This window comes from Bufo gargarizans, chromosome 1 (assembly GCF_014858855.1).
Source record: "Bufo gargarizans isolate SCDJY-AF-19 chromosome 1, ASM1485885v1, whole genome shotgun sequence".
Lineage (NCBI taxonomy): Eukaryota > Metazoa > Chordata > Amphibia > Anura > Bufonidae > Bufo > Bufo gargarizans.
In genome coordinates this window covers 512721012-512793100 of record NC_058080.1, presented here as the reverse complement: position 1 = coordinate 512793100, position 72089 = coordinate 512721012, and positions in this window count along the sequence as shown.

The window sequence follows — 72089 nt, the reverse complement described above, 5'->3', positions numbered from 1 at the left end:
GACCTGTAGTAAAATCAAGAGTGTAAAAAGAGATGAAATTCTGCAAAGTAATCCCAAGGAAAAAGATATGGATAGAATACCCTTTTGTATCCACCTATGGGAGTTGGAGTAACCAAATAGCAAGGATCCTTGGAAAGAAATGGCATATATTGCGAAGCGGACTACCAACTATAAAAGAATTTACAGAACCCCCCATAATGGCTTACAAAAGGGATATTAATTTGAGGGACAAATTTGTGAGATCGGATATAGGTGGAGATAGGGGAGAGAAAAAACAACAATAACTAGCTCACAGAAGATGGGCAATTTCCGATGTTTGGGTTATTGCAATTGTGGAAATATCATTAAAGGAGACACTTTCACTCATCCATATACAGGACATGCTTATAAGATTATGGGATATTATAAAGGTAGATCCAAGCATGTGATCTACATGATACAATGCCTGTGTGGTCTTATTTATGTTGGGGAGACGACCATGGAAATCAGGGAACGAATTAACAAACATAAAAGCACCATCGGGAAGAACATGGTGGATAAGCCAGTAGCTAAACATTTTCTAGAAAAGGGACATTCAATTAATCAACTAAGATTTCGAGTAATTGACTCAGTGGGTATTTTGAGGAGAGGAGGAGACAGAGAGAAAATACTGCGGAGGAAAGAATTAAGATGGATCTTCACTTTAAGATCATTACAACCTCATGGTCTGAATATCGAATTTAATGTGAGTGGTATTGAGTAATATTATGTTCTTGTTTATAGCTTGATTATGTATTAGCCAGATTTATTGAATTAGTTTTAACCTTTATTGTTTTTACTTTTCACTAGGTGGAGGATTCGACATGGTGGATATCAATCATGCACATGATTTGGAACATATATGTAGGCATTTGAGTGATTACAACACATAGACATATATGTATGCCCGTGCACCTCCTTTTTCATGTGGTCATCACATAATGCCCATAGGGTTTGATGGCGCAGTTGATCATACTATTTTTGTAGGTTTTTTGATCCGCCGCTGTGTGTTTATGACGATCTCCATAGTTACGGGGATGCCTGGAATGTTAGAGTACCGGGTTGATCATGTGATTGTGACGTATGGTCATATGAATGGGTGAAGGAGGTGGTGGTTAACTGATCAGGTTTGTGTGGTCAAATGACTAAGATTATGTGACCATGAATTGAACGGGCAAAGCTATTATCAGGATAACAGTTCTGCGAAAGTGACGCAGGATTTTTCTGACCTGCGCAATGAAACCGGAAGAACGCCAATAACATGTGCATGGGAATCCACATGACGATATCGCCCACAAGGTAATCGTATGATTTTTAATAATTGACACAACACATGTGTTATATTTGCATATTATTGGTGGAATTAAATTATTGGGTGTTGTAGAATGTAATGGAAGCTTTTGATGGGTGATTTCCTCCATGGGGGAGGTGGTTATTATACTTTATATACTTCTATGATTCACTTTGTTACCATGCTTGATAAAGACTACCACGTAGTCAAAACGTCGCCCTTTTATTTTGACTATGTTGCACATGGTCCCACTATGAATAAAGATACATGTCCGGAGATGCTGCCGTCAAGTCTGTCTATAGACTCTTGGAAATGTGTCACAATTTTTTTTATCTGCTAGTTAAAACCAGATAGCAGCACATATCCTTTTTTTGTCTAATCTGATTTCATTTTCTGATTATAGATTTTTTATTTTATTTTCAAATTATTATTTTAAATTATTATGGGGGCAGCCATCTTGCCTGAGCTGTTCTTAACAGCATTTACAAAGCATTAAAAAACTTGCTTTATGGCAGCCCCATGAGCCATAGACACAATGGTCAGGAGGGGACCTCATTTACTTCTATCGGAGAATCGTCTAGAGTCTAGACATGCTCTGTGACCTGTGCTGAGGTCATTGTACAAGAAAAGAATAGATAAGCTTTGACAATCACCTAGATAAGTAAGGATCCTCCTTGTAAATGGTGGGTCCTGATTTATCTATAAACAGAGATGATATCTCCTTACCATTACAGGTAGGTTTAGAATAATATATAAGTGCAGTAAAGTGATCTGTACAGACCAAAAAGTGGCGTCTATTATTAGGCTTAGTGGCCAGTGCAAAAACTGCAGAAATTTATGATTTTTGTTTAAATATAGACAGTGACATGAAAAATTAAAATTAACATCACTAAAAATTCTTTAAAAATATGTTAAACATAAAAATGTGATTTAAACAATAGATCATTTCCTGTTGACCAGTGGCATAGCGTTGGGGGGCATTGCCCCGGGCGCCAAATTGCAGGGGGCGCCAGGCAGCCGGCCTTTCAAGGACGACCAAGGGAGCCTATGGATCCCGTCCCCTCTGTTTTGTCTCCTAGGCTTTAGGCAAGCCTAGAATGTATTGGCTTCTTTGAGGGCATGACATCATGAGATCATGTGACTGCTTCCTCCCGCCCCTTACAGACTGTGCCAGATGCAGGAAAAGGGAGAAGCAGAGCAGCGTCCAGAGCAGGGAGAATGCATGCACTTATGCAGTGGTCAGTGATTTCTTGTGAGGGGTCTGGGGGCTGTATTTTTATGTAGTTTGTAGTGGAGTATATGAGGGGTGTGAGAGCTTCTAGAAGCTTTTATAAAGTCACCCACAGTTACATTGCTCACCAAACAGTACATCCCCTTACAAGGTATTTTAGATCCATGAGTTGGTTTTACCTCCTCTATGCCCCCTCCACACGGTGCTTTTGCCTCCTCTGTGTGCCCTCCACACTGTGGGTTTTGTCTCCTTAGTAGCCCCTCCAGACAATTGGTTTTGCCTCCTCTGTGCCCACTTGTCACGGCAGACAGGATATCAGATACACAGAAAAGTAAACAAACAAGTTTCTAGGCGAGAAGCTGAGGATAACAGTCACCTCCTGGCAAATCCCTACCAGCTCTCCCTATACTGCTATGCCCACGTTCAGACCCTTAAGGTGGGAATAGCGTGTACTCGTGCCTGGGCTGAAAATACCCTAAAATCCCTAAGATGGTTAAAGGGGAATAGAGGCAGCCTGCTCCCTCAGAACCTGGAGGGGACAGGCGTCTCTCAAACCGCCTAGACAGCAAACCACTAGATAACAAAAAAAAACGTATCTTTTCTGAGCAGGAACAGCCAATCCTTCCTTCCTTGCTTTCACAGAGACAGACAGAAGCTATAACCCGCACGGAACACTGGGAGTGGGTGTAATTTAAACCCACCCAGTGCACCTGAAAGGAGGCGGATCTAGCTTGACTCCAAAACAAAACAAAAGACTAGACACGTGCTGCTAATCTGGCAGACCTCCACACGTAGCCCGAACAGGGCATGACACCACTCCACACAGTGGTTTTGCCACCTCTGTGCCCCCTCAACACTGTAGGTTTTGCCTCCTCTGTGCCCCCTCCACACAGTGGTTATGCCCCCTCTGTGCCCCCTCCACACAGTGGTTTTGCCTCCTCTGTGCCCCCTACACACAGCGGTTTTTCCTCCTCTGTGCCCTCTCCACACAGTGGTTTTGCCTCCTCTGTGCCCCCTCCACACAGTGGGTTTTGCTTCCTCTGTGTGCCCTCCACACTGTGGGTTTGTCTCCTTAGTACCCCCTACAGACGATGGGTTTTGTCTCCTCTGTGCCCCCTCCACATGGATTAGGATATATGATGGCCGCCTCTGTATTATTAGTATATATAATAGCCCCCTCTGTATTATTATAATATATAATGGCCCCCTCTGTATTATTAGTATATATAATAGCCCCCTCTGTATTATTTGTATGTATAATAGCTCCCTCTGTATTATTAGTATATATAATGGTCCCTCTGTATTATTATAATATATAATGGCCCCTCTGTATTATTATAATATATAATGGCCCCTCTGTATTATTATAATATATAATGGCCCCTCTTTATTATTAGTATATATTAGTATGCCTCAACTCTGGTCCTCCTATCTGTCTGGCTCTACCACAGTACTGGGGGGCAGCAGGATGACAGTGTTGAGGCACCAAGAGGGGAGAATGACAGTAAAGTGAGGAATCTAAAAATATTTTCGGTGAAATTCTGTAGAGATGTGGCTGAAAGAAGGTTTCATGGCGGTCTTATCTACGAATGAAGATGTTGAGGAAAGTCTACATCACAGGAGATGTCACTGGATGGACTGGATGAGGTATGTGGTGCTGTATTTTACTGTATATTTTGTAGCGATGTATGTAATGTCCATCCACATATCTGTTTCACGGTAGGGTTGGAGGGTGGATTGAGAATATGGCCCACCCTGCCGCATACTGGCCCCAGACTTCAGTTCACACTGTGCGTGTTCTGAATTTTGGGGCCTCATACCCATCTACTACATTATCTGTACTCAGAGAGTTATCACTGTGTTATCTGTGGTGTTACATAGGACTGCAGGTGACATATACAGCATTATCTGTACTCAGAGAGTTAGCACTGAGTTATCTGTGGTGTTACAAAGGACTGCAGGTGACATCTACTACATTATCTGTAAAAAGGGGCGTTTCCACAGGTTGGGGGGGTGCAATACATGGCTTGCCCCACGCTACGCCTCTGCTGATGACACATTCCCAACACCTTAATGGATATATCAATCGCTAGGTGTACCCATGAGATTGTGACAGAAGCAAGCCTATACCACATACCAAGATCAGAGATAACTGAGCTGCTGACTAGTGCTTGAAATCCTGAGTGTCTTTGACTGAGTGTTAAAATATCTAGCCATGTCCACAATCTGCAGGCAGTATGCTATAGAGCAAGAGCAGTTGAGCAGATTGATATATAGTTTTGTGGGAAAAGATTCAGTAAAACTTATAATTTGTACATTTATATCTTTGCCCTCGTTTTACTTAAGAGAGCCCTTGTGTACAACTATTAGTGACTGACAGCTATCTCTGTATACACATTCACAGAGAATACTATCAATCACTGATAACACTTCCCCTGTGCACATCTATCAGTGACTCACAGCTAACTATATATACACACTTACACAGAGAATGCTATCAATCACTGATAATATCTCACCCATGTATATCTATCAGTGACTGACAGCTATCTATGTTTACACACTTACACAGAGAATGCTATCAATCACTGATAACACCTCCCTCGTGTACAACTATCAGTAAGTGACAGCTATCTCTGTATACACACTTACACAGAGAATGCTATCAATTACTGATAACACCTCCCCCAAGTACATCTATGAGTGACTGAGAGCTATCTGTGTATACACACGTACACAGGGAATTCTATCAATCACTAATAACACCTCCCCATGTACAACTATCAGTGACTGACAGCTATCTCTGTATACACACTTACACAGAGAATGCTATCAATTACTGATAACACCTACCCCAGGTACATCTATTAGAGACTGAGAGCTATCTCTGTATACACTTTTACACAGGGAATACTATCAATCACTGTTAACACCTACCCTGTGTACAACAGAAGTCAGAAAAAGCTGAGGTTTAAATGTATAAATTACAAGTTTTAATAAATCTTTTCCAACAAAACTATATATCAACCTGTTCAGTTCCTCCTGCTCTATAACATGCTGCTTGCAGATTATTCTACATTATGTGATGGCAGGTTCTCTTTAATGCATAAAATATAAAATACATTTATGATTTAAAAGCTATAGTGTTAGCCAACTATAAACTATTTCTTCATTTTCAAAGGCAGTTAAGGAATATATTATAATTATGATTAATTGTATAATAATTGGTGACTAAAGAGCTTGCTCTTATTAAAATTAGAACCACAAGTTCTGTGCAAGTATATGCAAGTTCTAAAAAAAAAAATATCTGTCTCTCAGATCTCAGTGTCCATGACTGTATTCGTACACACATGGATAAACATATAGAGTACACATCTATGCACTAGAAGCACTAAATACTATCTATGTACACAGCACGCTCTATATGAATGCACAGAGATGTGGTCTGAAATCTATAGTTAATTTAAAATCTACAACAGCACATTTGCATTCTGAACCTTTCACTCCCGTTCCTTTTATAATGTGATTTTCCTGCTCTTTTTCATTTTCTTCCCGCTCTCCTAATATATATATATATATATATATATATATATATATATATATAGTTGTAGCATATACAAATGAAATTGTAATGACATGTGGGCCTCTCTCACTTCAAATAGCCACTTTGCTGTGTGTATATATTAGGGCAGCGGTGTTTATAGGATAAAAGGCTTTTGAACATTATTAGAAGGAGGAGCTGACCCTTGCATAAGAAGCTCTAATGGGTCTGTGTTTATGCTAAGTACAAAGAAATGAGAGAAGATATTTGTCTTAATCTGCCTGCTCTGGAGCTCTTAACCCTTGCATGTCCTAAAAAGAAAATGTTCAAAAAATATCAACAAACTTTATAATATAAGTTGCACTGCAGTCTCATTGAGTGATACATTTAAAACAATTACATTAATACTTATTCTTCCTTTTACATTTTAGTTTTGACTGCTGTCAAAGTCCAGAATACTGACCAAGCATTTCAGCCACTCTTACATGGCGAGGAACACTCCCCTGGACCTGCAGCGATAGAAGAACCTGCCGCTACACTTCTTTATCCGCAATGTGCCAACTCTCTGGAGTTCTACATTGCACGTGTATATGTGTGCATTTGGTTTTGGTGAAGTTTTACTCCTCAACGATTGTACAAAGCATGCAAGAAGGTTACCTAGGGAGTGGTACAGAGGTGTTATTTTCACTACCACAGTGCATATCATGCAAATACTGCATTAGATGCCATCTTTTTTTTACTGTTGCTGTAAAGAAGTGCCAATGGGTAGCTTGCTTGTCGTTCACAAGAGTAACGGCCCATAAGACGTACCTAGGTTTTAGAGGAGGACAATAAGAAAAAATATTTTTCATTAGACCTCAGATCAGACCTCAGCTAACAGCCCCAATCATACCCTCAATGTTAATAAGACCCCAACAAGACCTCAGATCAGACCCCCAATCAGACCTCAGCTCAGACACCAATGTGAATGACCGCCAATCAGACCTCATATCAGCCCCCAGCAGCCCCCACTGCCTCTCATATTTGCCCCATTGCCTCACATGAGCCCTCTGTAGCCCCCATTGCCTCATATGAGCCCTCTGTAGCCCCCATAGCCTCATATGAGCCCTCTGTAGCCCCCATAGCCTCTTATTTTGGCCCCAGCAGCCCCCATTGCCTCTTATGAGCCCTCTGTAGCCCCCCATTGGATCTCATATTGCCCCCATGGCCTCATATGAGCCCTCTGTAGCCGAACATTGCCTCTCATATTGCCACCATGGCCTCATATGAGCCCTCTGTAGCCTCCCATTGCTTCTCATATTGCCCCCATTGCCTTATAGGAGCCCTCTGTAGCCCCCTATTGCCTATCATTTTGGCCCTCAGCGCCTCATGTATAATCAAATAAATAAACCACTTACCTCTCCTGCTTCTGGACGCCGCCGTTTCTCACCGCCCGTGATCTGCTTCCTCCTGCTGTCAGCTGTGCTCTGAACTGGCGCGCACAGCGTGAGTTCACAGAGCGCCCTCACGCTGTGCGCAGCCACTGCACAGCTGACAGCCGAGGACCAGGAAGCGGTGAGTACAGAGCCATCACCGCTTCATGGTCCTCCGGTACTAATGAGCGCTTCCATAATGGAGGCGCTCATTAGTATTCGCCCCATAAAATGCAGGGGCCTTTTTACCTCACTTTTGGGGGATAAACCGCATCTTATGGGGCAAAAATACGGTAATATAATAAGGTACGACCACAAAGAGAGGTGGGCTGTTCTGGGTTCAGCCAATAAGTACTCGACCAATAAGGCTGCAGCCTTTTATTTAACTGTATATCCAGTCTTCATTGTTAATGGCCACACAGCACCTTCAATACTTTCACGGCTCATACCCGAAATAATAAAGGCCTTTTACATTTGGTGATAATTGCCCAATCGATGGTTCTTAGTGTAACACCCCTTTGGGCAGCCTTTGGTAGTGTAACAGTCACATCCACACACACACAGGGGGAACGATAGTGACCACTGCGCTCCACCCTCACCCCTGGCCCTGCCTTACTTAGGATATGTGCAGGGAAGACAGACAAGACAAAATACGGAACGTGAACGGACTGGGTCAGAACCAAGAGAGCTACGCAGTAAAAAAGGGTTAAGTAAAGAATGTTCAGGAGAAGCAGGGGTCAAATACCAGGAGAGTCGAGAAGTACCAGAGGAGTCCGCAAAGAGTAGTCAAGTAGGAGCCGAGGTCACAATACCAGGAGGGATGCTCAGTACAGGAGGAGCAGGCAAAGGATTGTCAGGGAACAGGATCAGGTGAGTATTCAGTAGTCCAACAAATAGCCAGGAACCTAGAATTAACAGGCAACCTGTGGCCAGCAGGCTGCCTGTATTTATAGTGGGGTCTGAGGGTCATGTGACGTGGCCAGCGTCACATGACCGACAGACAGACAAGTCGAGCACAGAGTGATCAGCTCGGCGCTTAAGGCAGACCTAGGAGCTGGGAGTCTCCCAGCTAGCAAAGCCGCCCTGGGAACGAGGCCAAACACAGATCCTTGCTCCCGAAGCTAAGCAGCAAGTCTGCGGCTGATGGGAGACCGAGTGTGCCTTTGGCGCCCCGTGACAGGTATGGCACAGTGCCTTCTGACAAATCTTGCATGGAGCTCTATAGGATTGCTGGATGGTCTTCCTCTTCTGCCAGGGGCTAACTTGAGAAACCCCTGCCCAGCTTAGTACACACTCACCCCAGGAAGGAGTTCACTGATAAACAGATTTATTTGGGAAAGGGCGAACAATGGTGAAGAACATAAAGAAGTGCAATAAAAGGAACAAAGCACAGATTGCAATTCTGTCTAAGGAAAACCCCAGGTGAAGGGGGTGGGCTATTTGTAACAGTAAGCAGTGATGATGATCACACACATTCCTTTGGAAGATACAGACAATATACTCTTCCCAGTTGTCTACTCCTAATACTCAGTTTGCACAAAATATTGCATGATAATGTTGGTGCCTTTATGATTGTCCTGTCTGGGAACCAGCTGGGGGCTGCAGCATTTATAAGCTTGGATTGCAGTGGAGTCGAAGGCAAGAACCTCCTGGAATGTAGGGTTAAGGCAGCAGCTGAGCTTTCTCTTCTTACACTGGAAACACAGGAGCTGTTTGGGGTGCAATATAGGGTTAATGCAGCAGCTGATTTTCTCTTCTCACACTGGAAACAAAACAGATGTCAGGACTGTGCTGTAGGGTTAATGCAGCAGCGGAGCTTTCTCTTCTCACACTGGAAACACAGAAGCTGCATGGGCAGTGCTGTAGGGTTAATGCAGCAGCTGAGCTTTCTCTTCTAACACTGGAATCACGGAAGCCGTCTGGACTGTACTGTAGAGTTAATGCTGCAGCTGAGTTCTCTCTTCTCATCCAGGAGCTGTCAGGACTCTGCACAGAAACAGGACTCACTTCTGTCTGTGGAGATCTCTCAGTCTATCTCCTGTCCATGCTGCTGTCTCTAAGATGGCTGCTGTTCCTCCTCCTTTTCCAGCCCTCCCCAATCATCCCTCTGCTATTAGCTGCAGGGAGGAGAAAGTGCCCATGGGATTTGCAGACCTCTTCACCTCAGAAGAATAAGCACTAATGTCTGTTGCTGTGAGTCCCTGCTTGTAATTGACAGCAGCATCCACTATACACGCTGCTTTCTTGTCATGAGTTACACTAGGAATCATAGCTCACAGTCATTGCCCAGAGTAAACATGTCTAGCCATTGAACTAATAATTCATTCTTCAGTCATAATGATGTTAACTTCTGTTTACAGCATGGAAACTATATGGGATACAGCTATTACGGTCAAATCTACAGATGGGGACTGCAGTCCCATGGTAAAAGACTATTATTATAAATGATGTTTGGTAGGTGGGAGCCCTTTTACAAATTTTGTACTGGGGTTTAGGATATTAAGTTACACCTCTGATACCTTCTTTCATCTATAGCCTACTTTTTTAGATTTTCTTAATGGGGATTTCCATGAATTGACATTAACTGACTTTTCACAGGATAGGTGAAGTGTCTAATTATTGGAAGCTCCACCACTGATAGCTCCAATGATAATGAGAATTGGGGTCCCATTTCCCCCATTCCTTCTCACTGCAGTTAGGGTGTTTTGAATGGAGTAGTGAGTATTCTGCAATCTCCATCTGCCACGGGTAATGGGGAAGGGGAAAACACCAGATAGACAAAAAAAAAAATAGACAACAGTCTAGGCCTCAAAAGCTAAGGAAGAGGGATGGTGACCTCCTAGTAATCCCTAAGCCTTTCCCTAACTCCTGCCAGTATGAGCAGATCCTGATGGTGGAAATGCTTATACGCCAGATACCTATACCTACAGTGGGATGCGAAAGTTTGGGCAACCTTGTTAATCGTCATGATTTTCCTGTATAAATCGTTGGTTGTTACGATAAAAAATGTCAGTTAAATATATCATATAGGAGACGCACACAGTGATATTTGAGAAGTGAAATTAAGTTTATTGGATTTACAGAAAGTGTGCTATAATTGTTTAAACAAAATTAGGCATGTGCAAAAATGTGGGCACTGTTGTCATTTTATTGATTCCAAAACCTTTAGAACTAATTATTGGAACTCAAATTGGCTTGGTAAGCTCAGTGACCCCTGACCTACATACACAGGTGAATCCAATTATGAGAAAGAGTATTTAAGGGGGTCAATTGTAAGTTTCCCTCCTCTTTTAATTTTCTCTGAAGAGTAGCAACATGGGGGTCTCAAAACAACTCTTAAATGACCTGAAGACAAAGATTGTTCATCATCATGGTTTAGGGAAAGGATACAGAAAGCTGTCTCAGAGATTTCAGCTGTCTGTTTCCACAGTTAGGAACATATTGAGGAAATGGAAGACCACAGGCTCAGTTCAAGTTAAGGCTCGAAGTGGCAGACCAAGAAAAATCTCGGATAGACAGAAGCGACAAATGGTGAGAACAGTCAGAGTCAACCCACAGACCAGCACCAAAGACCTACAACATCATCTTGCTGCAGATGGAGTCACTGTGCATCGTTCAACCATTCGGCGCACTTTACACAAGGAGATGCTGTATGCGAGAGTGATGCAGAGGAAGCCTTTTCTCCACCCACAGCACAAAAAGTGCCGCTTGAGGTGGGCTAAAGCACATTTGGACAAGCCAGCTTCATTTTGGAATAAGGTGCTGTGGACTGATGAAACTAAAATTGAGTTATTTGGCCATAACAAGGGGCGTTATGCATGAAGGAAAAAGAACACAGCATTCCAAGAAAAAGACCTGCTACCTACAGTAAAATATGGTGGTGGTTCCATCATGCTGTGGGGCTGTGTGGCCAGTGCGGGGACTGGGAATATTGTCAAAGTTGAGGGACGCATGGATTCCACTCAGTATGAGCAGATTGTGGAGACCAATGTCCAGGAATCAGTGACAAAGCTGAAGCTGCGCCGGGGCTGGATCTTTCAACAAGACAACGACCCTAAACACTGCTCAAAATCCACTAAGGCATTTATGCAGAGGAACAAGTACAACGTTCTGGAATGGCCATCTCAGTCCCCAGACCTGAATAAAATTGAAAATCTGTATTGTGACTTAAAGAGAGCTGTCCATGCTCGGAAGCCATCAAACCTGAATGAACTAAAGATGTTTTGTAAAGAGGAATGGTCCAAAATACCTTCAACCAGAATCCAGACTCTCATTGGAACCTACAGGAAGAGTTTAGAGGCTGTAATTTCTGCAAAAGGAGGATCTACTAAATATTGATTTCATTTCTTTTTTGTGGTGCCCAAATTTATGCACCTGCCTAATTTTGTTTAAACAATTATAGCACACTTTCTGTAAATCCAATAAACTTCATTTCACTTCTCAAATATCACTGTGTGTGTCTCCTATATGATATATTTAACTGACATTTTTCATCGTAACAACCAACGATTTATACAGGAAAATCATGATGATTAACAAGGTTGCCCAAACTTTCGCATCCCACTGTAATAGGTAGCAGGAGACTAGACAGCTGGTTCCTTCTCAGATGAAGAAACCCACGTCTCCCTGAGGCCTAGAACAAAAACACACCATAGAACAACAAGCAGAACAGGCAACTAGTACTTACCGTTGAGATGAATGGAGAAGCAGGAGATCCAAAACAATAAAGCTCTAGCAACTCCAAGAGGAAATTTCAACCGCATGGTCAGCAGTGTGTGGTGGACCTAAATAGAGCCTCATCACTGATAACAAGCAGAACCTGAGGAGAGGTAAGATCCTGCCAAACAACAACAAACAAAGAGGAAAACAGACAGACCTGTAAGAGAGTTTCATGTGCAGCAAGTCCAGGGCCGTCTTTAATATTGATTGGACCCCGGGCAAAAATTTAATTGGGATCCCTGGATCCCGCCTTCCCACACCTTAGCATGCAATCATGCTCTCCACCACAACACACACACGCAAAAAATCCACACATCTGGTAGAGTACAGTGAATGACTGTAAATACTTCTAGTTCTGAAGACTCCAGCGGCTCAGGAGCAGTGCTCTGGGCAGCTGGGCTCAGGCTGGAAGTGGGCACCGCTCTGCAGGAAGGAGACCAGGGCTCGGCTCACCCTAGTGTTACAGTGCACCCCAGCACCCCACAGTATGCAGTATAGCACCCGATAGTAAACAGCACCACACAGTATTCAGTTTAGCACCCCACACTATACAGTACCCCACAGTATATAGTAGAGCAGTATAGCAGCCCACAGTATACAACACCTCACTGTATACAGCACCTCACTGTATACAGCACCCCAAACTATACACGATACAGCCCCCCACACTATACAGTACAGCAGTATAGCACTCCCCCCCCCCCACTATACAGGCCCCCCACACAGTATACAGGCCCCCACACAGTAAACAGGCCACCACACAATATACAGCCCATTACACAATATATAGCCCACCACACAATATACAGCCCACCACACAATATACAGCCCACCACACAGTATACAGCACCCCACTATACAGTAGTTTACAGTATATTAACATAACAGCCCCTGTCACCTTTTTCTGATGTAATCTTTACACAAAAAAGCTCCACAGTTAACTTCTGTAGGACCTGTGATGGCCTCATAGCCATGTGACCAGTAATTGCTAGGTTACTGGTCACATGGTAATGATGTCATTAAGGTCCTAAAGCAAAACTCATTAAGGTCCTGGAATTAAGATCATTAACACAGTACGATCATGATGCCTGTGTAGCCGACAGCCTGACACCCGGGGCAGTAGCTAGCAGGGCTCAAGAGGCAGCTGACTTGGGCCCCCCAGGAGCAACTGGGCCCAGGGCAGCTGCCCCTTTTGCCCCTTGGTAAAGACGGCCCTGAGCAAGTCTATCTGATCTTCTCACCTCTGTCACTGGAGGGACCGTGACAGTAACCCCCCTTCTTCGGGTGACCGACCGTATCAGGATGCGCCCTGTGAAAGGCCTTCACAAGGCGACTGGCATTCATGTCGGTCACCAGAACCCACATTCTTTCCTCTGGACCGTATCCCTTCCAGTGTACGAGATATTGAAGAGATCCACAAAGAATACATGAGTTCACTATTCTGGTAATCTGAAACTCAAGATTACCATCCACCATGACGGGAGGGGGTGGCAGAGAGGACGGTTCAGCAGGTTCGACATATCTTTTAAGCAATGACTTGTGAAACACATTATGAATTTTCAAAGCCTGCGGAAGTTCAAGACGAAAAGCCACCAGATTAATAATGGCAGAGATCTTGTATGGCCCAATAAACCTTGGCCCCTACTTCCAAGAGGGTACCTTCAACTTAATGTTTCTTGTGGACAGCCACACAGAATCACCCACTCTCAGGTCCGGACCACTCATACGTCTCTTGTCAGCCATACGTTTATACTTTTTGACCATTTTATTTAGATTGTTTTGAATCTTCCGCCAAAGAGATGACAATAAAGAGGAGAATCTTTCCTCTTCAGGTATACCAGAAGTCTCACTACCAGAAAATGTGCCAAACTGCAGATGGAACCCATATGCACCAAAAAATGGCGACTTATCAGTGGACTCCTGTCTACGGTTTTTTATGGCTAACTCGGCCAACAACAAAAATGAAGACCACTCTTCTTGATGCTCAGAGACAAAACATCTCAAATAAGTCTCCAGATTCTGGTTAGTGCGCTCAGTCTGTCCGTTCGACTGAGGATGAAAGGCAGCAGAGAAGGACAATTGGACCCCCAGATGAGTACAGAACGCCTTCCAAAATATGGAAACAAATTGGGTCCCTCTATCAAACATTTCACAATGTTATCAACAAACACTTGAGCGAGAGTTTTGGTATTAGGTAAACCTGATAATGGTATAAAGTGCGCCATCTTGCTGAAGTGGTCAACAACCACCAGAATCACTGTTTTTCCAGAGGAATTAGGCAAATCTGTGGTAAAGTCCATGGACAAATGAGTCCAGGGTCAGGATGGGATAGACAAGGGAAGTAGAGATCCTGAAGGCCGAGTATGAGTCAACTTAGCCCACACACAAGTCTCACAAGCTGCCACATAGCCCTCAACACATTTATGTAACCCTGGCCACCAGAATCTCTGGGAAATGAGATCCACAGTAGATATGCTCCCAGGGGGTCCCGTAAGAACAGTATCATGATGTTCCTTAAACACCTTGTGTCGTAGAGACGAAAATACAAACAACTTCCCTGGAGGACAGGAATCAGGTGCCTCTCCCTGGGCCTCCAAGACCTCTGCCTCAAGTTCAGGATAAAGGACGGATATCCCCTCGGGAAAGCTACGTGACATGGCATCCGCTTTGACGTTTTTAATCCCAGGGCGATAAGTGACAATGAAATTAAATCTAGTAAAAAACAACGACCATCTGGCCTGCCTTGGGTTCAGACGTTTAGCTGACTCCAGGTAAGCCAGATTTTTGTGATCAGTAATTACCGTAATGAATCGCTCCTTCCAACCAATGACACAATTCCTCAAAAGCCAATTTAATGGCCAGAAACTCTCTATTACCTAGATCATAATTTCTTTCGGCAGAAGAGAGTTTTTTAGAGAAAAAAGCACAATGATGCCATTTGCTAGGAGAAGGACCCTGCAACAAGACTGCTCCAAGCCCTACCTCTGATGCGTCAACTTCCACAATGAATGGTTGTGACACATCAGGTTGCACCAGAATAGGAGCAGAATCAAAACATTCCTTTATCACTGAAAAAGCATGTAATGCTTCTTCAGACCAGACTGAGAAATCTGCGCCTTTCTTAGTCATATCAGTTAAAGGTTTAACAACAGTTGAATAAATTCATGTTAATAAATTAGTGAGGCTATAAAAACTGAAGCTATAATTTTGCACCATTGTTTTTGAATCACCCTGTATATTATCCTAGAAAGTGAAGAAGCAATGACTTTTTACAAAAGTCATTAAAAAATAAATCGCTTTATTGAAAGTGAATATAAGGGACAAGGCAGGATATGGGTAGCTCCGTAGGGGTAGTAGTAGCGGCAGCAGAACAGTATGGAACATGATGGACAGGCAGAAAGCTGCAGTGGCATCATAGGACAGATGATAGATAGAAAGTCTGCACTGACTGCGTTGGCAGATATATTCACTGACATCAGCCAGAGGTGGGTGAAATTTCCTCTGGATCCATGTCTGATTCATTTTCACAAATGCATGTTTTCCACACTCAAGGAGAACAGTTTTATCTTCTTTGGTGTGACGACACCAACTGCCACACTCAATACCCTTTCTGAGATTACACTGGAGGTTGAACAGTATAGTACACTGGAGGCAAACTGGGCCATTTCCTGCCAGTGGTCCAATCTTCTGACCCAAAAGTCGATGAGATCAAGGATCAGGGTATTTCCCATAGAAAGGAAACAGTTCAAGTACAAAGCTTTAGTATGAGCTTTGCTGTTCAGGTGATTCAGTACCCATTTGCCGATGTGCATCAGGTTGGCGCAGTGGTTGAAAAAAACTGTTCCATCATACTCAGCAAACTGTATGGCTGCTGCTGGTGCTGCTACTTGTACCAATAGCCCTGGCAGAGGTGGTCGGACTTTAACTCAGCAGAGAGCAGAAAAGGGTCTCCTAGTCAGGTAGGACTACCAGACTTCTGCTTGTAAAAAATCTGCGGCAAACTGATACAGTGTGTATCCTTGTAATATGCCAATTTTTTCTCCCTCTCAGAAGCAGGTAAAACTTCAATGCTGTTACTGATACACTGCTTATTAAACAATGTAGCATGCAACTTGCCATGCTGACCAACATGTCTGAGGACCTGATTGTTTCAGTCACCTCGCGCTGCAATGTTTGTTCATGGTCACAGTTTTCATCATTATCATCATGTGTACCACAGTGAGTGTCAGTCATCCCTTAGCTGTGCCTACTTACATATCTGGTGGCCTCTACGAAGACTCTGATTATGTGACCCCAAATAACACATGCACCTTGCTATGGTGATCTGGTGTATGATGTTATCATTCACTGCTTATACAGACAGTCCAGCATATGCAAAGTGGAATTCCAGCAGGTTGGAATGTCACACGTCAGAAAGGGCTCTCTCCTGGACATGGTCAGTACCTTCTGCAAGCCACAATACTGTTTTAAAAAATGTTGCAACCCCACATTTATGACATGGGCTATGCAGGGGGCATTTGCTATATTCCACAAATACAGCACAGACACAATGTTCTGGTCATTGTTGCTGAATACATTGCCCAGTTTAGTTGGTAGGGAGATATCAAAATGGGAAATCTGTTGCTTGATGCACAGTAGCAATTGATCAGCTGTGTGGCATCTATTCAGCATACATATATGAAAGAATGTAAGTGGACTGCAAGCAACACTCTGCCCTGTTTGTTTTTGGGAAGAAAAGAGGTCTATTGAAGAGGATGTAGAGGAGGTGGATAAGCTCTTGGTGTGGGATCCAGACCTGCACAACCAGGGAGGTGTCAGTAGCACATGGCCTTGTTGCGGTGGTGCATCGTCACCACTGCCTCACAAAGCATTGACCCAGTGGAGCATAAAATACCAGTACTGTCCCTGGTCATAATTTCTGCTTCAGGTGTGGATGGTGTGTGCACCTTGCCACACAGCAACAATTTCAAGGAGCGGCACACGATTTCTGCCACATAAGAGCACAAGTGGTGATGTATCTCACTGCAGTATGGGATGCTTAAAACAAAAATAAAAAAAAGTTATTTATATAATTACTATAAAAAAAAGGGGAGAACTAAAACTCTGCTTACTAAACACTAATCAGTTGTGCTCAAGCAATGTAGCCATTTTGAAGGTCTGAGCCCTGGGCTCAAACTGCTGTTTACAAGACACCTATCAGTTGTGCGCAAACAGTGTATCAGTGTATATATAATACATCGGCCCTAGGCTCACTAATTATAAGCACCTCTCAGTTGTGCCCATTAAGCTCAAGCAATGAAACTATTTCAATGTATCAGCCATAGGCTTTAATTGCTGTTTGTAAGCCACCTATCAGTTGTGCTCAGACAGTATAACAATTCATAATAAATCAGCCCTAAACTGACTGATTGCACGACTCAATTGTGCCAAACCAGTATATCCATTTGTGGTGTCACGTCCCTAGGCTCAACGCGTTTCTACACCATGCAATGTGTCACACCTGTCTCCGTATCCGTCTGACGTGCCTGTCTTCAATATGTGCCTGCGAACACCAGGGCTTGCCTGCGCATGCGCCGCATGACACCCTTTGTGGGCAGCGGCATAGTTCAACCTAATGCGCCACTTACTGGCCTCTATTGTACAAGCATTGTATGGGTCGGTGCTGCTGTTCATGATAGGCACATGACATGAATACTGGGCAGGCGAACTGCGATAGATGGGGGAGTTTTCGCTGAGTAACACTGGGGTGCCTGGGCACTTTGAGCAGCAAACACTGCGCCTGGATACTTGCAAACCCTATTTGCATATGGTGTAAACTTCATTTTTGGAACATTGCAGCTACAGAACTGGCAAAAAAGGTACAGATGTGTTATCTACAGTATGTGTGTGAGCTACAACGTGGTATTAACAGCTTGACATGACTAAAGTTGGTGACATACTCCCTTTAAATTAAAGGGAACCTGTCACCTGGATTTTGGGTATAGTGCTGAGGGCATGGGCTGCTAGATGGCCGCTAACACATTCGCAATATCCATTCCCCATAGCTCTGTGTGCTTTTTTTGTGTCAAAAAAATGATTTTATATATATGTAAATTAGGCCACTAACGTTTCCGGAGCCCAGCCACGCCCACTGTGACGGAGCCCAGTACCGCCCCGCATCCTCCGAATCGCCTCCTTGCCCCCGACGTCACAAAGCTAGAGCACCATAATCTCGAGATGCGCGAGCTAGCACATGCACAGTGTCGGCATAGTGTTCCTTCCCTGTGCTGGCATCAGCCTCAGGGAACGAACTGCGCATGCGCTAGCTCGTGCATTGTGAGATTACGGCGCTCTAGCTTTGTGACGTCGGGGAGCAAGGAGGAGATTCGGAGTATGTGGGGCGGTGCTGGACTCCTTCACAGTGGGCGTGGCTGGGCTAAGAGTCAGAGAATGCTGGACTCATCTCTGAAGCATTGAGGAGACAGGACTTATCTAAGGTTAATTTATATATCTATAAAATCTTTTTTTACACAATAAAAGAACAGAGAGCTATAGGGACTGGATATTGCGGATGTGCTAGCGGCAATCTAGCAGCCCATGTCCTCAGCTCTATACCCAAAATCCAGGTGGCAGGTTCCCTTTAACTTTTAAATATTTTCTTAATGAAAACGGTCAGTTGGACAGTCCAGTACAATATATGGTAACTTAAATGGCACAGAACAATACATCACATATACTAGTCATCGATCAACTGAATTAATTGATTTATTGTAACTTTGACTTTTTTTTGAATAAAAAAAATTGTCAATTGGACACAGTCTGGTACAATATACTAGAACCCACTAAAATGACTTCCTACTTCCCTGAAGCATTCTTAATAGATTACACAATGACACTGACTTCTGTCTCTAAAACCTCTCTCTGTGAAGTAATTATAACTCCATCTAGCTACTGTCTTCATGCTATGAAAGAACCTATCTGACATTAAATTAGCTTTTTAAGAGGAGAACAATGGATTGTAAGGAGAGCAGTGCCATATCAGAATAAGCACTAGATTGAAATCTAGAATCAGTCCAAGTTATCAAAGGGGTTTTCTGAGACTTTAAAGGGTTTTTCCTATCTCAGACAATGGGGGCATATCTCTAGGATATGCCCCTATTGTCTAATAGGTGAGGGTCCCAGAGGTAGGACACCTCTACACCGAGAACGGAACCCTGAAAGTGGTGGAGGGCGCACTGCGCTGCACAGCCGCCCTCCATTCATTTCAATATGGCCGCCAACAATAGCTGGCTTGGCTATTTCCGTTGGCACCATAGAAATTAATGGGAGCAGTGGCGGCACAAGCGTGGTGTGCTCCCATTCACTACTATGGGGAGAGCGCTTGGTGATGGCCGGACCCGGGGAAACCCAGGGTCCTCCAGCCACCACCTTCCCTCCTCCCTTCTCAATATAGGTGTGGGTCACACAGGTGGGACCTGCACCTATCAAACAATGGGGGCATATCCTAGCAATATGCCCTCATTGTCTCAGATGGGAATACCCCTTTAATAATGATGATGACCTATCCTCAGGATAGGTCATCAGTATCTGATTGGTGGGGGTCCAACACCCGGGACCTCCACAGATTTGCTGCTTGAAAAGGCTGTGGTGCTTGCAGCAGCACCCCTGGCCTTCTCTCAGCTTTCCCTAGGCCAGCCTTCCCTAGGTGCAGCTCAGCACTTGAATGAGCTCTGATACCAAGTACAGCCTCTATACAGTACGATATTCTATGGAAAGCAGTCAGCACTCGACTTCACAGCATGTCTGCACGAGAAGGAGGAAACTCCAATCAACAAAATTCCTATTTCTTTACTTCATATACTTTTATTCCATCGGTAAATATATCCACAAAGTAACATTATAAGGACACGTTTCGGCTCGTCTAGCCTTCGTCTAACATAATGATCTAGTTCACCAGAATAAAAATCACTGCTATTCACACATGTGCAGTGACGTCAGATGCCAAAAAAAGAAAATAGGCAGACACTTGTCAATCAATTACAAAAAGATATATACTTTAGATCAAACAACAAATAGAAAACAAACAAATAATTATCCACAAATATAAAAATAATGAATACTGACTGATACCACTGGTTCACCAGGAATCTGAGGGCCATGATACTGGAACTGGTATACTCAGGTTAGTGGACCTGAGCTTGGGAGTCAAAAGCAGATATAAGCCTCCTAAGAATGCGCACCCAGTGGAAACTTATATTCAGTTAGTGACAAGAGATATCCAAACTTTGATGGACTCTATTAAGAAAGGAGAGTTACATGTAACATCAAATGTAATCCCACAGGAGAAACAGGCTATTCAATCTTTAATGGAGGACAAGAGCCTTATAATCAAGCTGGCAGACAAGGAGGGATTGCTGGTAATTATGGATAAATGCAGTTATGTCAAAGAGGTGATGCGGCAGTTGTCGGATAGTGACACTTATTAGAAATTGGACAATGATCCGGTATTCCGGATAAAGGATGAAATATCATGGTAGTATACCATTATAAAACCTTGGGCACAATTGATGATAAAATGAGCGAGTTTTTGATTAATTACACACTAGTGACTCCGGTGTTTTATAAGACTGGTGGATCCTCCGGGACGCCCCATTGTGGCGTCTGTTGATTCAGTCTTAACTCAATTAGCGATAATGTTGGAGAAAGCATTAACACCTTTAGTCAAGCAGGCTACATTGTTTCTTCTGGACACATTGCACTTTTTGAAAATAATAAAAGAATTGGGAAAGGTTCCTTAGGATAGCTGGCTAGTCACGATTGATGTGGTCAGCCTCTATACCTCCATTGATTATGACGGAAGAGTGGAGGCTGTATCACGTCTATTGCGGTCTAGTGGATACACTGAAGTACAACAGGAGTTTTTGCTCAAGCTGCTACATCTTGTATTATTTAAAAAAATATTTATATTTGGTGACACATTTTACCACGATGGGCTCGAATGTGACCCCACCCTACGCAAACACAGTTATGTCATAATTTCAAGAAACCCATGTATATAATGATTTGAATTATCAAAAAAATGCTCTTTTGTGGAAAAGAGTCTCTTCTGGCCTTTCATGAACATTTGAACATTGTATTGAGGGGTTTGAAATTTACCATGACTTATGACCAGGTAAAGGTTAGCTTTTTGGACAAATTGGTTGATGGATACATATATACAGATTTATTTAGAAAAGAAACAAATAAGAACAGTGTGTTACACTTTAAAAGCCGCCACCCCCTACCCTTAAAAAATGCCATCCCAAAATCACAGAAATATTGAATAAAACGCATAGTATCTGATCAGGAAATACAAGAAAAAAGAGTGGAGAAAATGATGGATAGATTTAAGGTAAGAGGCTTCCCAGGAAAAGTTCTGGAGGAGGCTGCAATTGCCCCAATACAGGACAAGGTAAAATAAAAAAAATCCCAGGATTGTTTTTTCACACAAATTTCATCCTTTCAATAAACGTTTTGAATAAATTGTCTGTAAAGATTGGTCATTAGAGAAATCTTATCCATGTATAGTGAAGTTTAAAAATCCCCCTTTGATCTGCAATAAACTAAATAAGACTTATCGTGACTACAGTAATTGGTACATGCTGACATTGGCCCAATGAAAACCTCTTTCCGACAAAGTATATTGGGCAATCAGAAAAATAGCACCTATCCCTGTATGCATTGTGTGCAGTTTTTCTATCACCCACATACTGGGAAGGCCTTTAGGAGTTCAGGTTTTTTTACCTGTAAATTTTCCAATGTTATATATCTGATTAAATGCCCCTGTGGTTTGGCTTACACTGGGGAAATGATACAAACAATAAGAGATTGTATTTGCAAGCATAAGTCCACAATACGGACCAGCAATCTATTGTTACCTATACCAGCCTATTTTCAGGACTCTCGCTACTCTATTTCACAATTAAGATTTCAGGTGATGGAGAAGGTTAGAAGACATAGGAGAGGTGGTGACATAAAAAAACAACTACTATGTAGAGAAGCTTATTGGTTTCATACCCTGGGCACATTGCAGCCCACGGGACTTAATAGAGACTATGAGGTTACCTACCTTAACTAGCAGTGAGCTAATATGTATATATATATATATATATATATATATATATAACAGGAAAAAGATGGGCAGCTCTCCAAGAAGTAAAACATGCAAAAATACTTTATTTACCCCAACAGGACATGCGACGTTTCGACTTTAGACAGGAGCCTTTCTCAAGCAGTGTAAAAGGACAAAGTGCCGAAAATATATAGCAATGTTCTCATACATTGTAATTAACAAGACATGTGTGCTCAATTCATATGAATTAGTAACAAATCACAAAAAATGAAATATAACCACGTGATAATAAACTGTGATTGAAAATAATGACATCTTGTAAACATATTCTATATGTCAACGTGAAAATATGCTTATAATCTCTGTACATATAATAAAAACTTACATACATCCATAATTAAAATCCTTATCATAATCAGTTTTATGTGTAATTAATAATCTAAAGTGCCATGTGCTTACTAGAAAGTATTGCGAACAGAGGGTGAAGGAGGAGTAAGAGGGCAAATGGCTACCGTCCATGGTGCCGCGTGCAGTCCGGCGTGCCTAAGGTGCTTCTGCGCATGTTGGGATAACGTACTTTTGATACCTCCGGCTTCAGCAGCATTCATCACTGTGCGGCTGCGCAGTACACCTCTGATGCTTTGTCAGCCATGTTGGATGCAGGAATCTCGCACTAACTAACGGGCGCATACAAATCGGTGCCGGTACCATCTGATAAGCATAGGTTCAAGGTGGTGTCCGCACATATTCATGGCGACAAACTACAGATGGCAGTACGGGATCGGGTAAAGGCTGCCCCAACGTCATAGAAGTGGAGCCTCAATCCGTGACCATCTGTCAGTTGCGTACCTACATGTTAGTGCAGGATCGCACTGAACCAGTGATCATAACCCATACTTCACCACCATTAGTGAGGGTTCTCCTCAAAGCCACCTGCCATGTGAATATCAGACTGTAACCGGAAGAAATGATAAAAAATATATAAAAACAATCCTCTGCGTAATGTGGCTCTTGACTGCACGCCGTTCACCAATATCACCTCGAACTTCCTCTCTCCAAACTCCGTGGCATACCATCTGTTGATCAAAAATGAAAGAAAATATTTTTTAAAGACATAAAATTCCAAAGAAGGACATGTAATTTGTCCAATACACATATTCACCAAATATACACAGGTACAGTACAACATTTCCATATAATGGACAAGGGCAAGCCACAGATCTATATCTACCCAATTTTATAGTCTATATTCAGACCATGCGGTTTAAGGGAATTAAGTGTGTAAATCCACTTTAGTTCCCTTTTTTTATATACTAACTCTATCACCGCCTCTCCTGGGCATTGGTACAAAATCGATAATGCAACATTTCATATCCCTCGCAGTATGTTTGAGTTCTGCAAAGTGCTTTGACACTGGTAGGTCAAGTCTTTTTTTCCTTATGCTGTACCTGTGGTTGTTGAGACGCGACTTGAAATCAGTGGTCGTCTCACCAACGTACAGCAGGTTACATGGACAAACAAGTACATAAATGATAAAACTGCAGTCGCATGTCAGATAGTGACCTATCCGATACGCAACACCAGTTTGAGGGTGCACAAAGGTTTTGCCCTTAAGGATGTACCTGCAATTAACGCATGACAGGCAGGGGAAACATCCAACACTGGATGTCGTCAACGTTGTCTGCCTACCTATTTTCGAAGTACCTACGTCAGCTTTAACCAACTGGTCTTTTATGCTCCTAGACCTCCTGTAGGACATTAATGGCAGGGAATGGAATTCTTCAATCGTGTTTTGACAACCTTTCAATATACTCCAATGGCGTTGGATGATATTCCCTATATCTACATTCTGTTCAGAGTGTGTTGAGATAAAGGGAATCCTCATCACTTTAGAATGTACAATTTTCCTTTTAAGGGTGTCATCCCTATTAAGGTTCCTAGCTATTTCCTTTTTTTCATGCAGTAATTTAGAAGGATAGCCCCGCCTCTGGAATTTGTTCACCATTGTCTCCAAGGTTCTATCAAATACCTTGGGATCTGAGACTATACGTCTAGCCCTTAAAAACTGTGAATAAGGTAGAGATCTAACCATCGGTCTGGGGTGATTACTGCTATATGTCAGTAGCGTGTTCCTGTCAGTGGGTTTGGTAAATAATTCTGTTTCCAACCTGCCCTCTGTCAGGATCACGCGAGTGTCCAGGAATTGCATTTCAGTATGAGAGTGTGCCAATGTAAATTGGAGAGCGCTATCAATCCCATTTAAAAAGTCATGGAACTCAAGAAGCTGCTCCACCTTGCCAGTCCAGATGAGGAAGATGTTGTCTATGTACCCAGTGGCGTAGGGATCGCCATAGCAACCATAGCAGTGGCTATGGGGCCCTACGCCACTGGGGGCCCGCCCGTCCGGACCGCATAATTATTATTATTTTTTAATACATTACAGCACTCACAGGCAGCCAGCAGCCAGGGCCGACCGCCCGCCCAGTGTAGTGGGCGGGGCGCGGGCGGTCCGCGGCTCGATCTGGAGAACATGAGGTAGGCCGGCGGATGCGGTGGAGGGGGCCGGAACGGGGGCGTAGCGGAGGCGGAGCCAGGCTGGCACCAGCGCCGCCCGCAGACCGCAGACCGCAGTGCAGGAAAGGAATGAATTTCCCGCCCCCTCAGCCGCCTGAGTCCGCCTCCTGAGTCCTCCCACCTAGTCCCTCTAGTTAGTAGGAGGCGGACTCAGGCGGTGGAGTGGGCGGGGCCAGGCCGGGGGGGGGCGGCTTTGTTACCTGTCCTGCTGTGGGGAGGAGGGACTGGGAGTGGGACTATGGAGGGAGACTGGTCCCGCCCAAAACCAGTCTGAACTAGTCTGAGGGCGGCGGGCCAGAGAGGAACCGGCTCATAATCAGTGACTCACTAGTCACTACTACTGCTGTCACTGGATGGCACAGAGGGGTGATGGCACCTACTTCTCCAGGCTGCCTGTGAGGACCAGACATCAGCTGTCTACAGGAAAGGTAAGTGTCTGTCTGTAGAAATAGTGTCTGTCTGTAGAAATAGGTGTATAACTACTTGTAAGTTCATGTGTATGTAATGTGTGTGTGTGTATATATGTGTATGTATATATATATATATATATATATATATACAGTATATATGTCCATATATGTGGTGAGTGCGTATGTGAGTCTGTCCATGTATGTAGTGAGTGCCTGTATGAGTGCGTCCATATATGTGGTGAGTTCCTGTATGAGTGCGTCCATGTATGTAGTGAGTGCCTGTATGAGTGCGTCCATATATGTGGTGAGTGCCTGTATGAGTGCGTCCAAGTATGTAGTGAGTGCCTGTATGAGTGCGTCCATGTATGTAGTGAGTGCCTGTATTAGTGCGTCCATGTATGTGGTGAGTGTATGAGTGCCTCCATGTATGTGGTGAGTGCCTGTATACGTGCGTCCATGTATGTAGTGAGTGCCTGTATTAGTGCGTCCATGTATGTGGTGAGTGTATGAGTGCCTCCATGTATGTGGTGAGTGCCTGTATACGTGCGTCCATGTATGTAGTGAGTTCCTGTATGAGTGCGTCCATTTATGTGGTGAGTGCGTGTATGAGTGTGTCCATGTATGTGGTGAGTGTATGAGTGCATCCATGTATGTGGTGAGTGCCTGTATGAGTGCGTCCATGTATGTGGTGAGTGCCTGTATGAGTGCGTCCATGTATGTGGTGAATGCGTGTATGAGTGCGTCCATGTATATGGTGAGTGCCTGTATGAGTGCGTCCATGTATATGGTGAGTACGTGTATGAGTGCGTCCATGTATGTGGTGAATGCGTGTATGAGTGCGTCCATGTATATGGTGAGTGCCTGTATGAGTGCGTCCATGTATATGGTGAGTACGTGTATGAGTGCATCCATGTATGTGGTGAATGCGTGTATGAGTGCGTCCATGTATATGGTGAGTGCCTGTATGAGTGCGTCCATGTATATGGTGAGTACGTGTATGAATGCATCCATGTATGTGGTGAATGCGTGTATGACTGCGTCCATGTATGTAGTGAGTGCGTGTATGAGTGCGTCCATGTATGTGGTGAGTGCGTCCATGTATGTTATGAATGCGTGTATGAGTGCGTCCATGTATGTGGCGAGTGCGTGTATGAGTGCGTCCATGTATGTGTCGAGTGCGTGTATGAGTGCGTCCATGTATGTGGCGAGTGTGTGTATGAGTGCGTCCATTAAGTTTGGGAGGGGCCCAGTACAAAAATTTGCTGTGGGGCCCAGTCAGTTCTAGCTACGCCCCCCGCCACCATGCCCTAACATGTTGGAAGTGGTGGCTTCCATAGACGACATCCTCCTCAAATCATCGTCGATTTGAGGAGGATGTTGTCTATGGAAGCCACCACTTCCAACATTTTATAAATAATAAATAAGCCTCAAAAAAGTACGTTGCTTAGTGGCGTTCCAGATCCCAATGGTGAAGTGGGTACAGGTCACACAGGTGAAAGCGTTTCTTTTGATTGGACCGCGCTGCCTCAGAAGTCACAGGAAATCCACAATCGAAGCCAGCAAGATAATCACGGACATGGGGAAGCAAACAGGCCAGTCAAAGCCTCTCCTCCTCTCCTTTCCAAGCTTCTATGGAACACCAAAATTGCATCCAATAGTGAAGTACCGTCATACAGATTGGAGTAGAAAATGGTTTTATTATACTCACAATGTACAAGTATATACAGGCAGTATACAATGGATCAATGGATCAATCACCCGACCCGGGTTTCGCTCAGTCGAGCTTGATCAGGGGTATTCATCCCACCCACTCCAGGGCGGTCTTATAACGGGTCAGGTTGGTTTGCACCCGCCTACCCACTCACACATGATCCAATCAATTAAACATTTAAATAATCAAGACATTAAATCACACAAATACATGTCCAATAAAACACTGTAAAATACATAAAATAGCAAATACATAAAAGACATAAAACAGGGACATTTCAAATAGATCTATCATACATCGGTATATAACCTCCTGTAGCGATCCATGACTACTCCTTTGCTATCAGTTTCAATCATACTACTCCCTCTTTACTCTAATAAGTCTCCTAACCAATCACAGACCACATTATCCTTAACCCACCCTCCTCCATTCATAGAGACGGCAACTCCCCCACATTACATGATATCTCCTGGCCAGTCACAGATCAAATTAACCTTAGCCCGCCCTCCTCCATTCATAAAAACGGCAACTCCCCCATATCACATGATGTCCAGCCAATTCAATTCCAGAACCTTGGAAGGTCCTAGCTCGATACAACACCACACTCACAGGTCCTAGATCAACCGAGAACACTTCATCGCTTCAGGTAAGACAAGGTTTTAAATCAAATTCGGGATTAAGGCCTTTTGGTTGTAACGTTCCCATTTTGCATATCCATTCCACCTCTCGTTTATTTATCTGTTTTACTCCATCCCCTCCACGCCAGTGTGGCTTGACTTGTGCATCGAAACACTATGGGTTTCCAGCCCCTTCTTGATATTCCTCACATGCTCCTGAATTCTTATTTTAAGCTTCCTGAGGGTACGTGCCACATATTGGAGTCCACATGGGCACTCCAACATGTAAACCACCCCTACACTCTCACAAGTAATTTGCCCTTTAACCTTTAAATCCACACTTTTTTCATTGGAGTGCACAAATTGATTATGCATTTTTTTATCTTCCCTTTTTCGATTCTTACATGGCAAGCAGATCCCACACCAGCTAAACTTGTTCCCTTTGATTATCCTCTCTTGATGGTTAGAACTATGTACTAGTTTGGTACGTAAACAGGGAGCCTTTTTGAAAATAACTACCGGTTTTTGAGGAATATCCTTCCCTAGCACAGGGTCATTTTTTAAAGTGGACCAATTTTTCCTAATGGCATCTTTTATCAAACCCGCCTGCGTATTGTATTCAGTTTAAAAGGAAAAACGAAAATCTTTCTCAGTCTCCGCCTTTTTCTTCTTTGCTTTATCTTCTTCCTCTATCATCCTACTACATTTGGCTAATTCATCTGCCTGATACCCTTTCTCCCTGAACCGTTCCTTAATGACCTCAGTTTGTGTTCTAAAATCCTCCACTTTGGTGCAATTTCTAAAGACCCTCTTTATTTGTCCTTTAGGGATATTTTTCAGCCACGGTGTATAATGGCAGCTGGAGGTTTCTATATAGCCGTTAACATCCGTCTCTTTGAAAAACGTTTTCGTTTTAAGCTGGTTGCCCTCAACAAAAAGTGTAAAATCCAAAAAATTAACGGAGGTATCGCTGACTGTACTAGTGAAGGATAAATTCCATTGATTGTCATTTAACCCCTTGATGAAATCTAGCAGGCCTTGTTTCTCCCCCTTCCACAGGACCAAACAATCATCGATAAATCTCCTCCATATTATCAATTCTCCAGCTTCCATGGTCCTATTCAACATGGGTGTAATAGTGGCACTTTCCCAGAACCCCATAAAAATATTAGCGAAACTGGGGGCGAATTTCGCCCCCATCGCTGTATCGGTCCGTTGTAGGTAATACTGCTCCTTGTACCAAAAATAATTATGACTCAAACAGAAATCAACACACTCTAAAACAAATAACCCCTGCTGTTTGGTCATAAGGGGATCGTTGTTCAGAGCGTGCTTGATCGCCTTGAGTCCCAGTTCTTTAGGGATTACTGTATACAATGAGGCCACATCAATAGTGGCCAACCACATATTGGCAGGGCAATTGCCAAAAACTTCAGGACACTGCCAGTGTCCTTTAGGAAGGACGGCATTAAAGGGACATATTTCTGAGGGAAAATATCCACATATTCCCCCAGTCGGCTGGTCAGTGAATTTATGCCGGAAACAATCGGCGTCCCCGGCGGGTTGGTCTTGCTTTTGTGGATTTTAGGCAAAAAATATATAACAGGGGTGACTGGGTGCTTATTATTTAAATAACCCAATTCCTTTTTGTTAATAATCCCTTCTTTGAAGCCCCTGGTCAGCAACAACCACTTCCAACATGTTAGGGCGTGGTGGTGGTACATAGACGACATCTTCCTCATCTGGAACGGCAGGGTGGAGCAGCTTCTTGAGTTCCATGACTTTTTAAATGGGATTGATAGCGCTCTCCAATTTACATTGGCACACTCTCATACTGAAATGCAATTCCTGGACACTCGCGTGATCCTGACAGAGGGCAGGTTGGAAACAGAATTATTTACCAAACCCAATGACAGGAACACGCTACTGACATATAGCAGTAATCACCCCAGGCCGATGGTTAGATCTCTACCTTATTCCCAGTTTTTAAGGGCTAGACGTATAGTCTCAGATCCCAAGGTATTTGATAGAACCTTGGAGACAATGGTGAACAAATTCCAGAGGCTATCCTTCTAAATTACTGCATGAAAAAAAAGGAAAATTGTACATTTTCTCAACACACTCGGAACAGAGTGTAGATATAGGGAATATCATCCGACGCCATTGGAGTATATTGAAAGGTTGCCACAACACAATTGAAGAATTCCATTCCCTGCCATTAATGTCCTACAGGAGGTCTAGGAGCATAAAAGACCAGTTGGTTAAAGCTGACATAGGTACTTCGAAAATAGGTAAGCAGACAACGTTGACGACATCCAGTGTTGGATGTTTCCCCTGCCTGTCATGCGTTAATTGCAGGTACATCCTTAAGGGCAAAACCTTTGTGCACCCTCAAACTGGTGTTGCGTATCGGATAGGTCACTATCTGACATGCGACTGCAGTTTTATCATTTATGTACTTGTTTGTCCATGTAACCTGCTGTACGTTGGTGAGACGACCACTGATTTCAAGTCGCGTCTCAACAACCACAGGTACAGCATAAGGAAAAAAAGACTTGACCTACCAGTGTCAAAGCACTTTGCAGAACTCAAACATACTGAAAGGGATATGAAATGTTAAAATTATCGATTTTGTACCAATGCCCAGGAGAGGCGGTGATAGAGTTAGTATATAAAAAAAAAGGGAACTAAAGTGGATTTACACACTTAATTCCCTTAAACCGCATGGTCTGAATATAGACTATAAAATTGGGTAGATATAGATCTGTGGCTTGCCCTTGTCCATTATATGGAAATGTTGTACTGTACATGTATATTTGGTGAATATGTAATATTTGGTGAATATGTGTATTGGACAAATTACATGTCCTTCTTTGGAATTTTATGTCTTTAAAAAATATTTTCTTTCAAGTTTGTTCAACAGATGGTATGCCACGTAGTTTGGAGAGAGGAAGTTCGAGGTGATATTGGTGAACGGCGTGCAGTCAAGAGCCACATTATGCAGAGGATGTTTTTTATATATTTTTATCATTTCTTCCGGTTACAGTCTGATATTCACATGGCAGGTGGCTTTGAGGAGAACCCTCATTAATGGTGGTGAAGTATGGGTTATGATCACTGGTTCAGTGCGATCCTGCACTAACATGTAGGTACGCAACTGACCGATGGTCACGGATTGAGGCTTCACGTTGGGGTAGCCTTTACCCGATCCCGTACTGCCATCTGTAGTTTGTAGGCATTAATATGTGCTGACACTACCTTAGACCTGTGCTTATCAGATGGTACCGGCACCAATTTGTATGCACCCGTTAGTTAGTGCGAGATTCCTGCATCCAACATGGCTGACAAAGCATCAGAGGTGTACTGCGCAGCCGCGCAGTGATGAATGCTGCTGAAGCTTGAAGTATCAAAAGTACGTCATCCCGACATGCGCAGAAGCGCCTTAGGCACGCCGGACTGCACGCGGCACCATGGACGGTAGCCATTTGCCCTCTTACTCCTCCTTCACCCTCTGTTCGCAATACTTTCTAGTAAGCACATGGCACTTTAGATTATTAATTACACATAAAACTGATTATGATAAGGATTTTAATTATGGATGTATGTAAGTTTTTATTATATGTATTTTTCATTCATATGAATTGAGCACACATGTCTTGTTAATTACAATGTATGAGCACATTGCTATATATTTTCAGCACTTTGTCCTTTTACACTGCTTGAGAAAGGCTCCTGTCTAAAGTCGAAACGTCGCATGTCCTGTTGGGGTAAATAAAGTATTTTTGCATTTTTTACTTTTTGGAGTGCTTCCCATCTTTTTCCTGTTTTGTATTTACTGGATTAGCTTGTATCCTTATTGGGCCAGCTGCACCCTTCAGCTTACAGGGATGGTGCTGCCACTTTTTTTCTTTCTTTCCTTTTTTCCATATACTATATATATATATATATATATATATATATATATAATTATGTTTACTAAGTGATTGGTTTTTGTTTACAGACGGCAAACTTGCGATGATTCCTGGTGAACCAGTGGTATCGTCAGTATTCATTGTTTTTATATTTGTGGATAATTATTTGTTTGTTTTGTATTTATTTTTTGATCTGAAGTATATGTATTTTTGTAATTGATTGACAAGTGTCTGGTTACCGCTTATTTTTATTTTATTTTTAACAGTACAGGGTATCATAGAAGCGATTAAAAGATTGCCTGTTAAAGTCCCCTCCGCCGCTTCTAAATGTAATATAGCTTCCTAGCTGTCTTACATTTAGACCATTTTCTACACCTAAAACAGGCATAGAAATGGTAAATAAGACGGCAGGGCCAGCCTTAGGTGTTCAGGCGCCCTGTGCGAGCTAATCTCGTGCCCCTCCCCGATTCACCTAAACATACACAAAGAGGAAAACAATCTTTGTAACAAACAGTTTTCTTTAATTACAGATAATTTAAGTGCAAGTGCAAACAAGTACAATCATACCCAGTGTCACCCATAGCCAGTCCCCTGCCTGCCTTAATCATACCCTGTCACCTTTACACAGTCCCCTGCCCTTCTTAATCATACCCATTGTCACCCTTACCCAGTCCCCTGCCCCCCTTAAATTAAGGGTGACAGACACTGGGTATGATAAAGGGGCAGGGGACTGGCTTTAGTTGACACTGGGTATGATTAAGGGGGCAGGGGACTGGGTAAAGGTGACAGGGTATGATTAAGGGGGGCAGGGGACTGGCTATGGGTGACAATGGGTATAATTAAGGGGGGCAGGGTCTAATTGAGGGGGCAGGAGACTGGGTAAAGGTGACAGGGTATGATTAAGGGGGGCAGGGGACTGGCTATGGGTGACACTGGGTATGATTAAGGGCCTTAATCATACCCAGTGTCACCCATAGCCAGTCCCCGGCCCCCCTTAATCATACCCTGTCTCCTTTACACAGTCCCCTGCCCTTCTTAATCATACCCAGTGTCACCCTTACCCAGTCCGCTGCCCCCCTTAATCATACCCAGTGACTGTCACGGTGTCACCCACCTTATCTAGTCCCCTGCCCCCTTAATCATACCCAGTGTCTGTCACCCTTATCCTTATCCAGTCCCCTGCCCCCAGGCCCCATTTAAAGAAAGATATTTGGTTAAAATACCGCACATACCTGTTACATCCAGTGACGTCTCCAGTGAAGTTGACTTTCCTCAGTATCTTCATTCGGAGATAGGACCGTCATGATAACTTCTTTCAGCCGCGTCTCGTCTCTGCAGAGTTTCACAGAAATTTATGGGGATTTCTCACTTTACTATCATCCTCAGATAACAGACCTCCCCCGTAGTGCCCATAACTATAATGCCCTCTGTATAATTATAATATATACTGGCCCCTTTATATTATTATTATTTCCTCCTCTGTATTATTATTATTAATATTATAATGGCCCTCTCTGTAGTATTATAGTAATAATTTTGCCCCCACTTCAGCCCCTCCAGCATACAGTCCCATGTAAGATACAACCTTCCCCCTGCCTTCAGCCCCTCCAGCATACAGTCCCATGTAAGACACATTACTTCCCTGTCATCAGCCCCTCCAGCATACAGTCCCAAGTAAGGTACATCACTCTCCTGCCTTCAGCCCCTCCAGCATACAGTCTCGTGTAAAATACATCATTCTCCGCCTTCAGCCCCTCCAACATACAGTCCTATGTAAATAATATCACATTCCCTCTCTTTGCCGTCTGCCTTCAGCCCCTCCAGCATACAGTCCCATGTAAGATACATCACACTCCTGCCTTCCAGTCCTTCTTGCACAGTCCCATGTAAAATGCATCACTCATCCTGCCTTCAGCCCCTCCAGCATACAGTCCAATGTAAAATATATAACTCCCCCTGCCTTCAGCTCCTCCAGCATACAGTCCCATGTAAGATACAACGCCCCTCCAGCATACAGTCCCATGTAAGACACATCACTTCCCTGCCTTAGCCCCTCCAGCATACAGCCCTATGTAAAATAATATCACCCTCTTGCCTTCAGCCTCTTCAGCATACAGTCCCATGTAAATAATATCACCCCAACTACCCTCTCTTCAGACCCCTCTAACATACAGTCTCCAGCACAAAGATGATTCCTTCTCCCTTCAGCCCCTGCAAAAAGCCCCCCAAGTAAAAATAACAGTCACTATTCTCCTCCACATACTGACCTGCAGACTCTGCTCCTGCTCTGTAGAATCTCCCGCACATCATTAGGCCATGCCCCCTGGGTGAAGAGACTCCGCCTCTTCCCCTGACATCATACCTCCTAGGATCAACTAGATTCTACACACTACGCTCGCTCTACTGCCTCATAGGCTTCAGGCCACTAGCCTGAAGCCTATGAGGAAGAACAGAGGGGACGGGAGCCATAGGCTCCCATGATCCTCATTTTAGTGTTTGCTGCCTGGCGCCCCCTGCAATTTTGCACCCAATCTCGGCTCAGGTCGGGCTGGCCGGCTGCTGTAGCCTGTAGAGACCGACTGCAAGTTGTGTCGGCCGCCAGGCGCCCCTGTTGCCATGGCGCCCTGTGCGGCCGCACAGCTCGCACACCCCAAAGGCCGGCCCTGTAAGACGGGCCTTCTGTCCTGTCCCTGTTCACACCACACAATTACTTCTTTAGACCAGGCATGAGCACATTTCAGTGCAAAGAATCTTTGTGCCGCAATCTGCACCAGAAATACGCATAATTTAGATGTATTTCTGTTTGATAAATGACCCCTTAAGTTATTTTAAAATTTGTGCAGAATTTGATTTGTGTAGAATCAATTTGCTCATCTCTAATGGTAAATAACATTCAAAACATGGTATAATAAACATTCTAATATAGTTAAATTATTCTGCTGCTTGAAGGTGCTGCGGGTTCATTTCGAACAGATATATATATTAGACTTCAATAACTGTGTTCACAATGTTTAACATCGAGTGACCACATTCACTGAAGGCAATCACTGTTAAGGCAGTTCATCAATAACAAAGAAGCAACGACATGATTTAAGGTCAATATGAATGCAACATCAATGAAGCCTATTGCATACACAATGCCTGATAGTAGCTTAATTAAATTTTCCTTTTTTTCAAGTTTCTTCTATTGTGAAGAAATGTCTGTATCCATGGATAACCACTTTAAAGACAATGGACACCTTTGGGGGCAATCTCTGAACTCCTGACAGCTGAGTTGAATGTTTATGAGTTCAGAGATCGTATTGTCAGAGCAGTTCCCTGAGAGGACTTAAAGAAAACAGAAAGCCTGCCAGTCTGCAAATATACAAAAACTGAAAGCTGTACAGGGAAAACTGTTGGAAATTTTTAATAAAGATCAATTGAAAAAAAAGATTTTTAGCCCAAAATTTATAGAATACAATAATTTTTTAAAATTGCCCTCAAAGGTGTCCATAGCCTTTAACAATACCAGCAGCAAGCACTGGATTGCACAGAAATGTTTATGTGTTCTAAAATTTGCAGACACGATGAAAAAATGCTGTATATTATAGAACTGAAATTGCCCTTAGATGTGTATATGGCAATTGCTTTATCCTTGCCCTTATAAAAATGAGCACAAATATACCTACAAATGGTGGGTCGTATTAAAAAAAATATATTGCAAAGAAAATATTGTTTCTCTTACACACATTCAGATAATAACTGAAAATAACTAGTTGCTACAGGCAACACCACTTTTTTTCCTCTGCATTCAACGGTGATAAATATCTTAAAGGGGTTGTCCAGCTGATAATTTATTTTCTCAAAAAATGGGTCAGAATGGCATAAAAAAACAAAAGAACAGATACTCACCTCTTCAGTTCCAATACTTCCTTGGTTCCCACTGGGTCTCTGCATTCTAGTCCTTCTTAACACACAGAAAAACACACCACTTAGCCGAACATTGACCACAGTGGTGACCCACCTCAGTCAGTGATTGGCTGAATTGTTCAGAAGGACCAGGAGGTAGAGACTAGCAGAGACTAAAGAGACTCAAGAAGTGATGAAACTGGAGCTTCGGGAGATTTGTGAGTATGAGTTATTTAGCTTTTTATGCCATTCTGGCTTCTTTAATGGGGTTGTTCCGTGACTAACTAAAAAATTAAAATCAGACATGATATAGTACATGACAGTCTCTTTATAACAAAACTAGAACCAGCCCTGTACCTTACATGGATCCAGAGATCTCCCCATGCATTGCTCTGCTAGATTTATATCAATCTCGCAGCTCAAGGGGAATGTCTTTTCTGCTACAGCTCTGTCCCTATCACAGCTCAGGAGGCAGTTGAAATAGGAAACTGAGCATGAGCGACCCTCTCAGTGAGCTGGACAAAGAAATAAGAAAAAGAACAAACAGCAGGTGGTGCTATAAAGATACATTTTATTGAATAACTCAGTGGCTATTTTACATTTTTAATTACATGCAATTACAAAAGTATTCGGATCGAGGTGCTGGTTTGATAACTGCAGAATATTTTTCGTGGGACAACCCCTTTAAGGTATCTGACAAATGTCCTGCCAGATAGTGATATGAAAGTATATATCTGACAGCTAAAATTTGTTATTTCTTGTTATTTCTCACTTAATGTTTCTTCACTCCTTCTGCCATCCCATGGGACAATATTACTGTGCTTAATGGTAACAGAGACGTAATACACATGGAATCACTGATATATCATGTTTCAAAGCTTCAAAAGCTTCTCTTAATCAAGATCAGCATTACATTAGGTAAAAGCTTGTATTTTATTAATACAGCGCCATGAAAGAACAGAGTAGTGATTTCCTTGTATAAATCAACATATTACTAATGTACTAAATATTAGTGTTGGTCGAGCACTAAAGTAGTCGGGTGCTTGAGTAGAACACCTCAGAAGTCGGAAGTCAATGGGAGAACCAGAGCATTAAACCAGGCACCTGGTCTGGTTCACAGGAAAAGGTTAGAAATTGATGGAAATACCACTGAAATGGTTCGGGAACAACATGGGGAGGATGTCTGGATGCATCTTGGACTCCCAGGTCCCTGCTGGTAACGATGTTGTCCAAGTAGTACGGCACTTTTACAGACTGACAATAATACGCACAACACCAAAGATAAAATTGAATTTAGAGGAAAAATTCATAGGAAACATTCTTTCCTGTATAGTTACTTGTATATAAAGTGAAAGTCATGCCAAAAATTACAAGGAAGAGGCACTCTGATACAACCTTTATATCACATAAAGGAGGGCATCATTCACATTGTGGTACAATTTTTCAGGTAGCAGGACTCCTACACTCATAAAGCCTATGCACTAAGTGAAAGGGCTACCAAAAATTACAAGGAACCGGCACTACAATGTACCCTTTATTACACATAAAGGAGGGTATCCTACACACCCTTGAAAAATTATGATTGGTGGCCTGCTGGTGACCCTCAAAAACTATTGGAGCAAGGGCCTGCTGATGTGACCATCTAAAACATTAGGGGTGAGGGTCTGCTGCTGAGCTGACCCTCTAAAACATTAGGGGCGAGTGCCTGCTGCTGATCTGAACTTCTAAAATATTAGGGGCGAGGGCCTGCTGCTGAGCTGACCCTCTAAAACATTAGGGGCGAGTGCCTGTTGCTCATCTGACCATCTAAAACATTAGGAGCGAGTGCCTGCTGCTGATCTGACCATCTAAAACATTAGGGGTGAGGGTTTGAGTAGACACAGAAGTGGAATGGTTACGCTGATAATAGCATTATCGCCGCTCACCATCTGTGTTGATTCCTCAAAGTTGGGTAAAACCTCAATATCTCCTCATGTCCCTCTTCAAGTGGGCTTGCCGAGAGGCCCAAATCAAGAAATGGCGATGCAAAGAGCTCCTCAGAATATCTGAGTGTGGGATCACTTGTTTGCCAAGACCCTCCATGGTGAGAGGAAGGAGTATCAGGGTAAGGATTCTGTTGACAAGACTCTTGGGTACTGAGACTGGACTTTGTGAAAGACAGGGTGGTGCTTAACCGACTGGGAGGATTATCTGCTGCAATCCGACCGACCACCTGGTCGCACTGGTCTAACTTTGAAAGTGGTGTCCTGTGCTGCCCTGAAAACTGGGACATGAAGCTAGGTATCGTGGATGAGTGTGCTTCTTGTGCTCTGGCACGTTAAACAGGAGATGTAGCACAGATAATGTCGCTGTCCGCAGCGTCTATGAAAAAAGTATAAAGTACACTGAATGTCCCAGATAATTTGAGGATGCGCAAAAGTTATACAGGAAGTATAGCACAAGTAATGTCGCTGTCACCAGCGGCTAATAAAAAATGACACTGAATTAATGTCACTGATATTTAGGATGCGCAAACGTTATACAGGAGATGTAACGCATGTAATGTCGCTGCCACCAGCGGCTAATAAAAAATTACACTGAATGAATGCCACTGATATTTAGGATGCATAAACGTTATACAGGAGGTATAGCGCAAGTAATGTCGCTGAATGTCACAGATATTTAGGTTGTGCAAATGTAAAATAAAAGATGTATCAGAAGCCGCACTAACAATTTCATGCAATTTAGCGCAGGTTGTGCTAATAATTATATTGCTGCCAGATGCAACAATAGTCCTTAAAAGGACTTTTGGGTTTCTAACAAGTTTTTTCACAAAATTTTTCACTCCCTACACTATCTGTCCCTTCTTCAGCACTGCTCCCCCTGACTAAGACTGAGCCGAACACGTTTCATTGGGTGCTATATAGCACCCGATGACGCGTTCCGGCCAGCCAATCACTGTAATGCCAGTAGCCAACATGGCTACGGCATTACAGTGAGTGCCAGTACCTCGGCGCACGTTTATTGGCTGTGTAGTAAAATTAATGCCCGGCCGAGCATGCTCTCCCAACACTACTAAATATCTCTTGGCATCATAATATATTGCGATGTGCTCATTTTGTTTACGCGAGTAGTAGATAATGAATAAGGCTACTTTCACATCTGCGTTTTGTTGTACGGTTTTGAGATCCGTCACAGGATCTCAAAACCACAGCAAAACGCTTACGTTTTCTCCCCATTCATTTCCAATGGGGACAAAACTGAACGAACTTGAACGGAATGCACTCCGTTCCGTTTTGTTGAGTTAATACTGAGCAAGATTGATCCAGCATGAAACACAATGCAAGTCAATGGTGCCTGATCCATTTTTTCAGACAGGAAAAAAAACTGCGCCTATAGACTTGCAATGGTTTTAATGTCGGATCCGTTTTGATTATTTTGGAGATAATACAACCGGATCTGTTCTGAATGGATGCAGACGATTGTATTATTGACCGGATGCGTTTTTGTTGATCCCCTCACGGATCCAGCTAAAATGCAGATGTGAAAGTAACCATTTTACGACTGAGGAAGAAACAGTTTCCGAAACGTGTCCGGTTTGGACGGCAGTATTGGCTCAACTTACTGCAAATATATCCTGGACACGTATTGATTGCAACACTAAAGAAAAAGTATCACCCAAAGTCTGGCGTGGGTAAGATCCAAGAGCGCATGCATGAAGACATCCTGGCCGGCACATTCAAACAAGCGCGACAAGTGCAGGGGGACACCGAGATCGGTAAGAGATATCTATCTTTCATTTACAGCAGCGTTGGAAGCAGGCATATGTCTATAATATAACAGGATACTGACCATAGTATCACACAGTATTGCCTAACTACTGGATAGAATATTTAGCGCAACATTTATGACGAATGTTCCTAACAATAGAAATACTGCTGCGTGAACTGGTACTTTATGAGGGGACATATAGTACGAAAAATTATGGCACTTAGCAAAACATTCTGAACAAGAGGAAATAGTGGGCATTGCATACCAGATATATATTATAATAACAAAGCCATAAGGACCGTCATCTATGAGAGCACATGTTATTATCAGAGGGACCGTGACAGTGTTACATTTAGTTTTAAGATTGTTACAATATTTTGGAATGTATTTTATGAATTATATATTTTTTTTAAACGGTGATTAAATGTATTAATGTTACTGTGATCCAGACATTTTAATTTATCCGATGTGAAAGTAGCCGAAAATAGATCAAACTGGATCTGCCAGATTTTTATCCTGTCCGATTACCCCCAACCTCCAGAGATAAGAAGTGCCGTGCCTGTCTGCTACCCTTTTCTCCCTCCTGCTCCAGTTTTACTTCTGGGTTTTTCACTTGAGAAAACATATTTTAGTTAACGTTCTAGGAGAGGAAACAGCACCAACTGCTTGGCGGGGGTATGTGGTACACATACCTGTATTTTACAGATCTATGGCAGTAATGGAAGTGTTTATGTAAGAGGACAAAAAGAAGAGAGAAAATCTTAATAGTCTATCCATGGGCCTATCAATGGTTGATCATGGGGGGCCACGAATGAAGAATATACTTGATACCTGGCGCTCATTGAGGGCACTATTACCTGGCACTCATTGAGAGCACTTGTCACTATTACTGGCCACAATGTGGTTACTATTACTGTGTGGGTGCAATATTACTTTGTAGGGCATAAAAATGAGCACTAATACCTTGTAGGGCACAAAAGGGGGCACTAGTACTTGGTAGAGGGCATTGAGGGGGACATTAGCAATTTCATGATATATTGGTGCACAGAGATGAGCCTTGTCTGACAAAAGTCTTCATGGCGATCTGTGTTGAGATAGAAAGGGAAGGTGAATCAGAGAAGATGTGTCCTGGAAGTCACTGTATGATACTAGTATCTGATTATTATTTGGGGATTGCATTTTTCAAGCTATACTGCCACGTGTGGAACTAAGCCACTGCGTGCATGTCTGCCACTTTATTAAAGTTGTCTTATAAATACACTGGCTTCGATGTTCAGCATTTTTTTAAGGGGGAAAGGCAAATGAGGCTTTAGCTATGCTTAAGGTGATAACATAGGGCCACAGCCAAGCTAAGCATCAGAATGGAAATTAATAGCTTGGAACAGGGGAAGCTGACTTGCGCCCAACTTTCCTCAGACATTACACCCAGCTTTCCTTTACAACAACACAGTTAACAGCAATGAAAATGGTTCTGCTGCTTTACAGGTCATGGCAACTCTCCTCTTGGTGCATTCCGAACACTCTGCGATGAAATCCCTTCAGGCTGTGGTATAAAAGGGTTGAAATTGTTCTTGTTCCCTCTTACAAAGAACCATGTGTCTTTTGCAGTCAAAACTCTGATGACTCTGTTGTGGTGGCAATATCACCTAAGTTGAACTGTGGAACTCTTATGTGACTGAACTATGCATAATATGCCAATATGCACCTGAAATGCAATAATTGCTGTGACATGCTATTATAGCTCACCGCACCTAAGTATGCTATGTCAACAGCTGACTCCCTTAGATCGGTATCTCTCTTCTCAAGACAGCACTAATGCACACAGTCCACGCTATTTACATAGGCATTAGTTGTAACATTTTGCTGACCTCTCTGTCTCAGACTGTACCTCTCTGCCTGTTCTCTGCTGCTCCAGGGTGTGGAATTAAGGAAGTGCAGGTGCAGATCAGCTATCCCTGCTCCAAGTCAAATTTCTCCCATACAGTGCTCAGCTGCTTGGCCCTTTCTAGGCTCTGTAGTAATGCGCCAATTAGTAAGTGTCTCTCACCTCTACTTGCTAGCTAGCTATCATGCCATAGTTAGCTGGCAATCCATCACACCAGCTGTAATGTTTACCCATAACATACTTGCTGTGCCTCCTCCATTCTACTGACCACAAGGTCCAGTATGGTATTTCTATATACAGTCTCTATTAATTGTGGTCCTGACGTAAGGTTGTCTTGATAGTGACCCCTCCACTGAATTCTGAGCTGTGCTCATTGCCTCAATACATTCAGGGTGTTTCATCCACTTCAGTACAAATACATTTTATCACTTCATGCTTGGTGTTTCACAACAGTTTATAGGCACATAACATGACATTTTACATGGTATATAAAACATGGTGCAGGTTACATGGCACACAAGTACTGGGAGATAGAGTGCAGAACAAAAACCAAGTGATTGAGCAATAGGTTTGTTGGGAAATCTTGTAAATAAAACTCTTATGCGTCTTATGAATCTTACAAGTGATAACCTCATATTTTCCCTTTATGTAAAATGGAGATTTAGATATGTTTCAGTGACTGTATATATGATTTGTATATTGTAGTATACTATGCCATGCTGTGCCGCAGCCTGTTTAGATGGAGTTCAATGTGAAGTTATTAGTACTGTAATTTTGACAGCTGTTACCAAATGCCACTATAGTTAAAGGTATATATAGAGCTGCTTTCAGAAAGTTAGTCTGTGGCAAAGGCCACATGGCATGCAGTGGTTCCCTGTGCTGAGAAAACACAAAATGAAGACCAGAGCAATGGCTCGATTCCATAAGAAGGGGCCTGACAAATGGGGGACATGTGAACTTTGTTGCAGCTTTAGAGGGACGTGTCAGTAATAAAGTGATTGCAGCAGGACCTGCATTAACCCTTGTTAGATGCTATTATGGAGATAAGAGGGCTATTGTGTGAGTGACTGGCTAAAATGTGTTTGTCTGTGTTACTACTGTCTCATACAGAGCCTTCACCCCCATGACTTTTTTTGTTGGTGCCTAACAACCTGGAATTAACATAGATTGTTTGAGTATTTGCATCATTTTTTTTATTGTGAAGCAGACAACAAATAGGACAAAATAACAGAAAAACTCAATGTGCATAACTATTCACCCCCCTAAAGTCAATACTTTGTAGAGCCAAGTCGCTTTGGATAAGTCTCTATGAGCTTGCCACATCTTACCACTGGGATTTTTGCCCATTCCTCCTTGCAAAACTGCTCCAGCTCCTTCAAGTTGGATGGGTTGAGCTTGTGAACAGCAATCTTTCAGACCAAGTCTGAACAAATTTTCTATTGGATTGAGATCTGGGCTTTGACTAGGCCATTCCAACACATTTACATTTTCTCCCTTAAACCACTCAAGTGTTGCTTTAGCAGTGTGTTTGGGGTCAATGTCCTGCTGGAAGGTGAACCTCCGTCCTAGCCTCAAATTACGCACAGAGTGGTACAGGTTTTGCTGAAGAATATCCCTATATTTAGCACATCCATCTTTCCCTCATCTCTGACCAGTTTCCCAGTCCCATCCCCACAGCATGATGCTGCCACCACCATGTCTCACTGTGGGGATGGTGTTCTTTGGGTGATGTGATGTGTTGGGTTTGCTCCAGACATAGCATTTTCTTTGATGGCTGAAAAGTTCAATTTTAGTCTCATCAGACCAGATAACCTTCCTCCATACATTTTGGGAGTCTCCCACATGCCTTTTCTCAAACTCACAACGTGCCTTTTTTTTTTTAGCTGAAAGTAATGGCTTTCTTCTGGCCACTCTGCCAGAAAGCCCAACTCTATGATACGGCTTATTGTCGTCCTATGTACAGATACTCCAGTCTCTGCTGTGGAACTCTGCAGCTCCTCCAGGGTTACCTTAGGTCTTTGTGCTGCCTCTCAGATTAATGCCCTCCTTGCCCGGTCCATAAGTTTTGGTGGGCGGCCGTCTCTTGGCAGGTTTGCTGTTGTGCCATATTCTTTCCATTTGGTTATGATAGATTTGATGGTGCTCCTGGGCATCATCAAAGATTTGGATATTTTTTTATAACCTAACCCTGACTTATACTTCTCAACAACATTGCCCCTTACTTGTTTGGAGAGTTCCTTGGTCTTCATGGAAGTGTTTTGTTAGTGATGCCTCTTGCTTAGGTGTTGCAGACTTTGGAGCCTTTCAAAAAAGGTGTGTATATGTAATGACAGATCGTGTGACACTTAGATTGCATATAGGTGGACATCATTTCACAAATGATGTGACTTCTGAAGGTAATTGGTTGTACCAGAGCTTTTTATGGTCTTCCTAACAAAGGGGGTGAATACATACGCACATGCCAATTTCTCTTTTCTATTTATATATTTTTCTTATTTCACTTCACCAACTTAGACTATTGTGCTCTGATCCATCACATAAAATTCAGATTAAAAAAAACATTGAACTTAAGGCTATAATGTAACAGAAAGCACTGTATGTATGTGGTGTGAATGGCATGCTATGTGTGCATGTTTTGTTATGTTATATTGTGCTTTGAACCACAGAGTTCAGGCAGCTTGTGGATTGGGTTGATGGTGAGATGGTGGGCTGCTGTTCTGCATGGCACTGCAAAAACTTACTAAAAAAAGTGGCCTAAATGGTTGAAAATGCTCCAAACCCAGACACTGTAGCGTGTCTATTACCGGGGGAGCAATTCCTCCGCATGCGGTCCGCAGACAATGGCAATCCCCAGCAAAAAATGCGTACAGTGGAGGATGCCGGGGCGGACCGCAGGCACAAGAACATCTTACACAAAATGATACATTGTGCAGATGAAAAAATATACATACACAATTCACTGCAAAAAATGCACCAAAATGATACGCAGCTGACAATACTAGCTAATTCCTCAGGCCAATGTTAAAAGCTGAGAACTTTGCCAATATCTTCCACTCAGGAACATATCGGAGCCCCTCATGCACCACGTCACGATGTATCAGCACACATGGGGTCCTACCCCTAACCTGCCCATGGTGTGTGAACAGGGTCTGAACCAACTCCTGTCCTGTGTTTTTGACCTGTATCTGGTTTTGGCTCGCAATAATTGATGAAAATAACTTAAGTGTGAACTCAGCCTAAGGGCTCATGCACACAAAAGTATTTTCTTTCCGCTTCCGTTCCGGTTTTGTTTGCGGACCGTATGCAGACTCATTCAATTCAATGGGGCTGTAGAAAATACAGAAGTTACTCTGTGTGCATTCCGTTTCCGTTTGACCGCATGGCCGTTCAGGAAAAAAGTTGTGCATGTCCTATTAGGGTCCATTCACACGTCCGTATGCGGATCCGCAAAACACAGACACAGGCAATATGCATTCCACATTTTGCGGACCGCACATCGCCAGCACCCTCATAGAAAATGCCTTTTCTTGTCTGCAATTGCGGACAAGAATAGGATATGTTCTATTTTTTAGTGGATCCGGAAGTACGGATCCGCAAATGCGGATGCGGACAGCACATTCCGGCCCCATTGAAAATGAATGGGTCCGCACCTGTTCCGCAAAATTGCGGAATGGATGCGGACCCATTTTGCGGACGTGTGAATGGACCCTTATTTTCCGCAAATCACGGTCCGAGGCCCCATTCAATTCAATGGGTCTGCAAAATATATGGAACGCACACTGAACAAATCCGTATGTCATCCGTATTTCATCCGTATTTTGCGGATCCATACTGTAGAAATGCTATGCCCAGCCCATATTGCTCATGTGTTTGGTGATTAATAAGTTACTGTTTCTGTATACAATCCGCAAAAAACGGATAAAATACGGAAACCATACGGATATGTTTTGTGCAATAACGGAATGGAAGAGGACTTAAATCAGAGGAAAAAAAAACTCAGATACGGAACAACGGATCAGTAAAAAACAGACCGCAAAACAACAACGGTCATGTGCATGAGCCCTAAGGGCTTATGTAGACGGCCATTGCTCGTCTGCAATATATGGGCACTGACTGTGTGCTCACCATATCACGGATGTGGACACATTCACTTGAAATGGTTTGCAATCCAGAAGGAAATTCAGTTCTTTTTTTTGTGGTGCGAATGGATCACAGACCCATTCAAATTGCGGCCCCAATGCATGAAACGGCGGGCACACATTTGTGTGCATAAGCCCTAAGTGTGCTTCCCTTAGCAAGTTTGCCAGGAGACCTGCTTAACTCTCTGAAATAATCAGAAAACACCTGAAAATAGTCACTGTTACCAGTGCTCTGTATATAGAGACAGCAGTGACATGGAGATAATGTGCTCTCATCATTCAAAGTAAAAAGTGTTGGGTGAATAAAGGAATCCACTTTTTTAGATAGATATGAGATATCCCCCCAAAAAATTAAGCGGCACAGCAGGAGTAATGTGAATGACGTTGTGCCAGCGGCTGTGGAAGTGATCCAGCATCCAAGTAAAGGCCTCTTGCACATGTACGTTGTGTGCCAGTGGCCACATATTGAGGGTCTGCAATACACGGGCACTGGCCCGGGTGCACTTCGCATCAGTTATGCGGACCCATTCACTTCCGTGGTGTTTCTGTCCATGCATCCACACCGAAAAAAATTAGAACTTGTTCTATTTTTTTGAAGTGTGGACGGACCACGGACCCATTCAAGTTGAATGGGTCTCGATCCATCCCGGCCGCTGCACAGACGTTGCCCGTGCATTGGGGACCGCAAATTGCATGGAACTGATATACAACGTTCGTGTGCAAGAGGCCTAAATAGAATAGAAAATTCCATGCTGTTCCCAAAAGTTGCTCAATGGACGTTTCAGTCCTCTTACCAGGACTTTTCTCACACAGTATGTTTATAATTAGAGTTGAGCGAACACCTGGATGTTCGGGTTCGAGAAGTTCGGCCGAACTTCCCGGAAATGTTCGGGTTCGGGATCTGAACCCGAAGTCAATGGGGACCCGAACTTTTCGGCACTAAAACGGCTGTAAAACAGCCCAGGAAAGGGCTAGAGGGCTGCAAAAGGCAGCAACATGTAGGTAAATCCCCTGCAAACAAATGTGGATAGGGAAATGAATTAAAATAAAAATTAAATAAATAAAAATTAACCAAAATCAATTGGAGAGAGGTCCCATAGCAGAGAATCTGGCTTCCCGTCACCCACCACTGGAACAGTCCATTCTCAGATATTTAGGCACCGGAACCCAGGCAGAGGAGAGAGGTCCCGTAACAGAGAATCTGGCTTCATGTCAGCAGAGAATTAGTCTGCATGTCATAGCAGAGAATGAGGCTTCACGTCAGCCACCACTGCAACAGTCCATTGGCATATATTTAGGCCCAGCACCCAGGCAGAGGAGAGAGGTCCCGTAACAGACAATCTGGCTTCATGTCAGCAGAGAATCAGTCTTCATGTCATAGCAGAGAATCAGGCTTCACGTCAGCCACCACTGCAACAGTCCATTGGCATATATTTAGGCCCAGCACCCAGGCAGAGGAGAGAGGTCCCGTAACAGACAATCTGGCTTCATGTCAGCAGAGAATTAGTCTGCATGTCATAGCAGAGAATGAGGCTTCACGTCAGCCACCACTACAACAGTCCATTGGCATATATTTAGGCCCAGCACACAGGCAGAGGAGAGAGGTCCCGTAACAGAGAATCTGGCTTCATGTCAGCAGAGAATTAGTCTGCATGTCATAGCAGAGAATGAGGCTTCACGTCAGCCACCACTGCAACAGTCCATTGGCATATATTTAGGCCCAGCACCCAGGCAGAGGAGAGAGGTCCCGTAACAGACAATCTGGCTTCATGTCAGCAGAGAATTAGTCTGCATGTCATAGCAGAGAATGAGGCTTCACGTCAGCCACCACTGCAACAGTCCATTGGCATATATTTAGGCCCAGCACACAGGCAGAGGAGAGAGGTCCCGTAACAGACAATCTGGCTTCATGTCAGCAGAGAATTAGTCTGCATGTCATAGCAGAGAATGAGGCTTCACGTCAGCCACCACTGCAACAGTCCATTGGCATATATTTAGGCCCAGCACACAGGCAGAGGAGAGAGGTCCCGTAACAGACAATCTGGCTTCATGTCAGCAGAGAATCAGTCTGCATGTCATAGCAGAGAATCAGGCTTCACGTCACCCACCACTGCAACAGTCCATTGTCATAAATTTAGGCCCAGCACCCAGGCAGAGGAGAGAGGTCCCGTAACAGAGGATCTGACTTCATGTCAGCAGACAATTAGTCTGCATGTCATAGCAGAGAATGAGGCTTCACGTCAGCCACCACTGCAACAGTCCATTGGCATATATTTAGGCCCAGCACCCAGGCAGAGGAGAGAGGTCCCGTAACAGACAATCTGGCTTCATGTCAGCAGAGAATCAGTCTTCATATCATAGCAGAGAATCAGGCTTCACGTCACCCACCACTGTAAGAGTCCATTTTCATAAATTTAGGCCCAGCACCCAGGCAGAGGAGAGAGGTCCCGTAACAGAGGATCTGGCTTCATGTCAGCAGAGAATCATTCTGCATGTCATAGCAGAGAATCAGGCTTCACGTCACCCAACATTGGAACAGTCCATTGGCATATATTTAGGCCCCGGCACCCAGACAGAGGAGAGGTTCATTCAACTTTGGGTAGCCTCGCAATATAATGGTAAAATGAAAATAAAAATAGGATTGAATGAGGAAGTGCCCTGGAGTCCAATAATATATGGTTAAGGGGAGGTAGTTAATGTCTAAACTGGACAAGGGACGGACAGATCCTGTGGGATCCATGCCTGGTTCATTTTTATGAACGTCAGCTTGTCCACATTGGCTGTAGACAGGCGGCTGCGTTTGTCTGTAATGACGCCCCCTGCCATGCTGAATACACGTTCAGACAAAACGCTGGCCGCCGGGCAGGCCAGCACCTCCAAGGCATAAAAGGCTAGCTCTGGCCACGTGGACAATTTAGAGACCCAGAAGTTGAATGGGGCCGAACCATCAGTCAGTACGTGGAGGGGTGTGCACATGTACTGTTCCACCATGTTAGTGAAATGTTGCCTCCTGCTAACACGTTGCGTATCAGGTGGTGGTGCAGTTAGCTGTGGCGTGTTGACAAAAGTTTTCCACATCTCTGCCATGCTAACCCTGCCCTCAAAGGAGCTGGCATTGACACAGCTGCCTTGGCGACCTCTTGATCCACCTCTGCCTTGGCCTTGGGCTTCCACTTGTTCCCATGTGACATTTGGGAATGCTCTCAGTAGCGCGTCTACCAACGTGCGCTTGTACTCGCGCATCTTCTTATCACGCTCCAGTGCAGGAAGTAAGGTGGGCACATTGTCTTTGTAGCGTGGATCCAGCAGGGTGGCAACCCAGTAGTCCGCACAGGTTAAAATGTGGGCAACTCTGCTGTCGTTGCGCAGGCACTGCAGCATGTAGTCGCTCATGTGTGCCAGGCTGCCCAGGGGTAAGGACAAGCTGTCCTCTGTGGGAGGCGTATCGTCATCGTCCTGCCTTTCCCCCCAGCCACGCACCAGTGATGGACCCGAGCTGCGTTGGGTGCCACCCCGCTGTGACCATGGTTCATCCTCATCCTCCTCCACCTCCTCCTCATCCTCGTCCTCCTCGTCCTCCAGTAGTGGGCCCTGGCTGGCCACATTTGTACCTGGCCTCTGCTGTTGCCAAAAACCTCCCTCTGAGTCACTTCGAAGAGACTGGCCTGAAAGTGCTAAAAACGACCCCTCTTCCTCCTCCTCCTCCTCCTCCTCCTCCTGGGCCACCTCCTCTTCCATCATCGCCCTAAGTGTTTTCTCAAGGAGACATAGAAGTGGTATTGTAACGCTGATAACGGCGTCATCGCCACTGGCCATGTTGGTGGAGTACTCGAAACAGCGCAACAGAGCACACAGGTCTCGCATGGAGGCCCAGTCATTGGTGGTGAAGTGGTGCTGTTCTGTAGTGCGACTGACCCGTGCGTGCTGCAGCTGAAACTCCACTATGGCCTGCTGCTGCTCGCACAGTCTGTCCAGCATGTGCAAGGTGGAGTTCCACCTGGTGGGTACGTCGCATATGAGGCGGTGAGCGGGAAGGCCGAAGTTACGCTGTAGCGCAGACAGGCGAGCAGCAGCAGGATGTGAACGCCGGAAGCGCGAACAGACGGCCCGCACTTTATGCAGCAGCTCTGACATGTCGGGGTAGTTGTGTATGAACTTCTGCACCACCAAATTTAGCACATGCGCCAAGCAAGGGATGTGCGTCAAATTGGCTAGTCCCAGAGCTGCAACGAGATTTCGCCCATTATCACACACCACCAGGCCGGGCTTGAGGCTCACCGGCAGCAACCACTCGTCGGTCTGTTGTTCTATACCCCGCCACAACTCCTGTGCGGTGTGGGGCCTGTCCCCCAAACATATGAGTTTCAGAATGGCCTGCTGACGTTTACCCCGGGCTGTGCTGAAGTTGGTGGTGAAGGTGTGTGGCTGACTGGATGAGCAGGTGGAAGAAGAGGAGGAGGAAGCCGAGAAGGAGGAGGTGGCAACAGGAGGCAAAGAATGTTGCCCTGCGATCCTTGGCGGCGGAAGGACGTGCGCCAAACAGCTCTCCGCCTGGGGCCCAGCTGCCACTACATTTACCCAGTGTGCAGTTAGGGAGATATAGCGTCCCTGGCCGTGCTTACTGGTCCACGTATCTGTGGTTAGGTGGACCTTGCTACAGATGGCGTTGCGCAGTGCACACTTGATTTTATCGGATACTTGGTTGTGCAGGGAAGGCACGGCTCTCTTGGAGAAGTAGTGGCGGCTGGGAACAACATACTGTGGGACAGCAAGCGACATGAGCTGTTTGAAGCTGTCTGTGTCCACCAGCCTAAATGACAGCATTTCATAGGCCAGTAGTTTAGAAATGCTGGCATTCAGGGCCAGGGATCGAGGGTGGCTAGGTGGGAATTTACGCTTTCTCTCAAATGTTTGTGAGATGGAGAGCTGAACGCTGGCGTGTGACATGGTTGAGACGCTTGGTGACGGAGGTGGTGGTGGTGGTGTTGGTGGTACATCCCCTGTTTGCTGGGCGGCAGGTGCCAACGTTCCTCCAGAGGCGGAGGAAGAGGCCGAGGCGGCAGCAGCAGAAGAGGCCGAGGCGGCAGCAGCAGAAGAGGTAGCAGGGGGAGCCTGAGTGACTTCCTTGGTTTTAAGGTGTTTACTCCACTGCAGTTCATGCTTTGCATGCAGGTGCCTGGTCATGCAGGTTGTGCTCAGGTTCAGAACGTTAATGCCTCGCTTCAGGCTCTGATGGCACAGCGTGCAAACCACTCGGGTCTTGTCGTCAGCACATTGTTTGAAGAAGTGCCATGCCAGGGAACTCCTTGAAGCTGCCTTTGGGGTGCTCGGTCCCAGATGGCGGCGGTCAGTAGCAGGCGGAGTCTCTTGGCGGCGGGTGTTCTGCTTTTGCCCACTGCTCCCTCTTTTGCTACGCTGTTGGCTCGGTCTCACCACTGCCTCTTCCTCCGAACTGTGAAAGTCAGTGGCACGACCTTCATTCCATGTGGGGTCTAGGACCTCATCATCCCCTGCATCGTCTTCCACCCAGTCTTGATCCCTGACCTCCTGTTCAGTCTGCACACTGCAGAAAGACGCAGCAGTTGGCACCTGTGTTTCGTCATCATCAGAGACATGCTGAGGTGGTATTCCCATGTCCTCATCATCAGGAAACATAGATGGTTGTGCGTCAGTGCATTCTATGTCTTTCACCGCTGGGGAAGGGCTAGGTGGATGCCCTTGGGAAACCCTGCCAGCGGAGTCTTCAAACAGCATAAGAGACTGCTGCATAACTTGAGGCTGAGACAGTTTCCCTGGTATGCATGGGGGTGATGTGACAGACTGATGGGGTTGGTTTTCAGGCGCCATCTGTGCGCTTTCTGCAGAAGACTGGGTGGGAGATAATGTGAACGTGCTGGATCCACTGTCGGCCACCCAATTGACTAATGCCTGTACCTGCTCAGGCCTTACCATCCTTAGAACGGCATTGGGCCCCACCATATATCGCTGTAAATTCTGGCGGCTACTGGGACCTGAGGTAGTTGGTACACTAGGACGTTTGGATGTGGCAGAACGGCCACGTCCTCTCCCAGCACCAGAGGGTCCACTAACACCACCACGACCATGTCCACGTCCGCGTCCCTTACTAGATGTTTTCCTCATTGTTATGGTTCACCACAACAACAAAAATATTATTTGGCCCAATGTATTGTATTCAAATTCAGCGGGATATAAATTTGAGGCCTAGTATTTAGGCGCTGGGTGACCGGTATGGATTTACTGACAGAATTAGACTTGGAAATGCACAGTAGCGTGTGTGTGAAGTTATTCTGAATGACCCTATGTGCACCTTGAATATTATATACCCTTTTAGGGATAGATTTCAAATAGCTCTGATATAGCAGAAACCACTAAATTATGAAATTGCTAAATTGGGAATTGTATTTCAACCCAGAACAAAAAATGTGCTTTGACGGACACTAAATAAGTTTCCCAGCCACAACAGGACAGCGGTAACGAGAGATTTAGCGGGATATAAATTTGAGGCCTAGTATTTAGGCGCTGGGTGACCGGTATGGATTTACTAACAGAATTAGACTTGGAAATGCACAGTAGCGTGTGTGTGAAGTTATTCTGAATGACCCTATGTGCACCTTGAATATTATATACCCTTTTAGGGATAGATTTCAAATAGCTCTGATATAGCAGAAACCACTAAATTATGAAATTGCTAAATTGGGAATTGTATTTCAACCCAGAACAAAAAATGTGCTTTGACGGACACTAAATAACTTTCCCAGCCACAACAGGACAGCGATAACGAGAGATTTAGCGGGATATAAATTTGAGGCCTAGTATTTAGGCGCTGGGTGACCGGTATGGATTTACTAACAGAATTGGACTTGGAAATGCACAGTAGCGTGTGTGTGAAGTTATTCTGAATGACCCTATGTGCACCTTGAATATTATATACCCTTTTAGGGATAGATTTCAAATAGCTCTGATATAGCAGAAACCACTAAATTATGAAATTGCTAAATTGGGAATTGTATTTCAACCCAGAACAAAAAATGTGCTTTGACGGACACTAAATAACTTTCCCAGCCACAACAGGACAGCGGTAACGAGAGATTTAGCGGGATATAAATTTGAGGCCTAGTATTTAGGCGCTGGGTGACCGGTATGGATTTACTAACAGAATTGGACTTGGAAATGCACAGTAGCGTGTGTGTGAAGTTATTCTGAATGACCCTATGTGCACCTTGAATATTATATACCCTTTTAGGGATAGATTTCAAATAGCTCTGATATAGCAGAAACCACTAAATTATGAAATTGCTAAATTGGGAATTGTATTTCAACCCAGAACAAAAAATGTGCTTTGACGGACACTAAATAACTTTCCCAGCCACAACAGGACAGCGGTAACGAGAGATTTAGCGGGATATAAATTTGAGGCCTAGTATTTAGGCGCTGGGTGACCGGTATGGATTTACTAACAGAATTGGACTTGGAAATGCACAGTAGCGTGTGTGTGAAGTTATTCTGAATGACCCTATGTGCACCTTGAATATTATATACCCTTTTAGGGATAGATTTCAAATAGCTCTGATATAGCAGAAACCACTAAATTATGAAATTGCTAAATTGGGAATTGTATTTCAACCCAGAACAAAAAATGTGCTTTGACGGACACTAAATAACTTTCCCAGCCACAACAGGACAGCGGTAACGAGAGATTTAGCGGGATATAAATTTGAGGCCTAGTATTTAGGCGCTGGGTGACCGGTATGGATTTAGTGACAGAATTAGACTTGGAAATGCACAGTAGCGTGTGTGTGAAGTTATTCTGAATGACCCTATGTGCACCTTGAATATTATATACCCTTTTAGGGATAGATTTCAAATAGCTCTGATATAGCAGAAACCACTAAATTATGAAATTGCTAAATTGGGAATTGTATTTCAACCCAGAACAAAAAATGTGCTTTGACGGACACTAAATAACTTTCCCAGCCACAACAGGACAGCGGTAACGAGAGATTTAGCGGGATATAAATTTGAGGCCTAGTATTTAGGCGCTGGGTGACCGGTATGGATTTACTAACAGAATTAGACTTGGAAATGCACAGTAGCGTGTGTGTGAAGTTATTCTGAATGACCCTATGTGCACCTTGAATATTATATACCCTTTTAGGGATAGATTTCAAATAGCTCTGATATAGCAGAAACCACTAAATTATGAAATTGCTAAATTGGGAATTGTATTTCAACCCAGAACAAAAAATGTGCTTTGACGGACACTAAATAACTTTCCCAGCCACAACAGGACAGCGGTAACGAGAGATTTAGCGGGATATAAATTTGAGGCCTAGTATTTAGGCGCTGGGTGACCGGTATGGATTTACTAACAGAATTAGACTTGGAAATGCACAGTAGCGTGTGTGTGAAGTTATTCTGAATGACCCTATGTGCACCTTGAATATTATATACCCTTTTAGGGATAGATTTCAAATAGCTCTGATATAGCAGAAACCACTAAATTATGAAATTGCTAAATTGGGAATTGTATTTCAACCCAGAACAAAAAATGTGCTTTGACAGACACTAAATAACTTTCCCAGCCACAACAGGACAGCGGTAACGAGAGATTTAGCGGGATATAAATTTGAGGCCTAGTATTTAGGCGCTGGGTGACCGGTATGGATTTAGTAACAGAATTAGACTTGGAAATGCACAGTAGTGTGTGTGTGAAGTTATTCTGAATGACCCTATGTGCACCTTGAATATTATATACCCTTTTAGGGATAGATTTCAAATAGCTCTGATATAGCAGAAACCACTAAATTATGAAATTGCTAAATTGGGAATTGTATTTCAACCCAGAACAAAAAATGTGCTTTGACGGACACTAAATAACTTTCCCAGCCACAACAGGACAGCGGTAACGAGAGATTTAGCGGGATATAAATTTGAGGCCTAGTATTTAGGCGCTGGGTGACCGGTATGGATTTACTAACAGAATTGGACTTGGAAATGCACAGTAGCGTGTGTGTGAAGTTATTCTGAATGACCCTATGTGCACCTTGAATATTATATACCCTTTTAGGGATAGATTTCAAATAGCTCTGATATAGCAGAAACCACTAAATTATGAAATTGCTAAATTGGGAATTGTATTTCAACCCAGAACAAAAAATGTGCTTTGACGGACACTAAATAACTTTCCCAGCCACAACAGGACAGCGGTAACGAGAGATTTAGCGGGATATAAATTTGAGGCCTAGTATTTAGGCGCTGGGTGACCGGTATGGATTTAGTGACAGAATTAGACTGGGAAATGCACAGTAGCGTGTGTGTGAAGTTATTCTGAATGACCCTATGTGCACCTTGAATATTATATACCCTTTTAGGGATAGATTTCAAATAGCTCTGATATAGCAGAAACCACTAAATTATGAAATTGCTAAATTGGGAATTGTATTTCAACCCAGAACAAAAAATGTGCTTTGACGGACACTAAATAACTTTCCCAGCCACAACAGGACAGCGGTAACGAGAGATTTAGCGGGATATAAATTTGAGGCCTAGTATTTAGGCGCTGGGTGACCGGTATGGATTTACTAACAGAATTAGACTTGGAAATGCACAGTAGCGTGTGTGTGAAGTTATTCTGAATGACCCTATGTGCACCTTGAATATTATATACCCTTTTAGGGATAGATTTCAAATAGCTCTGATATAGCAGAAACCACTAAATTATGAAATTGCTAAATTGGGAATTGTATTTCAACCCAGAACAAAAAATGTGCTTTGACGGACACTAAATAACTTTCCCAGCCACAACAGGACAGCGGTAACGAGAGATTTAGCGGGATATAAATTTGAGGCCTAGTATTTAGGCGCTGGGTGACCGGTATGGATTTACTAACAGAATTGGACTTGGAAATGCACAGTAGCGTGTGTGTGAAGTTATTCTGAATGACCCTATGTGCACCTTGAATATTATATACCCTTTTAGGGATAGATTTCAAATAGCTCTGATATAGCAGAAACCACTAAATTATGAAATTGCTAAATTGGGAATTGTATTTCAACCCAGAACAAAAAATGTGCTTTGACAGACACTAAATAACTTTCCCAGCCACAACAGGACAGCGGTAACGAGAGATTTAGCGGGATATAAATTTGAGGCCTAGTATTTAGGCGCTGGGTGACCGGTATGGATTTAGTGACAGAATTAGACTGGGAAATGCACAGTAGCGTGTGTGTGAAGTTATTCTGAATGACCCTATGTGCACCTTGAATATTATATACCCTTTTAGGGATAGATTTCAAATAGCTCTGATATAGCAGAAACCACTAAATTATGAAATTGCAAAATTGGGAATTGTATTTCAACCCAGAACAAAAAATGTGCTTTGACGGACACTAAATAACTTTCCCAGCCACAACAGGACAGCGGTAACGAGAGATTTAGCGGGATATAAATTTGAGGCCTAGTATTTAGGCGCTGGGTGACCGGTATGGATTTACTAACAGAATTAGACTTGGAAATGCACAGTAGCGTGTGTGTGAAGTTATTCTGAATGACCCTATGTGCACCTTGAATATTATATACCCTTTTAGGGATAGATTTCAAATAGCTCTGATATAGCAGAAACCACTAAATTATGAAATTGCTAAATTGGGAATTGTATTTCAACCCAGAACAAAAAATGTGCTTTGACGGACACTAAATAACTTTCCCAGCCACAACAGGACAGCGGTAACGAGAGATTTAGCGGGATATAAATTTGAGGCCTAGTATTTAGGCGCTGGGTGACCGGTATGGATTTACTAACAGAATTGGACTTGGAAATGCACAGTAGCGTGTGTGTGAAGTTATTCTGAATGACCCTATGTGCACCTTGAATATTATATACCCTTTTAGGGATAGATTTCAAATAGCTCTGATATAGCAGAAACCACTAAATTATGAAATTGCTAAATTGGGAATTGTATTTCAACCCAGAACAAAAAATGTGCTTTGACAGACACTAAATAACTTTCCCAGCCACAACAGGACAGCGGTAACGAGAGATTTAGCGGGATATAAATTTGAGGCCTAGTATTTAGGCGCTGGGTGACCGGTATGGATTTAGTGACAGAATTAGACTGGGAAATGCACAGTAGCGTGTGTGTGAAGTTATTCTGAATGACCCTATGTGCACCTTGAATATTATATACCCTTTTAAGGATAGATTTCAAATAGCTCTGATATAGCAGAAACCACTAAATTATGAAATTGCTAAATTGGGAATTGTATTTCAACCCAGAACAAAAAATGTGCTTTGACGGACACTAAATAACTTTCCCAGCCACAACAGGACAGCGGTAACGAGAGATTTAGCGGGATATAAATTTGAGGCCTAGTATTTAGGCGCTGGGTGACCGGTATGGATTTACTAACAGAATTGGACTTGGAAATGCACAGTAGCGTGTGTGTGAAGTTATTCTGAATGACCCTATGTGCACCTTGAATATTATATACCCTTTTAGGGATAGATTTCAAATAGCTCTGATATAGCAGAAACCACTAAATTATGAAATTGCTAAATTGGGAATTGTATTTCAACCCAGAACAAAAAATGTGCTTTGATGGACACTAAATAACTTGCCCAGCCACAACAGTACAGCAGTAACGAGAGATTTAGCGGGATATAAATTTGAGGCCTAGTATTTAGGCGCTGGGTGACCGGTATGGATTTAGTGACAGAATTAGACTGGGATATGGCCAAAAAATAACCACACTATTGCTGGTTAAATGCACTTGGTGTGACAGCTTGACCAACCACACTACTGAGGGTTAAATGCACTTGGTGACGGGCGCAGCTTGCCCCTGATGTAGTATATGGCCAAAAAATGAACAGACTATTGCTGGTTAAATGCACTTGGTGACGGGCGCAGCTTGCCCCTGATTTAGTATATGGCCAAAAAATGAACAGACTATTGCTGGTTAAATGCACTTGGTGTGATAGCTTGACCAACCACACTACTGAGGGTTAAATGCACTTGGTGACGGGCGCAGCTTGCCCCTGATGTAGTATATGGCCAAAAAATGAACAGACTATTGCTGGTTAAATGCACTTGGTGTGACTGCTTCACCCTGATGTAGGCTTTAGCCAAAAAACAACCACACCATTGAGGATTAAATGCACTTGGTGACAGGCGCAGCTTGCCCCTGATGTAGTATATGGCCAAAAAATAAACAGACTATTGCTGGTTAAATGCACTTGGTGTGACAGCTTCACCCTGATGTAGGCTTTAGCCAAAAAACAACCACACCATTGAGGGTTAAATGCACTTGGTCGCAGCTTGTGCTGGCGCACCACAAGACACAAAATGGCCGCCGATCACCCCAGAAAAATGTGACTGACAAACGGTCTGGGCAGCCTAAAAACAGTGAGCAATTGAGGATCAGCAGCTCAATGATCCACAGCTGCAGATCGATCAGTTAATCAAGTGCTTTGGAGGAGTTAATCTGCCTAATCTCGCCCTACTGTCGCAGCCGCAACCTCTCCCTACGCTAATCAGAGCAGAGTGACGGGCGGCGCTTAAATAGAGGCTGGGTCACATGGTGCTCTGGCCAATCACAGCCATGCCAATAGTAGGCATGGCTGTGATGGCCTCTTGGGGCAAGTAGTATGACGCTTGTTGATTGGCTGCTTTGCAGCCTTTCAAAAAGCGCCAAGAAAGCGTCACAAAAGCGCCAAGAAAGCGACGAACACCGAACCCGAACCCGGACTTTTACGAAAATGTCCGGGTTCGGGTCCGTGTCACGGACACCCCAAAATTCGGTACGAACCCGAACTATACAGTTCGAGTTCGCTCATCCCTATTTATAATACTTGAGAAAAGTCCTGGTAAGACGACTGAAACGCTGCATTGAACAACTTTTGGGAGCAGCGTGGAACTGTTTTTCTAGATAGGTAGGTAGATAGATATGAGATAGATAGATACAGGGGCATAGCTAAAGGCTCATGGGCCCTGGTGCAAGAGTCCATCTTGGGCCCCCTTCGCTCAGTGCTTTGTGGCCAGGGTCAGGGAAGCACAAGGCCTTCCTGCTGCCTGAGGCAAAAATTGTAATGGCAAAAGATAAATTTTTGACCTAACGCCTTACCTCCAGCCAGAGGTGTAACTTGACCAGCATGCACTTTCTGTAGAGCTTGCGTTTTCTTATGTGGCACAAGGGAGTTTGGGCCCCCTCAAGCTCCTGGGCCCGGTAGCGACTGCTACCTCTGCACCCCCTATAGCTACACCACTAGATAGATAGATAGATAGATAGATAGATAGATAGATAGATAGATAGATATGAGAAATACAGATGATAAAGATATATGGATGGATAAAGCATGCAAAAATAAAGATATTTGTGAGATAGACAAGCATTAGATACATTATAAATATTACATTATATTTAGACAACTGTGTTCTAGGCAGCAAATAGTCCGGGGTCTGGACTGTCCGGCTGTATCAGGTTATGTCTGCCAACAAGCAGCACTTGTAATTTATTGCAGCTCAGAGAGGAGAGAGGGGCAGCAGCAAACATGTCAGGTCAATAGAGGGTGACACAGTCTGAACTCCCCAGAAACACTGTAAGCCTCAGGAGCAGGCTAGAGGAGGCCATTACATTCACAGTGCAGGGCCTCAGTGAGAGAGAGGAAGGGGCGGGGCCAAGGTCTGGCTGACTGCTGTGGAGCCCCTGCTATGGATGCAGCAACCAGCTCCTCACTAAAGCATAAGGACCCTGTGGGCTACAGTGGGTGGGAGACCAGGAACCAGCGTTCCCTGCTGTGCTGTCTGTGCTCTTCTCAGGTGCGGCCACCAGTTCTTTTCCACATGTGTCTGGACAGCTCAGCAGGGGGCCCCATTTAGGGATTGGGGCCCTGGGCAATTGCCCTGTTTGCCCCCCCTAACTCCAGCACTGAGTATAGCCACTAATGGTTTATATCAGAACAGTTCCAGCAGTTAATTTTTTTTATAAATGACTGTATAGGAAGGCAAAATTGTTATCAACTACATGAATATGTAGCGCTATATAATCCAGAACCTTTCACCACATTCATCCATCAGCCTCTAACATCCCTGTGAAGCTTTGCCCTTATTCTCGTACACCCATCCCTTATCTGTCCTTCTGGGACAGCTGATCAGAAGAGAACAGTAAAAGCAACGTAGAAAAACTCCTGTTTTCTGAGGAATTTGAATGGAACGTTGAACTGGGTTCCGGGATAGGCTAAACATATCCATCTTCATTAAAATTGCTGAGAGCACAGTTTGCCTCATGTCTAGTCCATTCCTTCAAGACAGTCTCTACTCACTGCCAAAAACTTTGTCTGAAACACAATATATGCTCAATTTCCGCCTTGAGAGGATCAGACTCTCCTTAGCGTGTAGCAGTCTTTTCTTTTTAAATGACAATTCTAGGAAAATTATCGAAGAAGAAGAAATTGGAATTAGACTGTAGATAAAAAGATGTATTCCATGTATAGATTGTGATGAACCATGAAAACTGCTATTCATTTTTTCTTTTCTTTTTTTCTGGACAATTTATTAAAAAATCCCAAACATCCATCATTTTTTAGAACTTGTCTTTTTGATGTATATCATATTTAATCTAGCTTAGGCAATGTGCTAGGTTTCCTTAAAGAGACTAGCTTTGCATGGAGACAACGGAAAAAAGCCAAGCCAAATATCCATCTGTAGACAGCTGTTTCAGGGTGCCCCTTATCAGTACACAGTAGAATTCTGGCTAGCTGAGTAGGATTTCAGCCAGCCAAAATCCTTCTCCGCACTGACGAGGGGCAAGCACCCTGAAACAGCTGTCTACAGATGGATATTTGGCTTGGCTTTTTTCCTTTGTCATGTACAAAGGCTTGTTAAAAAGTCAGCTTTTTTTTGGGGGGGGGGGGGGGGGCGGCATGGAACTTGCTCTTCTGTTCTTTATGTGAAAACACTGCAATTTCACACAGATGCCACTAGGGGGAGCACAATGCAAAGAGATTATTATAGCTTCCATGGTATAATTCCTTTTAACTGAGCTCCCCCTAGTGTTGGCTGCAGACAGACAGCTAGCTTTGTAATAGAAGCAGCAGCAGGAGATTTATTAATATTTTTACAGTTTTTGCAGTAAATACATTGGAAAATATGATGTTCAGAATGTGCGCCATGTATTTGAACAACTGTTCCACTTTTTCCAACATAAAAGTTTGATAAAGTGATGAGGTCAAAGGCAACTTCTTTATTACAGTTTGTGTTTAATTAAAATTTGTTCCAAGTAATTAACCAAAAAAACTTGAATTCATCAGAAATCTGGGGCATTGTGTATGTTCTGCATTGCCTGGGAGTAATTGATGCACGTACACTGGGGAAATAGGTGTAGGGAGCCCATATAAAGTTTAACTATGGGGCCCTATGAGATCTGTGTACATCCTAGATCTCAATCTGTTGGAACATTTGAAAAAAAGTAAAGAAATTGCAGCATTCCAAGAATTCCAGTGATTAGAGAAATGTATTCATCCATGTCAATGCAATGTTTCAGCCATATTACAGGGCCTTTTTTAAGCTTCTTGAAGTGCTGCAATTTCTTTACTTTCTTCAGATGTCCCCTGCCATGTTCCTCAACCCGTTCCTGAACAATTTCTTCCCAGTGCAGCAATATGGTCTTTTTCCAGGTTTTTCCACAAACCAAAAGGAAACTTTCTCTACCAGAATACATCTTGGTTGGCTGACATATCACGCTTTGTGACTTATATATATACAGGTGAAACTCAAAAAATTAGAATATCGTGCAAAGTTCATTCAGTAATCAAACTTAAAAGGTCATTTTTAAGTTTGACTCATGCAAAGTGAGATATTTCAACCCTTTATTTGTTATAATTTGGATGATTATGGCTTACAGCTTATGAAACCCCAAAGTCACAATTTTGAGGTACCCTTTGCTCAGGGGGTATGGATTAATTAGATGACTAGACTGTGACACTTTGAGCCTAGAATATTGAACCTTTTCACAAAATTCTAATTTTATGCTTCATTAATGCGATTCCTTTTAATTTGCATTACTCAAATAAATGGACTTTTGCACGATATTCTAATTTTTAGAGTTTCACCTGTATGCACACACTTCACTGTTACAATGACTCAATGAATCAACTATAACTATAAGTGCAAAATTATAACAAAAATTGTGAAAGAATAAACCTGAATTGGTGTCAATGTACAGCTTTCATCGGATCCAGGGATGCAAGTATCAACATGCATGCTGAGCCCACTATATACCTCTCCTGGAGCCAAATGGCTACTGGTAGGCGCTATGAAAGCAGACTCAGTTTTAGGCCCGAATGCACACGGCCGTGTTACGCGGCCGAGTGCGGGCCGTGAAAACCCTGCCGGGATTCCTGCTGACTGCTGGAGCGCACGGCGTCATGGGTTGCTATGACGCCGTGCGCTTCATGCAGCCGCTGCTGGACAGTAATACACTAGTATAGTGTATTACTGTACAGGAGCGGCTGCATGAAGCGCACAGCGTCATAGCAACCCATGACGCCGTGCGCTCCAGCATTCAGCAGGAATCCCGGCAGGGTTTTCACGGTCCGCTCTCGGCCGCAAACACGGCCGTGTGCATTCGGCCTTATACTGACTTTAAAACCAGCCTCCAGGGCAGACTAACTGGTCAGGTGTGCATGACTGCTTGGAGATCGCCACGCCTCCAATATATACTACCGCCCTGGAGGCTGGTTTTAAAGTCAGTATAAAACTGAGTCTGCTTTCATAGCGCCTACCAGTAGCCATTTGGCTCCAGGAGAGGTATATAGTGGGCTCAGCATGCATGTTGGTACTTGCATCCCTGGATCCGATGAAAGCTGTAATGGCACCGGACGGGGTTAAAAGCAGAGTGTGCCTGGCGTGCATGCTGTACCTGCACTCCCTGGACTTTGTGTGGCTGTCATGGCCCATAACAGGTAGGAACTAGTGTTAGGGACCACTCATGGAGGCGACCTTGACGTGGTGAGTGGCTTATTATGCTTTGGCCAAAATGTACACTAATCCCTCATTCAACATCCAGCATAGAGGCAGGGCAGAGTGCTGGTTGCAGAGTGCGATTGCATTTGTGTTTTTGCGTTTGTATCTGTATTTCGCCATAGCAATGTGCACCTGCATACAGGGTTGTGCTGACTGAACCCCCCACATTTTTTTCTTTGTACTATATATTGGAGGTGCAAGAGAGGGGAGAGAAGTAGTCGGGCGGCACTGCTTGCACTGGTGATGCCGTAATGAACCAGACCGTGATGCGGTTAAATGTGCTTCTTATATACTATATATACTATACTATATATTGGAGGCGTGGCGATCTCCAAGCAGTCATGCACACCTGACCAGTTAGTCTGCCCTGGAGGCTGGTTTTAAAGTCAGTATAAAACTGAGTCTGCTTTCATAGCGCCTACCAGTAGCCATTTGGCTCCAGGAGAAGTATATAGTGGGCTCAGCATGCATGTTGGTACTTGCATCCCTGGATCTGATGAAAGCTGTAATGGCACCGAACGGGGTTAAAAGCAGAGTGTGCTTGGCGTGCATGCTGTACCTGCGCTCCCTGGACTTTGTGTGGCTGTCATGGCCCATAACAGGTAGGAACTAGTGTTAGGGACCACTCATGAAGGCGACCTTGACGTGGTGAGAGGCTTATTACGCTTTGGCCAAAATGTACACCAATGCCTTATTCAACATCCAGCATAAAGGCAGGGCAGAGTGTTAGTTGCAGAGTGCGATTGCATTTGTGTTTTTGCGTTTGTATCTGTATTTTGCCATAGTAATGTGCACCTGAACCCCCCACATTTTTTTCAATGTACAGATATAGTCCAGACAGAAAGGGGTTCCTGCGTTATAGAGTATAAGGTAAGGGGGCTTCACATCCAGCAGTTCATATTAAAATGTTTCTGTCACGAGGGTGTCACGACTAGAGTTGAGCGAACCCGAACTGTAACGTTCGGGTTCGTACCGAATTTTAGGTTTTTCGGCACCCGGATCCGAACATTTCCGTAAAAGTTTGGGTTCGGTGTTCGACGATTTCTATGGCGCTTTTTGAAAGGCTGCAAAGCAGCCAATCAACAAGTGTCATACTACTTGCCCCAAGAGGCCATCACAGCCATGCCTACTATTGGCATGGCTGTGATTGGCCAACTGCAGCATGTGACCCAGCCCCTGTAGCGCCACCTGTCACTCTGCTCGGATTAGTGTAGGGATAGGCTGCAGCTGCTGTGAGGGAGAGATCAGGGAGGAATCTTATGAAGAACTGCTTCTTTACTCAGCAATCTATAGCAAATGTGTTTTGTGGGTGCAGTGCACAATTGTTTTAAGCCTGCCCTGAGCCAACTACTACTGAAAACTAACTTTTTTTCCTTCAGTTAGTCAATACATAATCGGCAGCCATTTTATGCAACGATAGTGCACCAGCACAGGATATCTGCATGTCTGCAAGTCCAGAAATACTGCTTTGAGACACTGGGGTTAAAAAACCCTCTGTTTCATATAGTGCACATCTAGGATTATCGCTGCATAAGTGACTGTTCAATTTAGGCCAGAAATACGGCTTTCTCATACTGGGGCATAGTGGGGTTAAAAAAAACAACTCTGTTTCATATAGTGCACATCTATGATTATAGGTGCATAAGTGAGTTTTACATTTAGGCCAGAAATGCGGCTTTAGCATACTGGGGCATACTGGGTGAGAAAAAAACTCTGTTTCATATAGTGCATATCTAGGATTATGGGTGCATAAGTGAGTGTTACATTTAGGCCAGAAATACGGCTTTGGCATACTGGGGCATACTGGGTGAAAAAAAATCTCTGTTTCATATAGTGCACATCTAGGATTATAGGTGCATAAGTGAGTGTTACATTTAGGCCAGAAATACAGCTTCGGCAAACTGGGGCATACTGGGTAAAAAAAAAACTCTGTTTCATATAGTGCACATCTGTGATTATAGGTGCATAAGGGACTGTTTATTTTAGGCCAGAAATACGGCTATTGCATACCTGGGTGGAAAAAACACTGTGTTTTATATACTGCACATCTGTGATTATAGGTGCATAAGTTACTGTGAAATTTAGGCCAGAAATACGTCTTTCTAATACTGAGGCATACTAGGGTGAAAAAAAACCTCTGTTTCATATAGTGCACATATGAGTGTTCCATTTAGCCCAGAAATACGGATTTGGCATACTGGGGCATACTGGGTAAAAAAAAAAACTCTGTTTCATATAGTGCACATCTAGGATTATCGCTGCATAAGTGACTGTTCAATTTAGGCCAGAAATACGGCATTCTCATACTGGGGCATACTGGGGTGAAAAAAAAACCTCTGTTTCATATAGTGCACATCTGTGATTATAGGTGCATAAGTGTCACATTTAGGCCAGAAATACGGCTTTGGCATACTGGGGCATACTGTGAAATTTAGGCCACAAATACGGCTTTTGCTTACTGGGGTTAAAAAAATAACTCTGATATACTGCACATTTGGGATTAGAGGTGCATAAATGACTGTTCAATTTAGGCCAGAAATACGGCTTTCTAATACTGGGGCATACTGGGTGGAAAAAAAAACTCAGTTTCATATAGTGCACATCTGTATATATAGATGCATAAGTGAGTGTTACATTTAGGCCAGAAATACTGCTTTGGCATACTGGGGCATACTGGGTGAAAAAAAAAACTCTGTTTCATATAGTGCAAATCTATTATTATAGGTGCATAAGTGACTGTTCAATTTAGGTCAGAAATGTGGCTTGGGCATACTGGGGTGAAAGAAAAAAACTCTGTTTCATATAGTGCACATCTAGGATTATAGGTGCATAAGGCACTGTTCATTTTAGGCCAGAAATACGGCTTTCGCATACCAGGGTTGGAAAAAATACAGTGTTTTATATACTGCACATCTGTGATTATACACTACGTGCAGAATTATTAGGCAAATGAGTATTTTGACCACATAATCCTCTTTATGCATGTTGTCTTACTCCAAGCTGTATAGGCTCGAAAGCCTACTGTTTCATATAGTGCACATATGAGTGTTCCATTTAGCCCAGAAATACGGATTTGGCATACTGGGGCATACTGGGTAAAAAAAAAAACTCTGTTTCATATAGTGCACATCTAGGATTATCGCTGCATAAGTGACTGTTCAATTTAGGCCAGAAATACGGCATTCTCATACTGGGGCATACTGGGGTGAAAAAAAAACCTCTGTTTCATATAGTGCACATCTGTGATTATAGGTGCATAAGTGTCACATTTAGGCCAGAAATACGGCTTTGGCATACTGGGGCATACTGTGAAATTTAGGCCACAAATACGGCTTTTGCTTACTGGGGTTAAAAAAATAACTCTGATATACTGCACATTTGGGATTAGAGGTGCATAAATGACTGTTCAATTTAGGCCAGAAATACGGCTTTCTAATACTGGGGCATACTGGGTGGAAAAAAAAACTCAGTTTCATATAGTGCACATCTGTATATATAGATGCATAAGTGAGTGTTACATTTAGGCCAGAAATACTGCTTTGGCATACTGGGGCATACTGGGTGAAAAAAAAAACTCTGTTTCATATAGTGCAAATCTATTATTATAGGTGCATAAGTGACTGTTCAATTTAGGTCAGAAATGTGGCTTGGGCATACTGGGGTGAAAGAAAAAAACTCTGTTTCATATAGTGCACATCTAGGATTATAGGTGCATAAGGCACTGTTCATTTTAGGCCAGAAATACGGCTTTCGCATACCAGGGTTGGAAAAAATACAGTGTTTTATATACTGCACATCTGTGATTATACACTACGTGCAGAATTATTAGGCAAATGAGTATTTTGACCACATAATCCTCTTTATGCATGTTGTCTTACTCCAAGCTGTATAGGCTCGAAAGCCTACTACCAATTAAGCTGTGATGTGCATCTCTGTAATGAGAAGGGGTGTGGTCTAATGACATCAACACCCTATATCAGGTGTGCATAATTATTAGGCAACTTCCTTTACTTTGGCAAAATGGGTCAAAAGAAGGACTTGACAGGCTCAGAAAAGTCAAAAATAGTGAGATATCTTGCAGAGGGATGCAGCACTCTTAAAATTGCAAAGCTTCTGAAGCGTGATCATCGAACAATCAAGCGTTTCATTCAAAATAGTCAACAGGGTCGCAAGAAGCGTGTGGAAAAACCAAGGCGCAAAATAACTGCCCATGAACTGAGAAAAGTCAAGCGTGCAGCTGCCAAGATGCCACTTGCCACCAGTTTGGCCATATTTCAGAGCTGCAACATCACTGGAGTGCCCAAAAGCACAAGGTGTGCAATACTCAGAGACATGGCCAAGGTAAGAAAGGCTGAAAGACGACCACCACTGAACAAGACACACAAGCTGAAACGTCAAGACTGGGCCAAGAAATATCTCAAGACTGATTTTTCTAAGGTTTTATGGACTGATGAAATGAGAGTGAGTCTTGATGGGCCAGATGGCTGGATTGGTAAAGGGCAGAGAGCTCCAGTCCGACTCAGACGCCAGCAAGGTGGAGGTGGAGTACTGGTTTGGGCTGGTATCATCAAAGATGAGCTTGTGGGGCCTTTTTGGGTTGAGGATGGAGTCAAGCTCAACTCCCAGTCCTACTGCCAGTTTCTGGAAGACACCTTCTTCAAGCAGTGGTACAGGAAGAAGTCTGCAAGGTAAGAAAAACATAATTTTCATGCAGGACAATGCTCCATCACACGCGTCCAAGTACTCCACAACGTGGCTGGCAAGAAAGGGTATAAAAGAAGAAAATCTAATGACATGGCCTCCTTGTTCACCTGATCTGAACCCCATTGAGAACCTGTGGTCCATCATCAAATGTGAGATTTACAAGGAGGGAAAACAGTACACCTCTCTGAACAGTGTCTGGGAGGCTGTGGTTGCTGCTGCACGCAATGTTGATGGTGAACAGATCAAAACACTGACAGAATCCATGGATGGCAGGCTTTTGAGTGTCCTTGCAAAGAAAGGTGGCTATATTGGTCACTGATTTGTTTTTGTTTTGTTTTTGAATGTCAGAAATGTATATTTGTGAATGTTGAGATGTTATATTGGTTTCACTGGTAAAAATAAATAATTGAAATGGGTATATATTTGTTTTTTGTTAAGTTGCCTAATAATTATGTACAGTAATAGTCACCTGCACACACAGATATCCCCCTAAAATAGCTAAAACTAAAAACAAACTAAAAACTACTTCCAAAAATATTCAGCTTTGATATTAATGAGTTTTTTGGGTTCATTGAGAACATGGTTGTTGTTCAATAATAAAATTAATCCTCAAAAATACAACTTGCCTAATAATTCTGCACTCCCTGTAGGTGCATAAGTGAGTGTTACATTTAGGCCACAAATACAGCTTCGGCATACTGTGTGAAAAAAAACACCTCTGTTTCATATAGTGCACATCTAGGATTATAGGTGCATAAGTGAGTGTTACATTTAGGCCAGAAATACTGCTTTGGCATACTGGGTGAAAAAAACAACTCTGTTTCATATAGTGCACATCTAGGATTATCGCTGCATAAGTGACTGTTCAGTTTAGGCCAGAAATAGGGCATTCTCATACTGGGGCATACTGGGGCGAAAAAAAAACCTCTGTTTCATATAGTGCACATCTGTGATTATAGGTGCATAAGTGAGTGTTAGATTTAGGCCAGAAATATGACTTTGGCATACTGGGGCATACTGGGTGAAAAAAAAAACTCTGTTTCATATAGTGCACATCTAGGATTATAGGTGCATAAGGGACTGTTCATTTTAGGCCAGAAATACGGCTTTCGCATACTGGTGTGGAAAAAACACAGTGTTTTATATACTGCACATCTGTGATTATAGGTGCATAAGTTACTGTGAAATTTAGGCCACAAATAACGCTGTCATGAAGAGTTAAAAAAAAAAATTGAGTGCAATACCCTACATCAGGATTTTTATTGGCGGATAATTATTTTTAACAGACTCAACCACTTTTTACTTTGCTTGGTGAACGCTAACTATGAGGCAAACATCTAATAAGGGACGTGGTCATGGTCGTGGTGATGGTGTTGGTGGAGCCTCTGGTGCAGGGAGAGGACGTGGCCATTCTGCCACAGCTACACGTCCTACTGAACCTACTACCTCAGGTCCCAGTAGCCGCCAGAATCTACAGCGATATTTGGCCGGGCCTAATGCCGTTCTAAGGATGGTAAGGCCTGAGCAAGTACAGGCGCTAGTCAGTTAGGTGGCCGACAGTGGATCCAGCACGTTCACATTATCTCCCACCCAGTCTTCTGCAGAAAGCGCACAGGTGGCGCCTGAAACCCATGCCTATCAGTCTGCCACATCTCCCCCGTGCATATCGGGGAACCTGTCTGAGCCTCAAGTCATGCAGCAGTCTCTTATGCTGTTTAAAGACTCTGCTGGCAGGGTTTCCCAAGGGCATCCACCTAGCCCTTCCCCAGGGGTGGAAGACATAGAATGCACTGACGCACAAGAGATGAGAACATGGGAATACCACCTCAGCACGTCTCTGATGATGACGAAACACAGGTGCCAACTGTTGCGTCTTTATGCAGTGTGCAGACCAAAAAGGATGTTAGGTAGGAAGACTGGGTGGAAGACGATGCAGGGGACGATGAGGTCCTAGACCCCACATGGAATTAAGGTCGTGCCACTGACTTTCAGTGTTCGGCGGAAGAGGCAGTGGTGAGACCGAACCAACAGCGTAGCAAAAGAGGGAGCAGTGGGCAAAAGCAGAGCAGCCGTTGCCAAAACAGTTTGCCTGCTACTGGCCACTGCCACCAGGGACCGAACACACCAAAGGCAGCTTCAAGGAGTTCCCTGGCATGGCACTTCATCACACAATCTGCTGACGACAAGACCCGAGTGGTTTGCACGCTGTGCCATCAGAGCCTGAAGCGAGGCATTAACGTTCTGAACCTTAGCACAACCTGCACAAACTAAGCTGCAATAAACAGTGTCAGGCAGCTGCTGCCAAGGCCAATAAGATAACGGGTTGCATCAGAAGGGGCATAGATGCCCGTGATGAGAACATAGTACTACCACTTTACAAATCGCTAGTCAGACCACACATAGAGTACTGTGTACAGTTCTGGGCTCCTGTAAACAAGGCAGACATAGCAGAGCTGGAGAAGGTCCAGAAGAGGGCAACTAAAGTAATAACTGGAATGCAGCAACTACAGTATCCTGAAAGATTATCAAAATTAGGGTTATTCACTTTAGAAAAAAGACGACTGAGAGGAGATCTAATTAATATGTATAAATATATCAGGGGTCAGTACAGAGATCTATCCCATCATCTATTCATTCCCAGGACTGTGACTGGGACATCCTCTGCGTCTGGAGGAAAGAAGGTTTGTACACAAACATAGAAAATAATTCTTTACGGTAAGAGCAGTGAGGCTATGGAACTCTCTGCCTGAGGAGGTGGTGATGGTGAGTACAATAAAGGAATTCAAGAGGGGCCTGGATGTATTTCTGGAGCGTAATAATATTACAGGCTATAGCTACTAGAGAGAGATCGTTGAGCCAGGGAGTTATTCTGATTGCCTGATTGGAGTCGGGAAGGAATTTTTTATTCCCCTAAAGTGGGGAAAATTGGCTTCTACCTCACAGAGTTTTTTTTTGTCTTCCTCAGGATCAACTTACAGGATAACAGGCCTAACTGGATGGACAAATGTCTTTTTTCGGCCTTATGTACTATGTTACTATGTTACTGCATGACCAGGCATTTACATGCGAGACACGGGCTGCAGTGGAGTAAGCACCTTCAAAACCAAGAAATGGCTCAGGCCCCTCCTGCTACCTCTTCTGCTGTTCCTCTTCCTCCGCCTCTGGAGGAACGTTTGCACCTGCCACCCAGCAAACAGAGGATGTGCCATCAACACCACCACCTCCGTCACCAAGCATCTTCACCATGTCACACGGAAGCGTTCAGCTCTCCATCTTACAAACATTTGAGAGAAAGCGTAAATTCCCACCTAGCCACCCTCGATCCCTGGCCCTGAATGCCAGCATTTCTAAGCTACTGGCCTTTGAAATGCTGTCATTCAGGCTGGTGGAGACAGACAGCTTCCAACAGCTCATGTCGCTTGCTGTCCCACAGTACGTCGTTCCCAGCCGCCACTACTTCTCCAGGAGAGCCGTGCCCTCCCTGCACAACCAAGTATCGGATAAAATCAAGTGTGCACTGCGCAACGCCATCTGTGGCAAGGTCCACCTAATCACAGATACGTGGACCAGTAAGCACGGCCAGGGATGCTATATCTCCCTAACTGCACACTGGGTAAATGTAGTGGCGGCTGGGCCCCAGGCAGAGAGCTGTTTGGCGCATGTCCTTCCGCCGCCAAGGATCGCAGGGCATCATTCTTTGCCTCCTGTTGCCTCCTCTTCCTACTCGGCTTCCTCCTCCTCTGCTACTACTTCCTCAGCCGGTCAGCGACAGACCTTCACCATCAACTTCAGCACAGCCAGGGGTAAACGTCAGCAGGCTGTTCTGAAACTGATGTGTTTGGGGGACAGGCTCCACACCGCGCAGGAGTTGTGGCTAGTGATGAGCGGGAGGTGCCATATTTGATTTCGACGAAATTCGCAAATATTTGCTAGAATATTCGTCTCATATTCATTGAAATCGAATATTCATCATTATTCTAGTTATCGCGATTAATATGCGATTTAAATAATCGCGTATTGCGATTTTAACTTAAGGCAACTTTCCTATTGGTTTGATATCTAGAATTAGCGAAGATGACGAATATGATGAATGCATTCGTCATATTCCTCAAAACGAAGATAACAAAATATTCTCCATCTTCGTTTTAGCTCCATATTCGTCAACTTCGCTAATTCTAGCAATCATATAGGAAAGTTGACTATAGAGACAGCTGTGTTTAATTCGCTATGCGATTATATTACTTTGCTTTTTTTATATATAAATAGAATAATTATAATAATTATCAAGTATTATAATTATTCTATTTATTTAGGGGGACAAGTGGAAGCACAAGGTGAAGGCAGGGGAGGAGGAAGAGGTCGCCAACGCAGCTGTGTCAGCGCCAGCACCTCAGAAGGCAGGGTTAGCATGGCCGACATGTGGAAAAGCTTTGTCACCTCGCCGCAACAACCTGTCACGGACATGGCCATGACCGTGACTCCTCAACCGCATGCGGTTGCCTGCGGTTTGGTTTAGTGTTCAATCACAGGTGAGGGCCGCTGGTGTGTGGCCTCACTTGTGGTTGCCGCGGGCAACCTGTCGTATGAGTTGGTTTCTGCAGAGCAGCCTGAGCGGTGCTGGGCAGCTTGCTGCATGGCATGCGGTTGCACCTAGCAACCTTTCTGTTAGGTGTGTGTGTGTGTGTACACTTGGTTTTATGTGTGGTGTGCACTGACCCTTCCCTTCACTGTGGTTGTCCGTGGCAACGTTTGGTCGTTGTTGTACATGTGGTGGCAGTGTCCCGGCCTTCGGGCTGACTCCCAGGACATGAGTGCCACCCATGTCGTTGCCTGCGGCAACAGCCACAGTGTGTGTTAGTGAGTTGGACACTTTCCCTTTAATGTGTGTTTCCCTTCTCTGGTGCTGGAAGGGTTAACTCCCTTCCCAGTGTGTGTGTGTCACTGGGTGTGTCCAACTGTGGGGTGTGGCTTCTTGGCCTATAAAGCCTCACTGTTTTCCCAGGTATGGAGGTTGCTTCAGCCATGCTTTGCTGGAGCAGCCTCCTGTATTTTCTACCTGCCAGTGAGAGCCACCCCTGTAATCATACTGTCACGGCTGAGGATGGGGGAAACCCTCAGCCGTGCGATGCCAGGTGATGTTAGGCCGCTCGGCCAGGAC